The sequence below is a fragment of the Juglans microcarpa x Juglans regia genome, chromosome 3S (assembly GCF_004785595.1).
Source record: "Juglans microcarpa x Juglans regia isolate MS1-56 chromosome 3S, Jm3101_v1.0, whole genome shotgun sequence".
Taxonomy (NCBI): Eukaryota; Viridiplantae; Streptophyta; class Magnoliopsida; order Fagales; family Juglandaceae; genus Juglans; species Juglans microcarpa x Juglans regia.
In genome coordinates this window covers 18,156,571-18,228,659 of record NC_054599.1, presented here as the reverse complement: position 1 = coordinate 18,228,659, position 72,089 = coordinate 18,156,571, and the positions used below count along the sequence as shown (strand labels likewise).

Here is a 72,089-nt window from a genome sequence, read left to right as displayed (position 1 = left end):
TTGTCCTTCTTGAACTGCTATTCTCTATTAGTTACCCCTATGTTATTTTCCCCTTTCTTCGTTTTAGTGCGTCTCCTTCTTGTAGCATTTATTTTCAATCATCCTTCCTTGTCTTTCAGATTTCTTCCAATTAATGGTTTCTCACAAGTCTTCTCGTGCTATTTCTCGTGGCGCTAGATCTTCTTGGCTCCTCGATTCTCCTCCTCGTATGAAGGGGATTGGTGCGGGCCACCCCTGTCTTTGGGGGAGTCACTGGTCAGCGATGACATCACGATCTAATTTAGACTTTGTGAGGAACCTTTATGGATCTCTAACCTAGTGGTGCTGAGGTTGCCGGAACCTCGCTAGGGGGCAGTTCATGCTTGGGGTCTTGTGCTCAAGTGGCATTGTATTTTATAATGTTTTTTATGGGACTCTACTTGCCGTTCTGTCAGCTTGTTGCTCAATTTTTTAGGGCTTACTCCCTCGCAACTCCTGCCAACATGTGGAGGATATTAGATATTGATGGCTTGCTGCGGCATTGCTTGGAGGCAAGTTCTGGAGCTTGCTGGTGAGGACAACCTAGATTTCACAGTGAGGGAGTTCATTTTTACGCACATAGTTCATCGCATAGATGGAAACCTATGTAGCTTTCAATCTCGCACTGGTAATCTCGTGGTGTGGTTGGAACATCACTATTCTCATGCCATAGAGTGGCAGAGGAAGTTCTTATTTATTTTTTACGACGGTTAGAAATTTCCCTCGAGTGAGGTTGCTCGTCGTGAGTTCCCAATTTGAGCGGCGTGGGGTTTTGTTCTTGACGATCGTGACTTCACCATTATCCTTTCTGACCGAGAGGAGGCTCGTCTGCATCTGGTGCACGCTTGGGTGGAACAAAACGATAGTTCCACTTGGTCGAACGTTCTCTTGACTCGCACCAATATTAACAAGTTTGTGGTAATATGTATCATGTAATTTGACACATGTTTAACTGTGTTTCTATTGAAATTTTGACTAATGCGCCTGCTATATATTCATTGGTTTTTGGTTTCGTCTGGTCGGGGCCATGTGTTTGGTCACCAGTTTTTGGGTGCCCCATCCTTTTCTCGAGGGCAAAAGAGCGGATCTTCGACCACAAAGGATAGAAAAGGGAAAAAGGCTCGCTCTGACATTCCCCCTGTTCGTGTCTTGGTCAGTCCTTTCTGATGAATCAAGTTCTACTAGAGAAGGCCCTCCCCTTCCTTCCTCAGTGCTTGGGGAGGACATTTCGGTTTGTCCCCAGCCATCTTTGGTTGATTCCCATAAAGATATTATGGTGTAGGCTGAGCTAGACTTAGAGGTTGGAAGCTATGTGTAGATGGTTGCCGTGAGAGCTTATTTATTATCGAAAAATAGTGCATATTTTCATGATTGGTTTTTTGTGTGTATTTTTGTCTTGGTAGTAGTGAATTTTCTACCTCCTTGATATAAATTGTTGTTGGTGTTCTCGTTTTGCTATTTGTTGGTAGTAGTGAATTTTCTGCCCCTCGATGTAAATTTTTGTTGGTGTTCTCATTTTGTTGTTGGTTTTTGTTAGTAATAACCTGCTTTTAAGTGGTCAGGGAGCCCGTCGACCTCCTGGATCCAACTTAGGTGGTTGCTAAGCCTGTCAACTCGTACTTAAAGGACACCTGCGTGAGGCGGTTGTAGAACTCAGAAACTTGTTTCCAAAGGTAACCCGCTAGCGGCGGTTGTATCGGGAAAATGCCTCGACCGTGTAATTCTGGCAATGGGTGTAACTGGAGGATGTCTCAACCGCGTAACTCTAGTGATGGCTGTGTAGCGGGAGAGTTGCTTGACCTCGTACCCCTAGCAAGTGGCGTAATGGGATGGTTTCTCGGCCGTGTAGCCTTGGCAAGAATGTTTAGCGGGAGAGTCTCTAGACCGCATAACCTTGGCTAGTGGAGCCTTGTAGGTTGCTTCTTCTAGGATCTTCGTCATCCTCATCACCTTTTGGAGCCTTGTAGGTTGCTTCAACTTAATCTCCTTGGCTAGCCAAGGCTCCAAACCATCCACAAAAGTGCCCACAAGTGCCTCTTCGAACCAACCTCTCACCATAGTTTGAAGTTGCCTAAAGTCTTCAATGTAAGTGTGCACTTTTCTCTCTTGTCTCAACTCAACATGTTGGCCATGGTGATTGACAATCGGTGATGGGCCAAATTGCATAAGAAACTCCCTCTCAAAGGATGTCCATCCCAACCTTCTTCTTTCCTTCTTATATTGATCACAAATCCATCTCCACCACTTGCTAGCATGCCGTTGACACACTTTCTTCTCTAGAAATCTCATAGGAATGGAAATAGTGGTCCGCCTTGTCCTACCACTCATATGGATCTCCCCACTATACTTCAAACTCTTAGGTCCCCGGTCATAAGCCCGGTTTCCTCTCATTTCCTCATGGTACCCATCATCATACCGTCTTCCATGGTGGCATCTACCATTCTCTTGTTGGTGCCTTCTTCTATCAAAATAATCACCTCAATCATTAGGTCTTCCCACCTCATGCTCATACTCGGCCTCATAGTCTTTCTCTTCTTGTTGATGTTCAAACCTCACATCTTGAGGTTCTCTTCTCACACTAGGGTTGTTGGTCTTCATTTCGAATCCACCTCTTTGGAACTCGGCTATTGGTGGCTCTTGCATAGACCCTGTCACACTTGTCTCAACACCATCAACAAAAGCATCTTGTCTTTACCCATTTAGATTCAGAAGTGGCCCATGGCCATTCCCTTCAACAACTCTTCTTTCAAGTCTCTCAATACTTGTATTGGTCTCTCTTCTCATGAATTCAATGGCTTTTCGGTTCTCTTCACTATATCGGCATGTGGCATTCAAGGTCATCCTCAATTCAGCCATAGTGGCAGTGACATCGTCGAGGACATTAGTGAGCCTTGTGGTATGCTCCTCAAGTGTCTCAATGTGTTTCCGGTTGAAACCTTGATGTCTCGTGGCTTCATGAGTGCCCTCTTGCATTGTTGCTTCAAAGTCTTGAATAAAAAACAACTTGACACAAACTTGGACAACAACTTTGAACCTCTTGAACACTTGCAACAAGTTTCAATAGTCCAACCATAGGTCCTCCACCTTCTTGGGTGGTCGACTCCTACAACCTTCAAAAGTCCAACCTCAGGTCCTCCACCTTCTTGGGTGGTCGACCCCTACAACCTAACTACTCCGACCTTCTCTTCAACCCCCAACTACACGTTTCACAATAACATAATATGGAAGAGGGGTTCCCCAATCCAATCACAAAGTTCAAGTTAAAGTGTCGTTTACCTCAAAGAGAAGCGAAAACTCCTTTAGAATCACAAAGCAAGATTGAGCCTATCAATGAAAGCACCAATTAATGTTAGGGACCTCGGTCAAGTCCCCATACACTAAGGTCCTCTAGCTCTCCTCTCCTTGTGATGACCGATTGCACCTTGTCTTCTTGCTTGGTTTGGAATGATTATGGCAATGAAGGGTCCCTAGGTTAATGGACGTTTGGTGTTTAGTGGTGGAAAAGATGATTGTATTGGTGATGATGTATTAGGGTAATCTAAGAGATAAACTTGTGAGTATGATGCAATGTGGCACGGCTTGATGTTGTTCCTTGAAGGTGGTGCCTCTTGGGTGGTGATTAGGATTTGGATGTGAAGTGAGGCTAGGATTTGGAAGATGGAAGATGATATCCTAAAATGTAGGAGGTGATTAGGTTGGCTAGGATTTTTGGCTAGGTCAAATATGGAAGGGATTTGGTGGTTTGAATGAGGCTAAGGTTGGTTACTTAAATTTAAGGATTCAAGAATGGAAGATAGGATTTGGATCCTAAATTATAGGAGTAGCTTATGGAAGATAGGGTTTGGGGTCCTGAATTATAGAACTTGCTTATGGAGGCTAGGGTTTAGGTCATAAATTATAGGACTTGCATATGGAAGCTAGGGTTTTTGGCTTTGGCAATTGATGATGGATGAAGGGTTATTTTTAGAAAATGTGATAATGTGAAGAATCAAGAATATGAAGGGTGAGGTTAGGATATGTTTGATATGCGAGAAAGTATAAGAAAATATATGAACAAAGATAGATAATTAGATGGAAAATGGAGAAATACTCATAAGATAATAATGGAATCACCACATATTCATGAATTGCAAGGTGATGTCTCTCTCCTTGGGATTCATGAATTTCACCCAAGAAGCCCAAGTGCAAAAGTACCGAAAAATGTTAAGAACAACTCAAACTGTCCACAAAGGAAATTAGCCAAAAGATACAGATGAAATGTCAAAAAGACTTCTTTAAAGCAATAACATAGGAGAGAAAACCCTAAAAGGTCTCCTTTGAAATATGTCTTGGGTGGGCCCCATGATGGGCTCGTGGCATGGGTTGGCCTTTTTTTTTTTTTTTTTACACATGGTTAATGAAAATAAAAAAGGAAAATAACAAATTAAAATTGAAACATCTTATCTGATAATCTGGAGATGATCCCACGAGCCGAGGAATCATCATTCTCCCATTTCCAATGCAAATAATATGTCGATCGCATAATAGGCCGGAATTGAGGAAATAATTATCCCCGACCCATGATGGTGATTCAGGCTTCAATATGGTGCTATTCGCATTCATCCATGAAATAAATAGCAAATAAGCAAATAGAAATAAATAAAGAGAGACATAGAAATTTATGTGGTTCGGCATAAAGCCTACGTCCATGTGTTGTTTGGGGCGAAATCTACATTAATGAGTGCTTTTACAATCTCTCATGGCCTCACATATTGCACAATACAATGGAGGAATTTAGAGAAAATCTTTTGGAGTCGTCATGTGTAGTGGAGTTTGGGCGTAGAGAGTTTCTGTGTAAATAGCTTGTGGAGAGTTCCTTCATTTTGTGGGGGATTTCCTCATATATATAGAGGTCTATTTCTTTGGAGTGATTGCCTTATGAAGTCTTTTCCTTTTAGGAATCTAAATCCATTTCCTTTTAGGAGTCTGAGTCCACTTCATTTTAGGAGTCTGAGTCCACTTGTCCTATCTCTTCTTGGTTTTATCTCTTAACTTAATTTTCAGCCTTATCTCGATACTAAATTATAGGTTGCTGATTTGACCCCTACAACTTTGGTTTTGGCTTGGCTTTTGAAAAGTATCTAAAATTCTTTGGTTTTGCTTTTGAAAAACATCTCAAAAAACTGTAATTAGGGCATTAAATTAGAAAAAAAAAATCATAAAATCTTTGTAAACTCTCTAAAAGCACATAACATCTTTTTTTTTTTTTTTCAGTGTCACTCACTACCAGATTTTAGCTGGACGTTGGAGTTTTAGGAGGGGGTTTGGGTTGGGGGCTAGGTATTTCAGCTTCAGAATTCTGGACATTGGAATCTTGTTCCCGTTGCATCACCCTTTGGAAGAAGCTGCACACATGTTTTTCCTCTCAATAAAATTTATACACAACATGTACTTTATTGATTTCAAGTACAGATTAGCATGTACTCTTGTAGTGGTAGTTAGGGACATAATGGGTCTGATTCGGTCCGGTTTTATATGTATTTTAGAACAGAACCGGTATACACAGATTTTGAGAATTGAAAAGCCGATATCAGATTGATTCATATATGTTAGTGATAATATGATGGTTACATATATTAAAATTATTATTCTATTTATATGATTGTATATAATTATATGTGTAGAAATGTATTTATCAAAAAGAATATATATTATAATTTATTATGTCATAAAATGCATTTATCTTTGATATAATATATATACACATCAAACGTAGGTTTATATTAATAACTTAATATTAACGTTTATGTTTAAGATTAAAATTTTATGGTATATTAATTTTATGTTATTAGATTATTATACATGAGTAATAAGATTTAAAAACTTCTTATTATATTGAATAGTAATTTAATATATAATATATATCTAATATAATATATATATATATATATAAGCCGATCCGATCTAGTATTAAAAAGAACAAAATTGAAATCGAATCGGTTTTGCAAAATCGAAACTGGTACTGGACCAAACACACTGGTGCGGTTCAATTTATCAGATTATTATTTTTTTTTCTTTCAGCTCTAATGCTAGTAGCTTGAGAGCGTAGTAATTAAAGTTTTTTTTTTTTAAGGTAGAACGAACTCCATTTATTCATAATGAGACATTAAACCTTTGACCTGAGACATATATAATACAAGCAAACTACTGTTTTTAAATCTCACCAATACACAAATTTCTTTGTGACTGATATGGTCTAGTCTATTGTTGTAACTCTCTACAGGCAAACCGTCTAAGAGATAGCACTCTGTCCTAAGACAGATTTAACAAACTTCATATCCTGTTATAAGACATAATTAAACAACTTCACACTCTGTCTAAGACGGAGTAGAATATACACTCTATGGACAAAAATCCAAGAGGTTATGTGTTTTTTATTTTTTTTATTTTAACGTAAACCAAAGGAAATAACGGAAAACGTAAAAGATACATGAGCAAATAGCAAATTACAGCTTGGAAAGCTGTAGATCCGTATTTTCAACTTTAGAGAAAATAAAAAATACAAATATCGAGACCGTGGTGGCGTGTGAGGGACACGCACCACCCTGGAAGTACGGCGGAACGTTAAGTATGAAGAAACCAATGGCCCTGGTCCCAAAAAAGTTACGCTTGGTGGCGATAGAGCTCTCCTTGCGGTGGCGCATGGATGTCACACGTGCACTTTGGGCCGCACGTGTGGCTCAAGCTCCGCTCCGTTCGATGAGATTTTTTGTCCATCTGAAGGATCGGCGCTTTTGAAATCTTGCAGTGGAGCGCGTAGTGGTCATCCGGCTTCAGAAAACAACAGATTTGTATTTCGTCCTATTATAAATGAAAAAAAAAACAAAACAAAACTAGGAAAATATAATAATTAAAATAAAAAAATTAGAAAAAAGAAGAGAAGGGATGAAGGAGGAAGGGAGGAGCCAAAGCTCCAACCCCTTCTTCTGGTCTAGTTTTTTGAGGGGCGGCTGTGTCCGCAGTAATTTAAGTTGAGTTGCAATAGATGGTACTACATATTTAGATATCTACCCTGAGTCTCGGTTATTGATTAGATTAATTTGGAGTATTAGGCAGCACCTGCCAACCTCACACATTGATCACATTTTCGTTTACTTTTCCCACCTTCCCACGTAGAAACCGAAGAATGGCCAAACCTTTTGAGTATTCAATGTTGGGACTTTTATATGTGTGGAGGCAGCACAAATATCCCGTCTTCATTCCATTTCTCTCAACATTCCACTCTCTTCCTATTTTAATGCATGACATTTTGTACAATTTTACATAATTAACAAATATTATTCTTTTCTTATATAGCAAGGAGATGTGTTCCATCACCATCAGTCAATTTCATGCTCCTATTTTTTATTATTATTATTATTATTTTTATTTTATTAGTGGTTCTATGATAGCTTTATTCTTATAATTCACTTTTTTTTCCATTTTAAATTGTTATTGTAAGAAGAAAAGAGTTAAAAATTGTCATAATTATTATCAGATTTTTAGAATAGAATAAAGATATGATACGATAAATATTCACTTATGTGGATATATTTTTTTATATAATTAAAAAAATTCTAGGTACTATACTATTATCTCATTTTAATTTCACTGTAATAAGATAATATTATCTATTAACTTTTAATTTTGTTTTTAAAAAGTAAGAAATAATAAAAAATAAATAAACTAGGAAAAAATATAATATATGAGTAAGAAACTAACCTTTAAGTAATATTAATATTCATAATATTAGATTTTAGTAAAATGACCAGACAAGATGTATATATAATATATATTAAAATATTTGTAGTCGGGAATCATATAGCCTGTCCCAGTCTCATTTTTATGCCCAAAGTCTCTTCCCCAGCTTCTTCCTGATCACCAAACCCACCTCTCTTCTGAACCTTCTCGAGCGTACGGCTGACCGGCCAGAGCGATCCAACGGTTGAGATGGCCCTATCGTACTTAGCCTCTTCTTCGTCTCGCTCCTATCTCCTGAAGCCCCTCTCCGCCGCCTTATCCTGCACCCCGTCTCTCCGCCGTCCGTTCTCCTCTGCCGCCGACGACACCAGAACCCTCACCATCGAAACCTCCATCCCATTTACCGCCCATCAATGCGAGCCGCCTTCGCGCTCCGTGGACACCACCCCGAAGGAGCTCCTCACCTTCTTCCGCGACATGGCGACGATGCGGCGCATGGAGATCGCCGCTGACTCGCTCTACAAGGCCAAGCTGATCCGCGGGTTCTGCCACCTCTACGACGGGCAGGAAGCCGTGGCCGTCGGCATGGAGACCGCAATCACGAAGAAGGATAGCATCATCACCGCCTATCGCGACCACTGCATCTTCCTCTCCCGCGGTGGGACCCTCCTCGAAATATTTTCCGAGCTCATGGGCCGCCAGGGCGGATGCTCCAAAGGTAAGGGAGGCTCTATGCACTTTTATAAGAAGGAGGCTGGGTTTTATGGTGGTCACGGTATCGTCGGGGCTCAGGTACCACTGGGTGTTGGCTTGGCCTTCGCGCAGAAGTACTCTAAGGACGGGACTGTGGCGTTCGCGTTGTACGGTGACGGTGCGGCTAATCAGGGCCAGCTGTTCGAGGCCTTGAATATAGCCGCGCTTTGGGATCTACCAGCGATTTTGGTCTGCGAGAACAATCATTGTAAGGAAATGGTAGAGTTAGGGCAAAGATGATTTTATTTGAAACTTGAGTTACTATTTATCTATGTGGTTTTGTATTTTCTGTGTGATTTAATTTGGGTGTGTTTGGTAATTGCAGATGGTATGGGAACGGCGGAGTGGAGAGCAGCAAAGAGTCCGGCCTACTACAAGCGTGGGGATTATGTTCCTGGATTGAAGGTCAGTTTGATTTATGGTCTACTCTGTTGGTGCATTGAATTTTGGATCTTTTTTTTTTTAGTAAAAGTAAAACTTTGTTGGATTTTGGGTCTTATTGTCTTCTCTTTCTGCTTATGTTGTTACTACCTTATTTCAGAGATGAAATTTCTGTGATTAGTGAAAAATGGATTTTTTTTGGTTTTATTTTTTTTTTTTTTCTGTTCTTTAGGTAGTAACTTCTTGCCGACAAAATATTAGATCACTGTGATGTTAGAATATTGAGACTTTTGCCTTCCAATTATGTGTTTGAAAACTCCAAAGACTACTGACCTGCAGGTCATTGTAGTTGAGCAGTTTTCTCGATCTTCAATTGTGTTATTATTTCAATGGCTAAGCCTATGGAATACATCAGTTCTCTACTGTTTTGCTTGGAGCCCCATTACCTGATTAGGTAAGACCGAATTGAAGGATGCAGTTTCTTTTTCTTTGCTATCCAGGTTGATTCTTGCCTATGAACACACTATGGGAATGCTTCCAGGCTGCATATATGTGCATTTTAGATGTGGTTAATCTGCTTGCATGTTAAATATGTGGATGCTAAAATGTTTGAGTTTCATGTTCAAGATCAGGATATACCACATGTTCAACATTTTCGGCTTCATTTTTCTTTCTTTTTTGTCATTTTTCTTTTCCTTTAAGATATCATCTTGGAAAAGAAAGGAACAATTGAAATTTGAACCAGAAAAAGGTGAAAATGCTTTTGACCTTGAAGGAATGTGATTTCCTCCCCTCTGAAATTGCTTGCTGTAAGTATAGATTTTGGATGGTTGCACATTTGTGGCACACAATCAGTGTTTTCTAGGACGTATAAATGGGTTATTTGTTTCATACAAGTATTATAGGACATCTTTTACAATTCTAATCTTGATGGTTTTTCTTCTTTTCAGCTCACTAGAATGTAATTAGGTGTCACACTTTGTATACTTCTTGTGTACTTGGGCATTGCCTAGTTTCATTCTATTCAATAAAGATTCTTACTTATCAAAAAAAAAAAATTCTCATCTTGATCGTTGGCTCTGCTGAAGGCTGCTAGCTTATGGGTAAAGCAAATATAGGGATTTCCTCCAGTAACTTGTACCTGTGATGTTTTTTCATTTTTTTTTTCCATCAAAATTATTTTTCTTCAACAACAACGACCCCTCCCCCCCCCCCCAACAACAAAAAAATTGGTTTCTTTCTCCCCTTTCTCTTTTTATAGGAAATCAACATGTGGTAGTAAGAACATCAATCTAGATAATTAAGTTTGAAATAATAATAAGAGACCGACCGAAAAATGAACTTGTTTTTAAAAAGAAGAATATTACCTTTCATCCTGAATTTTATCATCTTTAGTCACACAATTAATATGAAACCGATAATAAGAGACCGTAACTTAAGACTTGTTATTGTTTATGTAAAACCCATGATTGAGTATAGGAGGGTGGTGAATGGCGATTACACATTGTCTGGGAGGAAGAAGTTTTTGCCTTTTAGAATGATTCCAAGGAACTCCACCTATAACCTTGACTTGTCTGTTTGGACTGTAAGCCCAGATGTGGCTTGAGCTTTCCTTAGGTTGCTACACATGTTATTTTAGTCAATCTCAGAGAGAAGCATGAGACTTGTGTCATGCCAAATATAATTGAATGACTTGACGAGGACATAAGAGATTTAAGGGTGGAGGTTGTACTACTTGGATTGAGTATAGAAGGGTGGTGTATGAGATCCCACATTCCCTAATATAATCTCGGCGAGGGACTGCTTGCCTTCTACAATAATTTTTTAGAGTCTCAAATAGAACTTGGATTTTTAAGAAGGCGTTTTTTTAGTTCTTCTGAGGCATTTAATGGCTTAAGTTAGCTTATAATGTATGTGTTATAGATTGTTTAGCGTAAAAGCTAGATAATTCACTTTAAAATAATAATAAGAGATTGAATCTCTAATATTTGTTATTACCTATGTAAAATACCACAAACTGAGTATAAGAAGGTGGTGAATGGGATTCCATGTTGCTTGAGAATGAGAACTTATTGTCTTCTATAATGATTCAAAGGAACTCCAATTGTAACCTTGACTAGTCCTTTTCGAGTATAAGCCTGGATGTGATTTGAGCTTTTCCTTAGTTGTAACAAATGGTATCAAAGTCAATCGTAGCTAGAAGTGTGAGACTTGAGCTATGCCACCTATAATGGAGTGGCTTGATGAGGACATCAAGATTTAAGGGGGAGGTTGTGATGCCCTAGATCGAGTATAAAAGGGTAGTGTATGAGATCAGACTGCCCAAGAGGATAAAGCTCTTGTCCTTATAATGGTTCCAAAGGGATCTAATTGTAATATTAACTAGTTATCTTGTAGCATGAACCCGGATGTATCTTGAACTTCTCTTGGTTAGTTATAGGGCTTATGGCCCATGCGGTGAATACCTGGATTAATTGCTTTTTCTTGCTTTGTTTCTGCCATAATTGATTTTACTTATCAAAAAAAAAAAAAAATTTGCTTTTTCTTGCAGGCATGCTTGCTTCCTAGTGAACTTTATGAAATATGTTTAAGATATTTATGCCTTATATCTCCACTGAAAATATGTTGTTCGTTACAGAGTTGGTGGTTTGAGTACCAATATAATTTTATTTTTTATAGGTGATTTGAGTACCAATATAATTAGTGTCTTTTGGAGGGAAAAACCAAGTCAATTTTATTAAGATTGCAAAGGGGCATCACCCAATCAAGGCAGTAGAGATGTAAAACCAAGGTCCATTCTATTCTAGATACTTTGCAGTGCAGCAATAAGCGAGCTTCTCACACATGCAACATTAATCTATTACCAATATTTCTCCGCAAATTGTCCATAGTAAGGATCCTTTCCTAACACCACTGTCCGTACAAAGTGCCAACTATAATGGGATTTTGTTTTGCTAAATGCCTTGCAAAGATATAGAGTTTCCGACCACAGGGTGCAGTGCATGATAAAAATCTCGCCTCAAGCTCTCTCTTTTTGGAAATAAAAGACCATTGTCACTCCCCAGACTCTCTAGAGGGAGGGGGTGTTTCAACCACGTTCTTTTCATGGAGAAATAATTTCAGGCTAGACTAATGGAAGAGACTTTTTAAATTTTGGGGATAGCTATCTTGCCTTTTTTACGAATTGAAATATTGCTAACGGTCCTCAAATATTTTATATATTTAACAGGTAGATGGCATGGATGTCCTTGCAGTGAAACAGGCCTGCAAATTTGCCAAGGAGCATGCTTTGAAGAATGGCCCCCTTGTGAGTTATTTATTGAGCTGTTCTGGTATTATGTCTTTTTGAAGTTAGGTTTGCAAACTGTTGTTGATAGGAGTTGGATCTTTCCACTTAATTGCCAGTGCACAACAAAGCTATTAAACATTGTTACTTGGGGTTGACTGCATGAATTTCTCAAGTCATACTATATATAGGGCTGTCATAGGGGCTGTTATCCTCAACACCTTAATAAAAAAAAAAAAATGTGATATTTACTTGGTGAATATACCCTTTGAATTCAGTACAGATGTAACATGATTGAATTTTCTGCACATGCGTGCTGCTAGATAAACTTAGTGATTGGCGTCCCTTGTCCTATAAGTGTTGCTTGTGAGTGAAAGTTTCTCAATGTATCTTTTTGGTTTAATTATGCAACATTTGTTTCATTTTACAGTTTATTATCGGCATTGATTGATTTGTTCTTCTAAATGCTTGTGTTCAGATTCTTGAAATGGACACCTACAGGTACCATGGTCATTCCATGTCTGATCCTGGAAGCACCTACCGCACTCGTGATGAGATTTCTGGTGTGAGACAGGTTGATCCATACCTAATACTCCTTTCGCCAAAAGGAGGCATCTCTTGATTTTATTAAGAAGAATACATGCATAACAGTTTTCTTTTTACCAACATGATTCTAGGAGCGTGATCCAGTTGAAAGAGTGAGAAAACTGTTATTATCTCATGATCTAGCTACTGAAAAGGAGCTAAAGGTAATTTATCACACTTGAATTTGTAATTGGATTTGCATGATTTTTAGTTGATTTTGAATGCTGTTCTCCCCCTTGGATGTTGGGATTAATCCTGACAAGTCTAACGGATGGAACACGGCTGAATGCTATTTTCTCCCCTCTGCAGGATATGGAGAAGGAAATAAGAAAAGAAGTTGACGTAGCCATTGCTCAAGCCAAGGTACAATTAGTCTTAATTGTTTCAAAGTTCTTGTTCTTATTTATATCTGGACTGTTCATATCTTTTGCAATTTATAGAGAAATATTATTTAATATTATCAAATTTCTGATGTTGGATTATTTCATTGTCCATCCAATATTTCCAGGAAAGTCCGATGCCAGAACCTTATGAACTCTTTACCAATGTGTATGTGAAAGGTTTAGGAGTTGAGGTACTGTTTGTTTCCATAGTCTCGGTTTATGTTTTCGCCTTTTTTTTTTTTTAGGTGTTCCGTTGTTTTTTTCTTCCAATGAAACGTGACTTAATTAAGATGTAATTCGTGTTACCCTCCTTTACCACTTGATTTATCACTTGGAATCGAGTGGAATTCTATCTTTAGAAACTGCCTACTGAATCATGTATTTATGAAGGAAGCTATACATTCAACCTGATCTATCTTTTTCTACTTGTTGTGATGTTGATTGATTTTATTAATTTTGGTTGTTGCAGGCATTTGGACCTGATAGGAAAGAAGTCAGAGCGTTGCTTCCATAAGTTGACGAATATGCAGAAAGTTGCCAAAATCCCTTGAACACCCCTTTCCTACCCAGATAAACCAAACCCACTTAATTACAACAATAAAAAGGTTTTGAGTGTAGATGGTCGTCTCTCCGACTTTGATGTTAACTCTTTTGTTTGTATAGGAAACTGATTCCTGTGAAGCTTTGGCAGAATTGTTACATTCTGCGTTCTATTTTTGGAGAGCTTACAATCTGAGATTTTTGTGATTGATTAGAATATTCCCATGCTTCTGAATATCTGAATATAAACATTTAAGGATGATGAGTTTTTCCTGCATAAGCCACTCGTTTCTGATCTCCGGTAGCGTTGTTCAGTTTCGTAGGTGGTTTCGGGTTGTGAGATTGTTTTCTCGCTGCCTCCTATATTTATTTATAATGGAACATCTTGTATTCACAATTTGTTTTTAATAAAAGAAAATGAACTACCGGCGTTGGTCGTTCATGTATTTTATTTCATGTAATTGTGTGAGATCTGTCTCGTGAACTGCCAAAAGCAGTCTGTTAAAACCGAATTGTGAAAAAAGGGCTTTAAAGAGTTTTTTTTTTTTTTTTTTTTTTAACCAGAAAGTTCACAATCTCAATAAATATACAGTTGCCTATTTTCGAGGCAATCCATTGCCTCGAGGCTTACTTCAAGCCATACAAACTTTTAAGTAGTTTGCATACCTGTTGAGGGGTTCCCTTTGTGTATCCAGATAGTTTTCTCCTATAAATGTCTTCCTCTAAATTACTATGTAGGAAGGTATTATTGACATCAAATTAATGCAAATGTCATCTCTGTATTGCAACAACTGAGAAGACATCTCACAGTAACCATCTTGGCTACTAGTGAGAATGTTTCATTATAGTCAACTCATTCTTGTTGGGTATACCCTTTTGCAATTAGCCTAGCCTTCAACCTCTCAATACTGCCATTAGAGTTCCTTTTTACTCTGTAAACATATTTGTAATTAATAGCTTCTTTGTTGAGAGGTAAATCTATGAGAACCCAAGTCTTATTTTCCTCTAAGGCCAATAATTCAGCATCCATGGCATCACACCAGTTAGGATCTTTTATGGCTTGTGAATACAAGGTAGGTTCAGACATACTCAAGAGGCTAGAAGAAAAAACTTGTAACTGAGGTGAAAGAGACTTATAAGACAAATAATCATGAAAGGGAAAAGGGGACTTAGTGAGAGAAGAAGGTACCTTGTCCACAGATTGGCATTGTGAAGTGAGTGCAACTTGCTGATAGTGGAAATCTTGAAGATAAGTGGGAGCTATTCTGGTCCTAGATGATCTTCTAAGGGTAGGTTGAGGTGGAATTGAACGGTTGTTGTCGGTAGATGATTCAGGAGGAGTAGAACAAGATGGATTTGCTTCCTCAAGATTAGGAGATGGAAGATCATCAACTGAGTGCTCAAAAGATGAGAAGGGATCAGAGATGTCATGTTCAGTAGTGGGTGAAGAGTGATTGGTGGAGTCTAACTGAGGTGGAATGAGAATAGAATTAGGTTGAGTGGAAGCAGGAGGCTCAATGAAGGGATTAGATTGAAATGGAAAGACATTTTCATGGAAAATTACATCTCTAGAGATGAAGGTGTTTTGAGTCTCTAAATCTAACAGTTTGTATCCCTTGACCCCAAAAAGATAACACAAAAAAACACATCTCTTGCCTCTTGGATCAAACTTCTTTTGACTATGAGATAGTGTGGATGCAAAACATAAGTATGCAAACACCCTTAAATTGGCATAACTAGGTTTAATATCAAACAGGGTTTGGTTTGCAAGTAATGGAGTTGGTGATCTGTTGATGAGGTAGACTACAGCTAAAATGCAGTCACTCCAAAAAATTAAAGGCAAACCAGATTGGAAAAACAAGGCTCTTGCCACATTCAAATGGTGTTGGTGCTTTCTTTCCACAATGTCATTTTGTTGAGGTGTCTCAACACAAGTTCTTTGGTGAATTATTCCCTAAAATATTCAATCATTTTGAACTCAATGTCATTGTCACTACGAAGGGTTTTTATTTTTGTTTCAAATTGAGTCTCTATTAAGCTACAAAAGGATTCAATACATTTTCTTGTCTCTGATTTGGCTTGCAGTAGATAAACCCAAGTGGTTTTGGAAAAATCATCTACAATGGTCAAGAAAAACCTTGTGCCATCATAGGCAGTGGTAGAGCATGGGCCACATATGTCACAATGGATTGTCTCAAAAACATCAATGGATTTATGAGAGCTAATGGGAAATGGAGGTCTATGTTGCTCAGCAAGAGGACAAACATAACAAAGAGCATTTGTATTAAAATTGTAACTGTCTTTTACAATAGGATCCTCAATCAAGCTAAGTCTAGAATTGGATATGTGGCCTAGGCGACAGTGCCAAAGGTCACTATCATTCCTATTATTCTTAATAGTAAAGGAAAATGAAGTTGTAGTGGAAGATAGATTAGACAGGACATTAACCATAACATTAGGCGAAATAGTGGTGGTTAACAGGTGATACAAGCTGCACTTCAATTCACCCATCCCAATCGTGGTCCAAGTGGAAAGGTCTTAAATAAAGCAAGCATTAGTCAAGAAAATTAGGCAACAAGTTTGTGTTTCAGTGAGTCTTTTGATAGAGATCAAATTGAAAGAAAAAGAGGGAACACACAAAACATATGTGAGTGTAAGTTTTTCAGTAATCTTGACAGTGCCTAAGTGAGTAACAGGCATACAAGCACCATTGGGCAACTTGACTCAATATGAAACATGTGCATTGATTGAAGTAAAACGGGAGTGATTACAGATCATATGATCTGTAGCACCCGAATCAATAATCCAAGGAGCATCACTAGAAAAAATGGATTTATGTGTGAGGGAGGAGTGAGTGAGGGGCATACCACACATCTTGGAAGATTTAGGAATGGTGGCACTGTTTCTCAGAATGGCTTGAGTCTGGTTTACTGATGGGAAAACAGTGGGAGGATCCTTATGTTGGAGTAAATTCATGAGCTGTTGGTACTTCTCCTTAGTGAAATTGATTGTGTCCTCACGAGGTTCCCCCTGACAAGAATCACTTGATAAACTAGTCTGATTGGCAGAAAAAACTTATCCATTTTCTTTATGTATTTTGTGTCCTGGGGGTATCCATGAAGTTTGTAGCACTTCTCAGCTACATGATCAGTCATGTTACAGTGGGTACAGGTGGGAGCTTGGGCATTACCAGCCTTGAAACAGTTCTCCGGTGAGTGACCTTGCGTGTGGCAATGGGTACAATATGGCCTGTTCCTTTTCTGATATGGTTTGGTGTTGGTATTGAAGGATGAATAAGGGGTTTTGGCAACCAAGGCCATTACGTCAGGAGATGATGGAGAATAAGTGGTGAGGAGGTTGTGTTGTTCTTGTTGATGGATTAGATAGAAAACTTTGTTGACAGTAGGGAGAGGCTCAATAAGCATGATTTGGTCTTTAGAGTTAGCATATTGGTCATTCAAGCCCATAAGGAACTGTATAACAGTCACGTTGGCATCTATCATTTAAGACACTAAGTTGTCCACAAGTGCAGATAGGAACAGGAACATAGATGGCAATTTCATCCCACAAAGTTTTGAGGTTGCCATAGTAGGTACTTACAGAGTCATGATCCTGCTTCAGGTTGGACAAGTTTCTTTTCAACTAGAATATTCTAGGGCCATTCTGTTGAGTGAAACGATCTTTAAGTTCTTCCCAGATGACTCGTGCATCATCAACAAAAGCCACACTGGACTTTATATTAGAACTTATTGAGTTCTGGATCAGGATACCACCATGTCATTGCACCTCTCCCACATATCAAAAAGAAGGTCATCCATGTTGGTTGGTTTGGAAATGCTTCCATCGATGAACCCCAACTTGTTCCTTGCTCTAAGTGCTCTACGCTTTGCTTGAGACCAAGTAGCATAGTTATCTGTTGTAAGGAGGTCAACAACAAGAACAATGGCAATGTTGTCACCATTTTCAATTCGATAAGGATTATTTGGGTCTAAAAGGTTTAGGTAAGGTGTGTTTGTATTGTGATTTGGTTCTTCTGTGGAATTTCCTTCCATGGTGAATCTGAGGGAATAAAATCAAGAGCAAGTGTTAGCCTTGCTATGATACCATGTAAGAAAATATAAAATCAGAAGAAAACAAAAACAAAACAAAGGAAAAGGGAGAAAAAAGTTATCTGCTTGTATTCAGTATGCTAAATTCCTCACTTCCTCTATACATTTCCATCACTATATATTATGCACACTACTTGCCAAAAGAAGAAACTTGTACTGCTACGCACTCCACTACACTGCTATCCACTAACTACGCAGCACTGCACTGCCATGCACGACTTTGTACAGCTATGCACTAGTTGACACAGAATAAAAAAATACAAATACATTCTTATAACACAAAACGACATGTAGTAACTTAAGGTGACAACGACATGTAGCTTCACTGGGCTGTAATATCCTTCACTTTTCTTTTCTTTTTTTCTTTTCAAGTTCTTTTTTTCCAAATCCTTTTCTATTTTCATATGTTTTTGGATTTTAGTTTTTTTCCAGTTCATTTGGTTATTTTTTTTCTTTCTTGGCTCTATTTCCACCGTCAACCCTGTTTTACCATTTCGTTCTTGAAGTTCTATTGGTTATTTGAGATTTTTTTTCATTTCTTTTAGTGGTCCTTGAGCTTTATCAATTCACTGCTAATGAAAATAAACACACAAGCATAATAAGTTCCTTCCTCTCTAAGGTAGTGTCGACTTGAATGTTGTCATTTGGTGGTCCTTGACTTGAATGTTCCTTCATAACAACTTTTTTTTTTTTTTTTTTTTTTGTTTCTTTTGGTGGTTCTTTCTTTGGATTAATTGTTGTTGCAACTTCAATGTTGTCGATTATGGATTTGGGTTGTTCAGGGAGATTACAAAGAGGGGCTTTGAGCCATATATGGTGATAGTCGGTACTTTGGTTAAGGGTTTGTGTAATGATGGTAGAATTTATTGTGCGCTTCAACTGTTTGATAAACTTTGTGAGTTGAGACTTAGAGAAAGTATGATCATAAATGGAGCTCTTATTGATAGATTTTGTAAAATGTACGAGATTGGTCGAGCTTTGGAGATGCATAGAAGGTGAAGGCAGAGTGCAAGGTGAATGTACTAACTTATGACATGATCATCGATGCTCTGATGGGTGTATATTGAAGGATTTTGTTCATGTTGTTTGAACACACGACATGAATTCTATTTTTTTATATTTTCGTTATGGTATATGAATTGAAAGAGTTTTGGTTAGAATTTTGTTTTTTTTTGTTAGAATCACCTTATTTTCAAGAATTATTTTTTCCCCATGTCCAAGAGTGAGGTCAATAGAAGTTAATTGGCTGAATTTTTATCTCATCACAATTTCTGCTATCCTCTAAAAAAATCCTACTCTTTTGTTTTTTGTGGCACATTTGGCCCTTTTTGTCTACCAATAAAAGCAAACCACTCTACCAAATAAATTAAAGTATGAGCACTACAACCCATAGAACAGCATGAATAATTACAAAGAAGATTAAAAGCATGCAGGACCTTGACAATCGAACATATTCTCCCTCACTGCTAAATGATTTAAAATATGAACAACTTCAGTAACAATTTGTCTTAGTCATGGAGTCCACATGAACCTAGTAAATGAGATCAAATACATCTTTCATTTTTCACCCCATCAGTCCAGGGAAAATCAAATTTCCAACTTTATATTCAAGCAATCACATAAACCATACAAAACCCATTGATCAAATAAGTATGGAAAATGGAAATAACTCACATTCTTATCTACTGGATTTCATACTAAAATCCAACAGCATTGTATTTTCTCAATGTATGGAAATATATATATATATATGTGTGTGTGTGTTAGAAAGATATGGCCGTTGAACAAATATATCCGTTAGAAAAATATGGCCGTTTTTAAAAAAAACCGTTAAAAAATTATATCTATTAGAATAATATAAACGCTAGAAAATTAATGTATACTTTTTTAATAATAAATAAATATTCTAATTACAATTATAATTAAAATAAATAAAAATTTTAAAATTAATATTTTAATAAAATAGTGATAGATTTGAAGAATTTGTTATTTGATATTGTTGAAAAAGGATTAGATAAATTTAAAAAAATAAATTTTCTAGTCAAAATTTAATCAAAACTTTAGCTAGACTACTGCCTGCTCTTAAGAGAAAGAGGCTAGGCGCTGGATGGATGTTAAAACGGAATTTACACCCTCCAATAAATTTGTGAAAGGTATGATTTCTAACAAGTAAAAAATAAAAATAAGAGTAATGTTAGAGAGAAGTTACTGTAATAGTACACACTTTACACTTATTATATAGTTGTCTTTAATTCTCTATTCTTTTATTTTAAATTTAGAAAATATGTGATTTAGATGATGCCACATCATGTATGCAAAACGATTGTTTCTAATAATGACTTCTCTCTGTATTTATTCTAAAAATAATTGTAGGTTATCAAATCTCTCACTTCCTCTCCTCTCTCTCTCTCTCTAAGGTCTATTTTTGCCCCCACTCTCTCTCTCTCTCTCACTTTCTCTCACTCACCTCTCAGATGAGGGCTCAGAAAAAATCTCAAACTTGCCTTCTTTCTCGTGATCTTACAATGTGGCCAAGATTTCTTTTTATTCTATTGGTTGTTGAAGGCTGAACTCAGGTCTGTTGATTGGACATGGCCATTGGCATCTATGTCCAACTTGTGCCTTTCCGATGAGGTGTCGAGGATTTTAAAAATTCCTTCGTTATTATAGTTTTCTTTTATTTTTAAATCAGTTTGGTTACCGTGAGATAAAACGACATCAAATTCACAACAACGACAATCACAACATCAAATTAGGAAAGTTACAACATGAGTAGTGAGAAAAAGTGAGAGCTTGAAGAGAGAGAGAGAAATCATGCGGCTTAAGGAGAGAGAGAGGGACAATTTCTTCAGTCGGCTTGAGGAGAGAGAAGAAAGAAAGAGACGGGAGATTACCATCTGTCGGTTCTATTTTCATCTTGGTAAAAGCATACGTGTCACAATATTATCAATAGGTAAACTTGTTCCTACATAACAAAAATTTATTATTAAATGGTATAAATTTCCACTTAACACTGCGTTTGAAGTTTTTCTCCTCTGGGAATACTTTTTTACCGTAAAGTGTTTCGTCATTTCTTTTCGATATATATTGATAAATAAGTAAAACTAAATAAATATTATTTTAGGGTGTTTTACACCTATCGAGGGAAGCCATCGAAATTGGTCATCGAATGTGTAAGTTTTTTTTCCAAACATTTTTTAAACTCTTTAAATATTTTTTTTTAAAAATAAAGAAAAAATACAAACTTATTAAAAAAATATTTCATTAACCATTAAATAAAAAAATTTAATAAAAATTAGATAGAAAATATCTATGAATATTATTGGTGGAAGTAGAGTTTTTTTTTTTTAATTATTTGATTTTACATCACAATGACAAAAGCTGACGAAAGGTCTAGGTCATCTGTAATTTCGTAGAAACTAACATGAAGCGTTCCTTAATCTTATTCCACAGGTAAGTTGACCATAATCTTATTGAGGAATTTCAGTTATTGATCCTTTAGGGATTGATTGGAACATAATTATTTTTATAGATATTTTCAGATTTTATTATTATTAATAAATAATTCACTATTATTTATAAATTATTTATTATTATTTAGAAATGATTTTATTATTATTTTAAAATATTTTAACATCCGAACGAATTCGGGAATATGGGGTCAACATTGGTCCTCTAGCTGGCTCCATCTCTCTTCCTCCACCGCCACCTGGGATCAACATCTTTCTTCAGGGTGCTCTTGTGTGGGTGGGGCCTCCTGATGCAGATAATATGGTTTCCACTTTCCTCGGTCATTAAAAATAATAATTTTCTTATATGCAAGTAAGTTTACATATCAATCTGTGTATTAATATTGTTATTTTAATATTTTAAATTTAAATTTATATTATTTTTAATAAAATTTACTTTTTGACCAATCATATTGAATAAATGTACGTATTAATGTATAGAATCGCTTACGAATAAATTTTTCCAAAAAACAAACCAAATGACAATATGTATAAGAGAGTTTTTGTTGTTCAATTTCACATTTCACATTTATATATTTTTTATAAGGTATAGGATTATTTTTTATAGAATGTTAGGTATAGAGTAATAAATAGTGATTGATGAAAAAAAATTTTAAATATAAAATAATTCTATTTATCATCTTTTTACATCACATACTATATTTATTTTAATTTTTTTTCAGTTTTCCTATAAAGTGTATAGATGATATATAAAATAACTCGATTTGTTTAATAAAAATAAAAAATAATAATTTTAAAATATGTAAAATATATAATATAGAATGATAAGTAGCATTCACTCTATAGATTGGTGGTGGGTCCGGTCTTTCGTCCTCCTAAGAAAGATTTTTAACACGTGGACAAGCAACACCGTCAAGACTCTGCTTTTTGCACCACCATTTCCTCGTCGGTTGTGCGCTTTGTTTTTGGCATTTCCGGCAGAGCATCCTATGCAGATTTGCACATTATTTACACATCACTTACTTACTTTCATTATTATTACTTCACGCATCATCTAGAATCTCTCATTTTACAATTTACCATACTTTATAAGTTTTTTCCCAAAAGTGACGAATTACCTGCCCTCAAATTACCTACGCCCCACACGTTCAGTTCCTCAGACCTCAAGTCATTTTGGATTACGTTTAAATGTAGATAATTTTAGATAATTTATTAAAAATAAAAAATAATTTATAAATAAAAATAAATTATTTATGAATAGTAATATACTTACCAAATACAGTCTTAGGATGCATTTGGTCCAGTTTGGATATTGAGATGATATATAAATAGTAATATTTTATGAATCCATATATTTGAATGAGCCTAGTTTGTTTTCGCAGATGATATGAGATGAATTGAGATAAAAGTTAAAAATTGAATAAAATATTATTAGAATATATTTTTTAATATTATTTTTGTTTTGAAATTTGAAAAAACTGAATTGTTTATTTTATTTTGTATGAGAATTTGAAAAAGTTGTAATGATTAGATGAGATGAGTTGAGAAATTTCTTGAAAATAAATGAGACCGAATATGTATTTAAATATATGAAATAAATTAAAATGAATTTTAGTTTTTCATAGAAAGTTAAAAAAAAATAATAATGAGTCAAATTAATAATTATTTTGAGATAAATTAATATGATTTCATCTTCCAAACACAATCTTACGTGATTTTATAAAACACATTCTCATCACACTTTCATATTAGGAAAATGTACAGAAATGCATGGGTGCATTTCATCGGTCTCTTTTAACATTTTCCTTTTCTACTATATTCCTTTCGTGCGTCTGTCACCCGGAGCGAATCCATTTTCAGAAGCCACTGCTAAAAATGCTAATTTCCCTGTAATTAATCTTTGAATTTATATTGTCCCTACCATAATTTAATAACTTTTGAAGAAAATATTTGAGTGAAAAGATTGTAAAAAAAAAATGCTTGCCATTTGCCAAACGAGATCTTTTGGGAAAGTAACTTTTTCTCCCATCGTCGGTGTTAATTTATTAAAAGTCGGTTGGTGCACATAATTTCAGTGCACCAACTCCAATCTATTACTTCCAAATTTCTCACCTTTATTCGATCATCGTCTGATAGAGTAGAAGATTATGCAAAGAATACTGTTACGTACTGTTATTTCTTATGTATTTTGTGATTGATTAAATTAATTATTTTATATTAAAAAAGAAATGTAATCAATCATATTAATAAAATGTATAAAATATACACAAAAACAACATCACATCAAATTTCTTACAAGTCTTCCGGTTTATGTGGAAGTTTTTACGGCTGAACTTATTCAGTCAAACCCGCGTTATGAGCATGGAAAAAACTGCCCAGTTCTTTTCCTCATGTTCTTTTCTAACACTAACGTAGTAGTAACGTTGCCACTTCCTTTTACACCTATAAAGCAACGTATGTCCGCTTTCTTATTAGAAAGTCAGTGGGGAGAGAGAGAGAGAGAGATATATATGATTGAATGAGTGATTCTAATCCCTTTTTTCTACATCAATGATTATACATACAAATAGTAGAAAAAGTGAAAAAGCAATTAAAATATCCAATGACTATAAAGAATAGTAATGTTATACAATTTTAGAATCTATAGTTTCATGCATACTCTTTTTAAAAAAAATATTTTTATTATTAAAAAATATCTTTTTTATTTTAAATTTAAATTTATTCACTTTTTTAAAAGAAATTACACATTTCATAATTATAAATATAAAAATATTATATATTACATATATTGATTGTCAGAGACGAAAAGGGCACTCCATTGCAAGATTAGCGTCCAAGGGATTGATTTTTTTTTTTTTTTTTTTTTTTAAGTATTTGATCTTTTGGAGCAACCAAATTACCAAACCCACTATGATTTCTTGCTTCTGCGTATACTTCAACTCAAAGTTCTTTTAACCGACTGCTAATCATACTTCTTATTATTAGGAATCGATAAATGGCTAATCGCCTCAATATTTTTAGATTAGAGTTATTTGTGAATTCTGCACCTCAATTTTCATCTGTTGACGAAAAGTCACCTTATCACACCGTCTAATAATAAAAGTATTTCATCTTTTTTTATTTCATTTTATTTTATTTCGTTATTATAATTTTATCAAATTTTAAAAAATATATATATAATAAAAAATTCAATTTTTTCAAATTTTAAAATAATAATAATATTAAAAATAATATTCTAATAATATTTTATTTAATTTTTAATTCTTTTATCTCAATTTATTTTATTTTAACTCACCACACAAACGGCAGCGAAGTATTTACGTCAAACATTCGTTAGCTCTCTGAGTCCTGACAGCACAATTAGCCACGTCGCAATACCGACATTTAAAAAATAATAAAAACTTGACACGCGTTCTCTTACATTTACATTAGTAAAATTTATAAAATATTTTTGTTGACATAAAATAATCTATTTTTAGTAAAAATATTTTTAAAAAGTAATTAGGGGGAGACTCTAATTAATGAATTAGTGAAAGATAGGCACACGTTAAGTTGTCATATTATGTAGACGTAATATAATTATCGGATTGAATTAGATAATCCAATTCAGAGAGAGAAAATACAAAATGTTTATAAATCTGTCAAAAGTTGTATGTAATACTGATTCTTAACACTATAACTTTTCCATGAAGTCTATTTTTTTTAGAAATGATTCAAACAAGTTCTAAATAGATAAATTTTAAATTGAGAGATGAGTGCGCACCAACCATCCATTTGTACCATTTAATGAAATGATCCTTTTTTATTTTACTTCAGTGAATGAGTTTTGGGTGAGAAGGAAATTTAAATGAAATGAGAGCAGACTATACCTATACATGGGAGCAAGTTGCAATTCCTTGTGATTTTGCTGGAGACACGAGTAAATATTGTCATTGCTCGAACCATCTACAATCTCGATTAATTTACACTGCACGTAGAAAAAATTTGTATTTGTTCTCTGCCATTGCATTTATAAGAAAACACTGCGAGGCTATACATTGGTTTGAATTTGTTCTCTGAATTTAGACATTATCGAAACAAATCTGAGGACATTGAGTGCTTTGATGATTTATTGTTGTTTCTGATTTAATGTGCACTATGTAGGTGTCTTGAACCAAATGGAATTTTTTGGATTCTTTTGGACCAAGTTTAATATTAGTTTGATACAAGTATTTTATCCATGGATACTTCTGAAGTAGTTTTGTAAATTTTGTCTAGGGTTGGACTTTGTCTTTTCTATAGTAACTCGTATTTTAGAAAATCAAACTCGAGATGTGCATTTAAGTTCCGTTTCAAATGCTCAAGGAGAAGAGCCTCAAGTTGTTTGCAATTTCTCAAGCGCTCAAGTATGCTACAATATGGAGTTCAAGGGATAGGCAATAATTTTCTTAGAAATACAAAAATTGATCCTTTTTGTCTTCAGCATTGCAAATGCTAAAAGGATAAGAGTGTAGGTGGTATATCTTCTGAAGATGGTTCTGGGACATGGTTTGTGGATGATGCAAAGAAATTAAATCCCATGAACAGTATGGTAATTTCATCAAATATTATGGAGTTTCAATATCTTCTACAGTTAAAACAAAAGGTGGGTCGTGGAGGAGATTGGCCAATCTGCAACGGAGGGAGGAACAAGAGAGTACCACCCACAAACAGAGAAAATAGGGTGTGAAGATGGAATTTAGGGAGGGGAGACGAATGGGAGACGAAAATGGTTAATTCTTAATAAACTGGAACTGAAACGAAGGAGAGCCAGGGTGCAAATCGGTCGGTCCAGTTCGATGATGGACCGAATATTTTTGGTCCATCATTTTCCTGGACTGGACCAGGTTGAACACCCATAGAGACCAAACTGGACCGGTAGCTATCAGTCCGATCGGTCCATTCGGTTCGGCTTAATTTTTTTTTCCCTTTAAAATCTATTAATAAAAAAAATTATTTAAAATACTAAATTAAAATTAAGTGACTTATTAATGTGGATTATGTTACTAACTCAATAAAAAAATATTTTATATGGTCAATGATAATAAATTAGATAGAAATTACATTATTAATTTATATAATTACTATATAATTAGCTAATTAATATTATATATTAGTTAATTGTTAGAATATTAACAAGTGTTAATAACATATGTAAAATTTTATATTATTAACGGTGATAAATTAGTTGAAAATTACATAATAAATTGTACAATTATTATATAAATAATATATATAAAATATATTTTTTATTTTTACTTTCTATTCGGTCCGGTCCGGTCCGATCCTATAAAACATGGACCGAAGCCGACCGGTCTCAGTCTTGATCCGGTCCAGACCGAAACAACCATTCCAATTGATTTATTTGGTTTGAACCAACCATTTATCACTCCTAGCCAAAACGCTTGTAACTAGACGGATTGAAATAGTTATAGGTAGCTCATTTCTAAAATCTCTATAGTCTATATTATTTTATTTTTGGAACGATTGAATTTGTTGGGACCAGGTGGTCAGGCCCTATTTGAATATATAGATAATTTTATTTTATCTCATCATTATAATTTTTTTAAATTTTTATATAAAATATAATAAATAATTTATTTTTTTTAAGTTTTAAAATAATAATATTAAAAAATAATATTTTAATAATATTTTATTTAATTAATTTAAAATTATTTTATCTCATTTTCGTATTCAAACGAATTCTAAATTATGGTATTTTGTAATTGTTTTATAAATATATAATATTTTAACTTTAAAAAAATAAAGAAAATTAATGGAGCAACACGTGACCACGTGGGGGAAGAGAAGGTGAAAGGTCAGAGCAGACAGATCGCAGCCGTAACGAATCAATCGCAATTACCAGCACAGCTGGCATTTTATTTTAAATTTCTCTTCCACTTTTGCCTCTCGCCCATGCACATGCTCCGCATACCCGTACCCGTCCCCTCCTCGTCTCTTTCTTTTGAGAATTTATCTTCTAATTTTACTCTCGGTTTAAATCATATTTACTGATGTTATTTATTTTATTTTGAATAATTTTATATTTCAATTATTTAAGCGAAAAATGTAAAGAGTGCAATTTTTTAATACTTTTATTTTAAATATAGAACAGCTTACTAAAATAATGATACTATTTTTTCTAAAATAATTGCACATTGTTTATATGCCATAAACTTAGTCTACGTTTTGTTGCTGATTTATGAATAATAGTGAAAAATAATAAATATAGTAAAACATAATAAATTATTTGTAAATAGTAATAAATAGTAATAAATAGTAATAAAGTAGTTTGAGGTGATCACACTAACCAAACACATTTAGTCAACTCATTTTCCTTCTAAAAAATAAAATATTTTATTTATAAGAACTGTTATATCCATCAATATATTTAATAAAAATAAATTTATGAATTGAAATAATTTTAAATAATGCATTAGATTTATTTAATAATAAAATAATTTTATAATTTAATTTATAAATTTATTGTTATGATATGTTTTTATATTTAAAAGTATTTATCGTTCTAACTCGAATTATGTATTTACGAAGGAATTACTTGTTTGTTAGAGCATCCTCAATGGCACAACTAAAATTTAAATCTATTGAGTATTTAGCTATTAAAGAATAAAATATACTCACAATAGATTAGTTAAATTTTAAATAATTAGAATTTAGTTACAGTAACTTTCAAATTTGGATTTCAAATTTGAAAGTTACTGTACATATATTAAATACATATTTTATCAATTACTTCTCTCCCTTTCTTTCTATCATATATTTTATCACAATTAATATATTAATTTGAGTTTGTGATATATTAATTTAATTAGAATATGGTTATTAATTAATATATAATAGGTAGAATGGTAAAATATGATAAAATAAAATAAAATAAAAATTAAAAAATTAAATATTTTTGAAAATATTAGTTACTCATTATTTTAAAATGAATAAATAGATAATCCATTGCGGAGATTTGATGTGAATAACTAAAACCAAATTCATATTATATTATTTTATTGTTATATAATGAAAAAATAGCAATTCTAATTTAGAGATTTATGTGAATGAAATAGCTAAAAGTCAAATTTTTCTTGCATTCATACAAAATATCCTTTAATTTTAACTAATTCATTGAGGATGCTCTTAGAGAGAGAGGGAAAAAAAAGGGTTCAGATTAAAAGTATTTTAGAAAGAATAATTCTACATATTATCTCCCCACAACACATCTATTTTAATTTTTTTTACTATAACAAGTATGTGATATATGGATAATATATAGAATAACTTAATTAATTTAATAAGAATAAAACAAAATAAATAATCAAAATAAATAATAATAAAATTTTTAAAATATATAGAGTGTATGATGTGACATGATAAATAATATCAAAGTATAGTGCTACTCGGAGGCTACCGAGAGAGTCACTGAATAGACAAAACTTTTTACCTTTTCTTTGTTATTTTAACATTTTTTTAAATCAATAAATATTGTACAGACATTTTATTAAATAAGAAAAAATATTATTTTAAAAGAGATATTTTTATAATTTTAAAAAATTTTAAAGATAAAATTATATAAACTTAAATTGTATTCTTTAAATGAGAACTGTACTTACCATTGCACTTAAAAAAAACTTGCTTACAAAAATAATATCGAAGGATAGTGCTACTCCGAGGCTACAAGCATCGGTTGCCACCATCGGTGACCAGCATCTGTGGGATAAGCATTTCCCTACTTTAGGAAAATAAAGAAAAGAAGTGAGAAAACAGAAATGACGACAGAGACAGTAAGCGAATCCCATACAAACAGCCTACAAATCTCCTTCCCCAAAGAGAAAATACAGTCCCTTCCCGTCTTCCTTCATCTCTGTCACGCGTCAAGAAGAAGGAAGAAAAAAACTTAGTAGCAGCGAGGGTGTTGGGCTTTTCTCCGATCTATCTCTCCATAGGCATTTTGGGCAGATTCGCGTTTAGCATTGACCAGCCTTTGCCGTTCCAAATACTCTCCACAACCGTCTCTTTCTTCTCCTTTTCCATTTCCCCTTCAATAAATGCATGATCTACCCCCCTATAACTATACTTCCCCTCTACCCCCTGTATTTCATTCCCAAGAACCCCAAGAAAATCACCCAGAAAGTCCCCATAAATGATTCCTACCCGTTTCAGCGCCGCCGTTTTGCTGTTTCTTTCGCTTCTGTTACCGTCCCTTTGCTTGGGCATCCGGTCGTTTCGGATTAGAGTGGTCGGCGAGGATGATGAGTTCGAAGTACCGTGGCTGCGATTTGCCGAAGCACCGGACTACCGTAACGGAGCGGACTGCCCCGTGTCGACCGACGGGGAATTCGGCTCCTCGTGCGACACGTCGCTCGTTCACATCGCGATGACTTTGGACTCGGAGTATCTACGAGGCTCCATGGCGGCTGTTCACTCGGTTTTGCGGCATGCTTCCTGCCCTGAGCACGTCTTCTTCCACTTCATTTCGGCAGAGTTCGACCCGGTGAGTCCCCGGGTACTCACCCAACTCGTCCGATCCACGTTCCCTTCCCTCAATTTTAAGGTCTACATATTCCGCGAGGACGCGGTGATCAACCTCATCTCCTCTTCGATTCGCCAAGCTCTCGAGAACCCGTTGAACTATGCCAGGAACTACCTGGGCGACATACTCGATCGCTGCGTCGAGCGGGTCATTTACCTTGACTCGGACGTGATCGTGGTTGACGACATTCGCAAGCTCTGGGACATCCCGCTCAGTGGGAACCGAGTCATCGGTGCGCCCGAGTACTGCCACGCGAACTTCACCAAGTACTTCACCGACTCGTTCTGGTCCGACCCCGTCCTCTCCCGCGTCTTCGCCTCCAGAAAACCGTGCTACTTCAACACGGGCGTGATGGTCATGGACCTGGAAAGGTGGAGAGAGGGGAGCTACAGGAAGAGAATCGAGAACTGGATGGAATTGCAGAGGAAGAAGAGGATCTATGATCTGGGTTCGCTCCCGCCGTTCTTGCTAGTCTTTGGCGGGAACGTGGAGCCCGTTCATCACAGATGGAACCAGCACGGTCTCGGCGGCGACAATGTTAGGGGAAGCTGTCGGCCGCTGCACCCGGGACCGGTCAGTCTGCTGCACTGGAGTGGGAAAGGGAAGCCCTGGGTTCGACTCGATGCCAAGAAGCCTTGTACACTTGATAGTCTTTGGGAGCCGTACGATCTTTACAGAGCAAACGTTCAGACGTTGGGGTCTTCGTCTCCAACATCGTCTTCGACCTTGGTTGGGAATTCGGGTTATTTCTTATGACGATTCTTTGATACATTGTTCAGTTTAATTCTTTGGTAGCTGTGTACGCTGTACAGATGGATGAGGTTCTGTTGCTTTTCTTTCTTTATTTCTTTTTGAAGTTCTACTTCGATTTATTTCTCTATTTCCATTTTTTGGATTCTAAATTCTTTAGAACGGTATTAGTGATTTGATTTCTTTGTATGTAAAATGTAATGGGGAATTTTAAGGAAAGGAAAAGAACAACTCTGTTTTTTTTGAAAATAAACAACTCTGTTGTTCTTTGTTCTTTCATTCACTCAAGGTTTCCAAAATATTCTAGGATCCATAATTTATGATTTTATGTTATTTTATGACTTTGGCCGATGAGAATGCTGACGGCATTGTGATGTGTTTCTGTCGTTTACATCTCTGTCTCAAGAACCAAAGTTGGTCTATGGGAATAAGCAGGTTATGATTGAATTGATCACAGATTCACAGGGCTTCAAAGCCAACTACATGATGGGTTAGAAATAAGAAGGGAATCCAATGATACACAGCCCCTTTCCTTAGTATGTTCAAATTCAACCACTTTGGATACCCAGAAATTATGGCATGTGCATCCTTTGTTTTCTATTGCCTATTGGAAGTGTGTTCAAATTAAATTCATATTGACTGTTTTGTTGTGTGAAGTTGGGATAAAAAGTCAAGCTGTGCCTCTCTCTCTCTCTCTCACACACACACACGCACGCACGCACGCACGCACGCACGCACGCGCACGCATCATTAACAACCTTGTGAATGCCATTGTTATGGAGCTATCTCAAACAAGTGTTGGTATATTAAATTTGTGCATTGCCGAGGATTCCTGTGAAATTGGGTCACATGGGATCAGTTCTGCCAAAAAATAATTGACAAATTGGCATCCGATCACATGTCCCAACATTCATTTGCCTTGAAAAAATAACTCAAAAATTAGTAAAGTCACGATCCAGGGAGCAAGATCCGCAGGTCATGGATGATTACATCTACTACCTGAATTTTGTGTTGATAAAGATGGGGTAGCTTGAAATGTGAGACCTTCAATTTTAATAAAAAAGAGGTTAGCACTCAATAACCAAATTCACCTATCCAACCCAAAGCAGTCATTCCATTTGGAAATAATGGTTTAATTTTAGAACTATAGGATCACAATGAGGCATTTGGGTAGCACACTTTACACCGAAAAAATGGGTTACCAATGACTCCAAAGCACACGGAAACATGAAATTCCAAGAACAAGTAAAGGATGGTTCTTTGAGTAGCCACCTTATTGCAAATGCAAGCACAATCAACCTCCAAGGTTTCTGCGAATTTTGGTGACATCTGGTTTGCTGATTTGAAACGCCTTCTTCAACACCTCATCAGGAATTTCAGGTATTGATGTGAATGTGGCAAATGACGTTAGTTGGGCACCAGGATTCTGGCTATTAAGCCCGGACACAGCCACCGCTCGAGTTGTTGGGCTTCCGTTGTAGAGATAGTGGATCAAACCTTTCGGAAACACGAATGCATCACCGGCCCGTAATGTTCGCGTATATAGACGGTTGGAAGTGTCCACAAAGCCCACATGAAGTAAGCCCTCTAGGCAAATGGTTACTTCCGAAGCCCGCGGATGTGAGTGCGGCACGACAATACCATCGACTGCTACGTCGATTCGGGCCAGGGTCAAGCCCTGGGTGTTGAGCCCAGGCAAATTAACAGTATTGGTCAGCGTGACATTAAAGCCGAATTTGTTGCTGCCGGTATTACCAGGCTTGGATAGAACAGATGTGGCAAAGTGGGAAGATTCTGCTTTATCTGGGTTAATGCAGGGTGCACCATTGGTGAAGAAATATTGTGGGCTTTTGTTATCTGCAATACAGTAATCTTGAAGCGGATCCGGATCGGGTTTAGCCAGGCCCAATAGAAGAGCCAGTCCTAGGAATAATTGGAGCAAGATGGAACACTTGGTTTTCATTTGCATCGAAATAAACGGTTTTTCAATTTTGGGGGAGAGTTTGGAATATATGAACTTTTAGGGATGAGAGATGGTGAGATGGTATTTATACCAAATGATGGAGAGTGATGCTTAGCAAACTTTTAAGATCTATGTTGGGAAGGTGATTGAGTAGCTTAGGAGCATTAGAGTCTAGAGAAAGAAAAATGCAAAGGCAAGTTAAAGACACAAGTTGATAAAATTGATTGGTTCGGGCCTACAAGAAAATGTCGGTTTTCTTACCCCCAAAAACATTTTTTTTTTTAAATTTCATTTTCAGATTTACCATCATAAACTGAATCAGATGAGTCACAATGTTTGAATGAATCTTCTTTGGCCAGAATGAGAAAACTGTATGTTTTATGGAAAATGATCTGGAGAATGTATATAAAATCTGTATGATTTTTGAACTAATAGTCAAATCCAATGGATCAGACGAAAAATGTAGCTGGTTGCAAGTTTCAGGAGGGGAAAAAGGTCATCATTTAAGATGGTGATAGTGATAATCACACTAATTTACTTGGTCGTTTCATCAGAGAAAGGAAAGGGACAGATGAACCCCCGAGACCCAGACTGAGTTTTAATAAGGCTGTGCAAAAAGCTTCTTATTTCATGGGGTACCTTCTTATTTAATGTGAATTTTGATCATCTTCTATTTTTCTTTTCCATTTTTCTTTCTAAGCAACCTTGATATATTATAATTAAACGATACAGAAATACACGAGTAAGGGTACCGGTAGGAAGACTCTGACAAACATCATTTCTTAACAAATGCAATATTATATATAAGAAAAAGAAATAGACATCAGAAACAAATAAATATTTCCTACTCTTCTATCTGTATCGTTTGGATTTGAAGATGAGTTGAGATGGATTGAAATGAGTTATAAATAGTAGTGAGATGAATTGTAAATAGTAGTAAGATTTATAAGTTAAAGTTAATAAATAGTAATAAATAATAATAAGATGAGTTGAGATGAATTGAAATGAATTAAGATGAGTTACGAATACAAACCTCTCTCCTTAAGAGGGCTGTACAAAGTTTTTGATCTTTTGGAGCAACCAAGTTACCAAACCCACTATGATTTCTTGCTCATGCGTATACTTCAACTCAAAAGTTCTTTTAACCGACAGCTAATCATACTTCTTATTATTAGGAATCGATAAATGGGTAATCGCCTCAATATTTTTAGATTAGAGTTAAATGTGAATTCTGCACCTCAATTTTCATCTGTTGATGAAAAGCCACCGAATTACTGTTTAGATAGTAAAAGTATTTTATATTTTTTTATTTCATTTCATCTCGTTATTATAATTTTATCAAATTCTTAAAAAGAAAAAAATATAATAAAAAATTTAATTTTTTCAAATTTTAAAATAATAATAATATTAAAAATAATTTTTTAATAATATTTTATTTAACTTTTAATTCTTACCGCAATTTATTTTATTTTAACTCACGACCCAAACGGGAGTGAAGTATCTACGTCAAGCATCCGTTAGCTCTTTGACAGCAAAATTGGCCACGTCGCAATACTGATATTTAAAAACTAATAAAAACTTGACACGCGTTCTTATATCTACATTAGTAAAATTTATAAAATATATAAAATATTTTTGTTGAAATAAAATAATCTGTTTTTAGTAAAAATATTTGTAAAAAGTATTTAGGGGGAGACTCTACTTAATGAATTAGTGAAAGATAAGCACGTTAAGTTGTCATATTATGTAGACCTATTATAATTATCGGATTGAATTAGATAATCCAATTCAGAGAGAGAAAATACAAAATGTTTATAAATCTGTCAAAAGTTGTATGTAATACTGATTCTTAACACTAAATTTTCCACGAGGTCTATTTTTTTTTTGAAATGATTCCAACAAATTCTAAATAGATAAGTCTCAAATTGAGGGATGAACGCGCACCAACCATCCACCTGTATCGTTTAATGAAAAGGTCCCTTTTTATTTTGCTTCAATGAATGAGTTTTGGGCGAGAATGAAATTTAAATGAAATGGGAGCAGATTATACGTATACATAGAAGCAGGATGCAATTCCTTGTGATTTTGCTCGAGACACGAGTAAACACTACCATTGCTCGAACCATCTACAATCTCGATTAATTTACGCTGCACATAGAAAAGATTTGCATTTGTTCTCTGCCATTGCATTTCTAAGAAAACACTGCGAAGCTATACATTGGTTTGAATTTGTTCTCTGAATTTAGACATTATCAAAACAAATCTGAGGACATTGAGGGCTTTGATGATCTATAGTTGTTTCTGATTTAATATGCACTATGTAGGTGTCTTGAACCAAATGGAATTTTTTGGATTCTTTTGGACCAAGTTTAATATTAGTTTGATACAAGTATTTTATCCATGGATACTTCCGAAGTAGTTCTACAAATTTTGTCTGGGGCTGGACCTCTTCTTTTCTATAGTAACCCGTGTTTTAGAAAATCAAACTCGAGATGTGCATTTAAGTTCTGTTTCAAATGCTCAAGAAGAAGAGCCTCAAGTTGTTCGTAATTTCTCAAGCGCTCAAGTATGCTACAATATGGAGTTCGAGGGATAGGTAATGGTTTTCTTAGAAATACAAAAATTGATCATTCTTGTCTTCAGCATTGCAAATGCCAAAGGGATGAGAGTGTAGGTGGAATATTTTCTAAAGATAGTTCTGGGACATGATTTGTGGATGATGCAAAGAAATTAAATCCCATGAGCAGTATGGTAATTTCATCAAATGTTGTGGAGTTTCAGTATCTTCTACAGTTAAAACAAAAGGTGGGTCGCATAGGAGATTAGCCAATTTGTAGCAGAGGGAGGAACGAGAGAGTACCACCCACAAACAGAGAAAATAGGGTGCGAAGATGGAATTTGGGGAGGGGAGACGAAAATGGCTGATTCTTCTTGAACTGAAATTGAGACGAAGGAGAGCCGATGTTTCTTCTTCTTCTCTTCATATTTTTCTTCTTTCTTTCTTTTTTTTTTTTAATGAAAAAAGCTACTACCATGTCATCTTCGTGCGCAGATTTGGTCCGCCAAAACTAAGGGTGCAAATCAACTGGTTCAATCTGGTGATGGATCAAATATTTTTGATCCATCATTTTCCTGGACCGGACCAGGCTGAACACCCATAGGGACCAAACTGGACCGGTAGCTATCAGTCCGATTGGTTCGTTCGGTTCGGCTTAATTATTTTTTTTATTGTTTCCTTTAAAATCTATTAATAAAAAAATTATTTAAAATACTGAATTAAAATTAAGTGACTTATTAATGTGGATTATGTTACTAACTCAATAAAAAAATATTTTATATAGTCAATGATAATAAATTAGATAGCAATTACATTATTAATTTATATAATTACTATATAATTAGCTAATTAATATTATATATTAGTTAATTGATAGAATATTAACAAGTATTAATAACATATATAAAATTTTATATTATTAACAGTGATAAGTTAGTTGAAAATTACATAATAAATTGTACAATTATTATATAAATAATATATATAAAATATATTTTTTATTTTTACTTTCTATTCGGTCCGGTCCGGTCCTATAAAACATGGACCGAGACCGACCGGTCTCAGTCTTGGTCCGGTCCAGACCGAAACAACCAGTCCAATTGGTTTCTCTGAACTAGCCTAACCATTTATCACCCCTAGCCAAAACGCCTGTAACTAGACAGAATGAAATAGTTATAAGTAGCTCATTTCTAAAATCTCTATAGTCTATATTATTTTATTTTTGAAACGATTGAATTTGTTGGGACCATGTGGTCATTAAGGCCCTGTTTGAATATAGAGATGATTTCATTTTATATTATCTTATCATTACAATTTTTTTAAATTCTCATATAAAATATAATAAACAATTCAATTTTTTTAAGTTCTAAAATAATAATAATATTAAAAAATAATATTTTATTTAATTTATTTAAAATTATTTTATCTCATTTTTCATATTCAAACGAATTCTAAATTATGATATTTTGTAATTGTTTTATAAATATATAATATTTTAGCTTTAAAAAATAAAGAAAATTAATGGAGCAACGACGTGACCAAGTGGGGGGAAGAGAAGGTGGAAGGTCAGGAATCGCAATTACCAGCACAGCTGGCATTTCATTTTAAATTTCTCTTCCACTTTTGCCCCTTGCCCATGCACGTGCTCCCCGTACTCGTCCCCTCCTCATCTCTTCTTTTGAGAGTTTGTCTTCTAATTTTACTCTCAGTTTAAATCATATTTACTGATGTTATTTATTTTATTTTGAATAATTTTATATTTCAATTATTTTAGCGAAAAATCTAAATAGTGCAATTTTTTAATACTTTTATTTTAAATATAGAACAGCTTACTAAAATAATGATACTATTTTTTCTAAATAATTGCACATAGCTTATATGCCATAAACTTAGTCTACGTTTTGATGTTGATGTACGAATAATAGTGAAAAATAATAAATATAGTAAAACATAATAAATTGTTTGTAAATAATAATAAATAATAGTGAAATAGTCTGAGGTAATCACACTAACCAAACACATCCTTCGTCAACTCATTTTCCTTCTAAAAAATAAAATATTTTTATAAAAACTGTTATATCCATAAAGATATTTAATAAAAATAAATTTATGAATTGAAATAATTTTAAATAATGCGTTAGATTTATTTAATAATAAAATAATTTTATAATTTAATTTATAAATTTATTTTTATGATATGTTTTTATATTTAAATTTATTTATCTTTCTAACTGTGAATTATGAATTTACAAAGGGATTACTTGTTTGTTAGAGCATCTTTAATGGATTAGCTAAAAACTAAATCCATTGAGTATTTAGTTATTAGAGCATCCTCATTGGCTTGGCCAAATGAGGAGGTTGGCTAAAATTTGAATAGTTGATGTCAAAAACATCTCACATTGAATTGGACAAATCTAAAATAATTTATACTTTTGCTACAGTAGTTGGCCAAAGAAGGAGAATCACAATTGATTCACCGAACATTAAAATACTAATTTTTCACTCCAAGTAAATATTAAAATATTACTTTCTCACTCTAAGCAAAAATACTATTTAGTTTGTAATTAAGAAATTTAGATAGAATTTTAAATGAGTTTAATCAAATATTTTTTGTTATTAGCATTAAATGATTTTTGAAAATATGATTTTTTTAATATTAATTTAATTAGAATATAATTATTATTATTAACATTTAATTGGTAGAGATACAAAATGTGATAAAAATAAATTAAATAAAAAAATTATTAAATTAATAATATTTTATTATTATATAGAGAGTGAAAGTGAATAGATAATCCAATGTGAGGGTTGAATTTAAATGGAATAGGCAAATGTAAAAAAGTGTGATATTGACTAAATTTTGAAAATGAATTTAGCCAAGCTAATGAGAATGTTCTTAGAGAGCAAAATATGCTCACAATGGATTAACTATTGGAAGCTACAATGACTTTCAAAAGTTTTTTCAAATTTAAAAGTTACTATACATACATCAAATATATATTTTATCACTTACTTCTCTCTCCATTTCTTTCTATCACATATTTTATCACAATTGATATATTAATTTGAGTTTGTGATATATTAATTTAATTAGAATATGATTATTAATTAATATATTATAGGTAGAATGGTAAAATATGATAAAATAAAATAAATTAATAATTAAAAAAATTAAATATTTTTGAAAATATTAGTTACTCATTACTATATAATGAATAAATGAATAATTCTTTGTGGAGATTTGATGTGAATAACCAAAATCAAATTCATCTTATATTATTTTATTGTTATATAATGAAAAAATAGCTATTACAATGTAGAGATTTATGTGAATGGAATAGCTAAAAGTTAAATTTCTCTTACATTCATAAAAAATATCTTTTAACTTTAGCTAATCCATTGAGGATGCTCCTAGAGGGAGAGGGAAAAAAAAGGTTCGGTTTAAAAGTATTTTAGGAAGAATAATTCTACATATTATCTCCCCACAATACATCTATTTTAATTTTTTTTGCTATAACAAATATGTGATATATGAATAATAAGTAGAACAACTTAATTAGTTTAACAAAAATAAAATAAAAATAAAAATAAAATTTTAAAATATGTAAAAGTGTATAATGTAAGATGATGAATAATATCAAAGAATAATGCTACTCTGATGCTACCGAGAGAGTCACTGAATAGGCAAAATTTTTAATCTTTTCTTTTTTTTTTTTAACATTTTTTTAAATCAATAATTTTTTTTAAAAAAATTATAAATTTATTAAAAAAAAACTCACTTAAAAAAATAACAAATAAAAATAAAAAAACTAAATCGGTTGCCACCATCGGTGACCAGCATCTGTGGGATAAGCATTTCCCTACTTTAGGAAAAGAAGGAAAAAGGTAGTGAGAAAACAGAAAAGACGACAGAGACAGTAAGAGCATTGGTAATGGCTTAGCCATTGCCAAATCCAAGTCCAAATTTTGGCTTTTATTGAGTTAAAAGCCCTGCATTGAATAGCCAAAGGCATAATTTCTCAACTTTGAGCTACAGTGAAATCACCTCCTTGGCTATAGTTGGCGAGCCATTGTTGAAAAATCAAAGATTTATTTTATTGTTTCCGTCCCAACTGCTCCTCTCTCTTTCCCTCGTATTTTCCTTCATTCAGAAACTCTCAATCTTTTCTCCGTTTTCATTTCTTCGGAAACTCTTCTCTCCCTCTTCTCTCCATTCCTTGGTTGATCTTGACTCCTTCTCTTCTCTCCTGCACATTCATTTCCCTGCATATTCATTTCGCACGACCATCTCATTATTTTCCTTTTCTTTTCCTCTCCTTTTCATTTTCCTCTCCCTTCACATCTCCTTCTCCCTATCTCCCACACAGCTCTTTTCATTTTTCTTCCTGTAGAATTGCCCACAGCTCTCTTTCTAGCAACTGCTTAGAGCTTCTCTCCAGATCATATACCAAAAACATGGTAAGATCCGAAACCCTAGCCTTGATTTTTTTCATTTATTTTGCTCGGTTTTTTTGGGTTTCAATAACAAATTTCGTATACTCCATTTTTGGATTTCCTTGGGTTTGGGTTTTGAGTATGAAATGGGTATGAATTTGTAAAATGGGTATCAATCTATTGTGCGATGGATTTCTCTTCATTTGGAGTTTGTGCATTTTTGTGGAAGTCGTAGTTTCTAGTTATTGTGCAATTTCCTCTCTCTCTCTTGAATTTTCTTATTGTTATTATCGTTTGCCGGGTTACAAGTCTCCAACAATCTAAGCAGATTTAATATTTGGGTGAATGACTGAGAGAACGAGGGTGATTTTTTACACCTATTTGTTAACAACCAATGGTTGTTGAAAACTTCTTGTGTGTATAAGCTTTATTCTATTTGAATTTGTCTTGTTTTCACGCTCATATTTAGTTGTCGAGATTAAAAGTGATCTCAGAAGGTGGTGCTTGGCCAAGGCTAAAGAGATGGCTGAAGTATATTTTCTTTGTTTACTTTTCCAACAAAACATTAGGTTTTTGATGATTCTCTTCACACTCTTACTGTTACAAGATTGATAGTTAATGTTCTAGAGGGATAATGATGAAGAAAGATGCTTGATTGCCAGTTTTTTATTTTATTTTGTTAGGGTGGTTGAACTATTTCACTTTTTCAGGAAGTTTGTGCTTACCCTTCTTAATTCAATTCAATTTTGTTATTCAATAAGAGTTTTTGGTTTTTTTGCATTTTTATGGAAGTCTAGTAGCCTGTTTGTGCATTATTGGACATTAGTTCTTCCTTCAAGTAATCAAAAAATGATAAAAACAGAGCATTATTGGACATTAGTTTTTCCAACATAGCATTGTTGCATTTCCTTAGATGATGTTTTCTCATCTGTTAATTGTAGCTGTTTATAATCTCTAAAGATATTGGTGACTCAGTGAGGATATTGGTGAAACATAGACAAATGATTCATCTGACTTTGATTCTGAAGATGACTATGAGGAAGACTTTATTGACGATAATGATCTTGAGATGTACTCTCCTTTACATATGCCAAATAGTGGAGGTAGCTTGAAATTTTGGAAGACTTCTCTAACTTTGAGCAACATAAAATTTGAAGATTCAAGTGACCATGATGTTTGGATGGCATTGTTGATATTGAGTACAACGTTATTAGCATGTTGTTATTATAATTATTAGTAACTCTTTCCAAGACAATGAACAAACATTGAATGGAAGTGGAACATTGGAAAAAAGTAGAGAGTTGTCCCTTCTCTTTTTATTATAAAAGGCCACCTCTGTTGTTGTTTCATTGTGCATATTGTGATGTCTTCTTTTGATCAAGTAAAGTCTATCCCCTTTCCATTTGAAGGAAGCTAATACCATCTGATTTATAATTTAGGATGCATTCGCCGAGTCCAATGAAATGCGTGCATGCATGTAACTTTTCATTGTATTGTTTAGTTTTGATTCTGATTGGTTCAGTTTCTAGAAGTTCTTGATTTGGTGTTGGTTCAATTTTTGAAACTAATTGTGGTTTTGCTATTGAAAATAGCCGACTTGACCATTTAAATAATTTTAAATAAAAATTAAATTATTAATTAATATATTAAGTATATTTGTAAAATATAAAAAAAATGTAAAATATTATTAAAATATATAATATTATATTATTATTTTGATTTTAAGATAGCTAGTCTAATGTGGATTCATCTAACTAAAGTTTAATGCTATAGCCAAAATTTAGAATTCTAGACAAACTTTAGACTTGGCAATGGCTAGGTCATTTCCAATGCTCTAAGCGAATCCCATACAAATAGCCTACAAATCTCCTTCCCCAAAGAGAAAATACAGTCCCTTCCCGTCTTCCTTCATCTCTGTCACGCGTCAAGAAGAAGGAAGAAAAAAACTTAGTAGCAGTGAGGGTGTTGGGCTTTTCTCCGATCTATCTCTCCATAGGCATTTTGGCCAGATTCGCGTTTAGCATTGACCAGCCTTTGCAGTTCCAAATAATTTCCACAACCGTCTCTTTCTTCTCCTTTTCCATTTCCCCTTCAATAAATGCATGATCTACCCCCTATAACTATACTTTCCCTCTACCCCCTGTATTTCATTCCCAAGAACCCTAAGAAAATCACCCAGAAAGTCCCCATAAATGATTCCTACCCGTTTCAGCGCCGTCGTTTTGCTGTTTCTTTCGCTTCTGTTACCGTCCCTTTGTTTGGGCATCCGGTCGTTTCGGATTAGAGTGGTCGGCGAGGATGATGAGTTCGAAGTACTGTGGCTGCGATTTGCCGAAGCACAGGACTGCCCCATGTCGACCGACAGGGAATTCGGCTCCTCGTGCGACATGTCGCTCGTTCACATCGCGATGACTTTGGACTCGGAGTATCTATGAGGCTCCATGGTGACTGTTCACTCTGTTTTGCGGCACGCAACCTTCCCTGAGCACGTCTTCTTCCACTTCATTTTGGTCGAGTTCGACTCGGTGAGCCCCCGGGTACTCACCTAACTCGTCCGATCCACGTTCCCTTCCCTCAATTTTAAGGTCTACATATTCCGTGAGGACGCGGTGATCAACCTCATCTGGAAAAAATAGTTAGGAAAACAATAAAGAAAATATTAAGATAGAGGCAAAAATGAACAGATGACAGTTTGGATCAACTATAATAGATGTTGGAATCTGTGATGGTGCGTGGGGCCCACACACTTGTCTCCTTACTGCCACAATATTCAGATCTGAAGGATCTGATGGTGGCCAATCCGTTGGTCTGACACTTGTGGTGAGAAAAGCTCCTGGAAGGGGTGGCGCATGAGGCCCACGTGCGGCGGTTATCGCGAAACCGCCACTTCTCTTTGAACGATTGGTTGCCTGGGAACCTTCTTGTACTCTCTCAGATGTTGGAAAAAAATTGCACATTTGTCTTTTTCGACGCTGGAGGAAAAAAAATCAAGTAAAAAATAGAAATAACTTTATAGACAAAGTGGGTAGACGAAGAAAGAAAAATGAGAGAAAAAGGAGGAAGCCAAGGCTTCGGTAAAAAGGAAAGAGATCTGGGTTTGGAGGTTTTTTTTGAAAGAGAGAGAGAGAGAGAGAGATAGAGAGAGAACCAAGCGCAAAAAATTATCGCTTAATTCTTTTCCAACTTGTTTCCAAAGATTGATGCCTTATCTCACTTGGAACAAAAGATGTAGGCTACGTGTATAGCCAGAAGTTTCATGAGGAGAGGCTGAAGCTTTTTTTTGTTTTTTTTTAAACAAATTTTGAGTTGTAATGCATGCATGTGAGCATCTTTTTTTCTTGGGATTTCGACTCTCGAATTGCCTGTACCTATATGTGTATTACAACTAAGGTTGTGACGCCCCGACTCCCACGTATAGGGACGCGAGAATCGTGACATCGGGATGATGACAACATGGGTCACGCATCCCAACGAAATGTGCCGAAGTGTGTGCAATATGCAAAAGTGCACAACAAAAATCACAGCAGATAATATAATAAGTCAACTAAGTACCAGCAATTTAAATACAGGTATCCAAAATAATTTATCTTTAAAAAAAATTATACAGTTATCCCAAATATATTACAAAAGGTAAATACATAAAAGACTAGGATAATAAATATCGATGCACGAGAGCAATCCCAGATCGCTCTCCCAATGGAGCCAAAGCCTAAGACTCATCATCATCATCTGCATCAAAATCTGCGATACCATAAAACGGTACCGCAGGTAAGTAATAATCCAAACAACCCTCGAGATAAAAACGCATTAAAACAACCAACTAACAAATCCCAAAACCTCATTTTTCCTGAAAACAAGTACTTTTCCAACACACGCTAAAAATCTCACTTTTAGCCAAAACATATAATCCAACATTTTTCCAAAAAATGATTTACACAAAACTCAACAATTTATTGGACACTGTAGGCGGGAATCACAGGCGGGACTATACCACCATCCCTACCGCGTGCACCGTAGGTGGGAATCACAGGCGGGACACAACTACCATCCCTGCTTACCACCATCCCTATCGCGTGCACCGTAGATGAGAATCACAGGCGGGACTCTACCACCGTCCCTGCTTACCAACATCCCTACAGTCTCTTTTCCTTTTTCTCAAACCAGTCAATCCAGTCGTTTCAAACACACCCAAAAATCATTTCTCCCATGAAAATCCAGTTTTCAAATAAACACATGAATATGTATGCAATCATGCGAAAACCCAGTTTTCAGTTACAAACATAAACATGCGTGCAAATGCAGTGAATAAGACACGACACCAATATGCAACAAATGCCAACACAATCAAATCACAAACCAAATATACAATCTACTCCGTCCGCAATCCATCCGACCCCCGAACTCCTCGGACTCAGTCCGGCATAACCAACCAGTTCACAGTTAAAATGAGTTAGTGCAAAAATACATTTAAATCACGAAAGTTCTTTGAGAAAATACTTACAGCGCTATAAAGCAATTTCCGAAGGATCACAAAGCTGCAAGAAGTGACGTCTGAGCAACGCAACAGTGTAAAATACACTATGGCCGTGGGTCACAAATACCCACTTTCAAACGGAGGCAAACGAAGACCCAAGATTGATAGGGTAGGGCCTAGGGAGGTCGGTGAAGCTAGTGGTGGTGGTGGTTGGCCGAGGGTGGCGGTGCAATGGGCGGTAGAAGACCAAAATATCCAAATCGGAAATGTAGATGGTGGAGCTTCACCGGTGGCAGATCGGAGGTGGGGTTGGGTCCAATGGGTTGCCAAGAGGTCGAGGATGAAGTGGTGTGAAGATGGTGGCCGGAGGTGGCGCGACGGCGGCGCTGGAGCGAAAGTAGCGCTGCGGCTTTGAAAAGCTGGTGGTGGTTAACGGCGGCGCGGATGGAGGTGAGGTTGGTGGGGTGAGGTCGCCGACCGGTGGGGAGCACGATGGGGTGGGCGGTGTCGCGCACGGCGGCAAGATGGCGGCGGGCTGGGTGAGGAACGATCGGCGAGAGAGAGAGAGAGAGAGAGAGAGAGAGAGAGAGAGAGAGAGTGTTGCGCGCGGGAGATGGCCGAAGGAGAAATAAAAGGGAAAAGAAAAGAAAGGGAAAAGAAAAGGAGGAAAGAAAAATAGAAGGAAAAGAAATGAGGTCCAATCCTCATAACTTGGGTCACAAAAATGATCTAACGGAGACGATTTTAAAACCATAAGTTCAATAAAATAACTCAAACGCAATGGTAAAGTCAAATTGAAATAATTAAATCACACAATAATTAATTTAAATATTAAAAGTAATTTAAATGTATAACAATAAATAAATATTAGGAAAGCACATAAAAATAATTTTCACCAAATTAAAATCATAGAAATAAACTCACTAAAAAAAATCCAACCAATTTTAAAATAAGAGGATAAATTTTTGAACAATAAAAAATAATCCTTCAGTAAAAATATACTAAAATACGGGGTGTTACAAAGGCTAGCTTATGAACTTGTTTAGGATGATGCCTTTTGTAAAGGTTGTATTTCATACACTTGAGCTAACTTCCTGCAACTCAAGTCGGGATATTTCTACCTGCAATCACAAAGATAATGGTGAGCTTGGTGGTGGTCCCAAGAGCCTCCAATGCTAAAATTAGTACTTTGTCTAAGAGAATTAGAGGAGAATAACAGAGCTCAGAACGCTTCTTTTGTACCTAGAGCATGAATTTTATATGAGGTTTCGGGGGGGACATTCTCATACCTTATGTCAGGGCTCTGTGTCAAGCCCACAGTTGCCCTGGTCATAGCCTTTAATGTGGCATAGCGTCTGAGGTAGCGCCATTAATACTGCGTGGTGTCTAAGGTGATGCCATTAATGTGGCGCGGCTTCCCGGATGACGTCTCTACGGTTGGCATGGTCCCTTTTTGTCCCTATCGTCAGAGAATTGAGGTTGGCCGTGCTTTCCTTTCACTTGCCGTCATAGATCCTTTAATGCTAGGCTTCACAAGTGAGTGTCAGGGTTGGCATGTTCCGTCTGTCCCCTTGGACTTGTTTCCCGCGCGATGCATTCCCTTTCTGCTAGCACAGTTTGTGAGCTGGGCTTTTTTGGTGATTCCTGAGCTGTGGAAGGGGAGGATCTAGTCCGAGAGGGGCCTTAGTATCTGGCCCAGGCCCAATGGGCTGGGACGAGGATATTACTTCTAGTTACTCCATCAATTCTTACCAAATGTGTTTAGTGGGAATTCCTTTATTTCTAGGGACATTTTGACAGCACATCTCTGACAGATTGATGTGTACTTGAATGCGCCTGTTTGGCTTCCTTCGTCTAGGTAACGACTGACGGTTCACCTAAAGCGTTGCTTTATGTAGCGCTTATCATGGGATCTACACCCGTTCACTCTTTCCTTCGTAATGCATCCTGGTTCGTGCCTTGGGGAACTTTAAACGTTGCGAGTGCCTGTTTAAGTCCATCCCCCTTCCCTTTTTCGGTTTGTTTGTTTTCACTATTTCTCATCGTCTTTGAGTCTTCGCCGCCTTCTCAATTCTTGATGTTTCTTAGTTTGCTTCTATTATCTGCTTCCATCGCACCTAAGCATGCTTCTCACATTGCTCCTTGAGGCTCAAGCTCCTTCTACCCAACCAAACCTTTCAAAACTCCTAGTGGGGATAGATCCTCCAGAGGCTTGCACCGAGTCCCAGCATTTTGATGGGTCCAACTGGAGGTTGGAGGGTACTCTGGCTTTTTTGAGGTCACTAAAGACTTCATTTGGAGTCCTAGACTCCGTCATTTTTTAGGTCCCTGAGGCCCGTGAAGAGGGCGTAGACCCTGAGGGTTATGCCTCGAGGGTGGTGTTATACCATGGCATGTTTACTAACGGATTGTGGCTTCTTTTTTGTCGGCCAGTTCGTGACATGTTGGATTACCTTTGTCTGGTTCTTGCACAGCTCCACCCCAATGCGTGGAGGATTCTGGTGTATTGTTGCATTGTCTAGCGCTAGGCACTGGAAGAGGTCAACCCAGAGCATCTGGATCTTACTGCTCAGGAGTTCCTTTTAACCCATAGCCTCTTGAAGTAGAAAGAGAACACTTGTCGCTTCCGATCTCGCCAAGGGCAGACGGTGGCCCCCTTGGAGCCATGATACAACTGGGTCAAAGACTAGAACTGGCAGTTCTTCTTTCTATTCAGCAAGGGGTGGGAGTTTCTGGCCAAACAGACTACTCGGCAAGAGTTCCCTATTTGTACCCCTCCAGGGAGGTCCGATCGACGCCCACAAAGGAGGGGAGAGTCGATTGGAGATTGTCCTAGCCTGGGTGAAGTCACACTAGGAGGATGTTTATTCTGAGGCCTCGTTAGAAGATGCTAGTGTAAGGCGATATTGTACAAATTCTTTTGAAGAGAAAATATAATTTACTTAAAAAAAAATTTACTGTTATGCTGGTCGCACGTTTTTTTTAAAGGGCTTGCAACCCTAAGAGCATTATTTTATCTATATAGATATGAGTAGTTTTCATATAATCCGTGCCTTCATTCTTTTGCTAGAATATAATATGGGCTAGCATCATTGTTTGGGGAAAAATGCTAGCAAGCACGCCGGTCAAGAGGCACGAAAAACACACCCTCCATGTCATCAATAATGAATGTCTATTTTGTCCTTACTTGAATCCTTTACTTTCGTTTTGCGCCATCGGAGACCATCTCATTTCTCTGCATTTTGTCTCCATCACAGAATGTAGTGCCATTAACTGCCATACCAGGTGCAGGAAGGAGCTGAAAGCACCTTCGACGGAACCGTTCTGAAACTCATACAATACTTGGAGTATGTAGAAGATGATCCACAAATAAAAAGATGTCTGGACTTTGAACTAAATTCTTGTGGACAAATTCCAGTTCAATACAAAACGATAACCTTCCAAAATTTCTCCAAGTTTCCCACTTATGCTAGTAACTTTTTTTTTTGCAAGAGTCTGGAAGCATGGTGCCTTTTGAACTCATGCGCAGACCTAGAAATGCCAGTATAAGGGTCTGTTTCATTTCTGTTTTAATTGTTTTCAACCTTTAGGGAGTTGTTTGATTTCATGAGCATGTGGATGGTCTTAGAATTCTTATTTCTTTTCCAATTTTTCAAAAGTTTTCTTTTTTGTGAAGTGTTTCTATAGTTTGTTGAACCATGTTCATCTAGCATTTTTTTATTATTTTGAAATGGTTTTGTTAATTTGAGGAGTGATTCCAAACTAGAGCTAGGTCTGATGCTCATGGTCTGATAGGAGCTAGGTCTGCGTATGAGTTTTTCAGAAAAAGAATCTCTGCATTACTCTTTCACGACTGCCTTGGAGCGATGGATCCTTCAAAAAAAAAAAAGAGATTCGTTAGGGAGAAGGGCAATAGAATGTAGAGAGATTTATATTTTACAGTTTTAATATTTTTTTAATCTCACTTATCCATGTTGCATTTCGTGCGTTTCGTGAGCCTCAAGGGGCTTCCCTGTAGCACTGCTTGAGGACATTGGTACTAATGATATAGTCCAATATCCATGTTCTCTTGGCCAATAAACTACAATTTAGTCCGAAAGAGAGACCAACCATAGAGGTAGTTTTTGTTAGCAGTACTCGAAGAGATTTGCCCAAGATTTTCACTATTGTAGTGAGAGGTTGCCTTAGATAGGATTGCATCAATTATGGATCAATTGTTGCTGTTGAAGAAGTTCTCTATCTCTTACTCCATAGACTTGAATAGTCTCAGTATATCGACTTGAGATTTTGAGAATTCAGTAAGATAGATGGGAACGAAGGGCCAACTCAATTGCAGCTTCGTAGGGGTCTATGAAACACATATCTATACAACATGTAGGTGTGGATGGTTAGATCTTGAAGATCTGAGACCTATAAATTTGATAGAATGGCATGGGTGGCGTTTGGACCTCCAACGGTGAGTGGCGTGTGTAGCTCAAAGGTGGCTAAAAAGTCGTAAATCAGCCGTTTTTCGTGCTAAAGGAGAAAAACACACCAAAACTTTACATTCATGGCTTCTAAGCCATGGGAGAGGAAAGGGGAGAGAAAGAGGAGCTGGTGCTCCTTCCCACTTAGATCGGCGCTTCTTTTGGATTAAGAGAAATGAGCTTAAAGAAAAAGGGTGCAGTTCATGGTTTTGAATTTGTTTTATTCTAAATTCCGGCCCACTCCGATCAATTCTAGACTATATTATGCTTCGGACTGTTTTAGTGCAATTTTGTGATCTTTTTGAGTTTAGATGACATTTTTGTAAATTCTAGATGGCATTTATGTAATTTTAAAATCTAAAAGAGATTTTTATATATATTTTTAACTTTAAATATGTTCTCTCATTCTTTATTTTTTTAATCTTAGTATTTTTAATAATTTTTCGGCTCTTTAGTTTTTTCTTCTTTTTTTTTTTTTTTTTTTTTTAATGTCTCAACTCACATTTGTGATTTTTTTTTAATATTATCTTTTGACAACAATATCTCTATTTTTTTAATGTTTTCAATGTATATTCATTTTAAAAATCTTTAATTCTTCCATATTATATATATATATATATATATAGACATACGCATATATACAAATACATATATGAAACACACTTACATATATATATATATATATACTTCTTTTATTAATTATTATTATATAGATAACTAATCTTGAAATGGTATATTGAAACGTAGTTAAAATATTATTTTTTAATACTTAAATCGGAATGATTACCTAAACAGAATTTAAAACACTGGTGTGGTTTAGAAAGAGATCGGACTATATAATTAAAGTTTAGTGATAGTAATTTTTTTTTTAAGCAAGTTGCATATAATTAATAAAAGTAGCATACATAAAGTTTGAAAGCTAGAAATTAACTAACTAATTAACTAATTACATCATTGATGGGAGGATCATTCCCACTATGAAATTGCTGTAATGAAGGGGGAATTTGGATTAGGGGGATATTACCAAAAGCTTGCGTTGTCGTCGCCCACTGCGCTAAATTGTGCGCGCATCGATTTTTGGATCGATGAATTTTTCTCACCTTTCATTCCTTGAAAGAGTCAATATGATGTCTGATATCATTAATGATTGGGCTCATGATCCATTCTTGGATAGGAGAGGTATTTAAAATTGCTTGGATAGTGATACTTGAATCTCCTTCTAGGATTATCTTTTCCAACTTTAACTTTTCAGCTTCTTTAATGGCCATTAGAGTAGCTGATGCTTCTCCTACATTTGATTGTACCCTGCTGATGAGATCAGTTTTTGCAAATAATAAATCTCCCATTTTCTCCCTAGCAAAGAGATGCGAGAATAGATCCCTCATTTTTTGTTGCCACATCGAAAGTTATTAGTTGGTATCCTTCAGGTTGCCTTTCTTCAATCTGATTCTCTTGTTTTGCCCATGCTCTAATGTGCTGGTTAGAAATTTTATTCACTGAGTCAACATATATAGAGATTGAGGGCGTTGCTAATTTGTGCTTAGATTGGTTTCTTAGGTACCAAAGCTGATCCATTGCAATTGTAGCAAATATTTGAAAATCATGCTGCTCTTCTTCCGGAATCTTCAATAGGGATGATGGATTAATGATGATGTTGATCCAGTTGGAGATTGGTTGTCTTGCAAACCAAGAGGTATCCAAAGGCCATTTGGAATGTTGCCACAGCACTCTAGAAAAGATGCAGTTTAAGAACAGATGAGGGAGATCTTCTAACTTAGTTTTACAAAGAGGGTAGCGAGTTTGTTCTTCATCTATTGCAATGACTCTGCTAATCATAGTTTTTTGGGGAGGATACTGTGACTAATTCTCCAAAGGAGCATCTTTAATCTATCTTGTAACTTCATCTTCCATAGGGCCTTCCAGTTGATGGACAATTTGCTGATGGAAGCACTACCATTCTGCTGAACCAGAGCTGCATAAGCTAATTTTACGAAAAATTTTCCAGATGTGTGATGAAGCCATTGGATTTTATCAGGAGCTTGCTGGAAATTTTGATTTGCTAATGGGATTTTCTGGATCTCTCTGATGGTGGTTTCTGAAAAGAGGGTGTTGAGGAGAAGAATGTTCTAGCGCCTTGGCTCTTCAAGAATTAGCTCAGATACAGTCATGGAATGATCGATAATAACATTAGTGGAATTCGGTAAAGGCATACTGGTTGGTAAGGAAGGAATCCAAGGATCGGCCCATACTCTTGTGGTAGCTCCATTATTGATCTGGAAACATATGCTTGATTTGAGAAAGTCCCTTTGTTTTAGGATGCTTTTCCAAAATCTAGAATCCGTAGCTTTGTGTAAAACTTCTAGAAAGGAGTGAGAATTCAAATATTTCTTTGAAAGAACTTGTTGCCATAAGCTGGATGAGTTATTGATAGAAGCCCAAGCGAATTTTGACATGAGAGCAGAGTTGAAAATGGAAATATGTTTCAAGCCAAGACCTCCCATAGATTTCGGTAAACAGACTTCCAAGATTTTGGAGTAAATTTCCTTTTTTGGTTTTCATCATACCCCCACCAGAACCTTCTCATCAAAGAGTCAATTTTTTTTGCGATTTCTTTTGGGAATAGGAAGGAGGACATAGCATAAGAGGGCAGATCACTTGCCACCGATCTGATAAGAGCAGTTTTAGCAGCTTGGGATAAGACTTTAGTTCTTCCAACCTTGAAGTTTGACTTGAATTTTTTCAATGAGATCAGAAAGAAATTTTTTTTTTTCTCAGCACCATGTGAGAGGGGTAGGCCCAAATATTTAGAGTTTGGGGGAGATATTCTGAAGTCAAAAAAGTATTTAACAGCATTGATGGAGTCAGGATTGATGTTGGCACTGAAATGAAGAGATGATTTCTTTTGGTTGATATTTTACCCAGACCAAGAGTTATAAGAAGCTATACATTCTACAAAGGTTTGGGCTGTTTGGTAATTAGCCGTACCAAACAGGATCAAGTCATCAGCAAACAACAAATGAGAGATGGAGGCCCTTCTCTTGAGAGTTTTATTCCTTTAAGAAGACCAAGATTTTTTTTCTGGATGATAAGTCTAGTGAGCACTTCAGTGGTAAGGATAAAAAGAAAGGGTGATAAGGGATCACCCTGACGCAAACCTCTCGAGGGTTGGAAAAAACCATGAGGGGATCCATTGATTATGATTGAATAGGAAATAGTAGAAATACATTCTTTAATCCAATGGATCCATTTATGGTTAAAGCCAAGATGAAAGAGAACATCCAAGATGAATGTCCATTCTATGAAATCAAAAGCCTTGGCCATGTCAATTTTGATAGCCATACTTTTAGTTCTGGTCCTTCTTTTATGCATGAGATGAAAAATCTCTTAGGCCAAGATCGTATTTTCTTGAATGAGTCTGCTTGGCAAGAGAGCAGATTGATAGGGGGAGATAATATTTGGAAGGAAAGCTTTAAACCTATTTGCAAGGATTTTTGCTATAATTTTATAGCAAATATTGAAAGACTAATATGTCTAAATTGATTGATATCATTTGGATTCTCCACCTTGGGAATCAAGCCCAAGTTGGTACAATTAAGGGCTTTTAGAAGATGCCATTGAGTGAAGAAACTTTTAACAGTAGCCAAAATATCAACCTTGACAACCTCCCAAAATTTTTTATAAAAAGGACCGATGAAACCATCAGGATCAGGTACTTTTGAAGATGGGAGATTTTTAACAACAAGAGAGATTTCCTCATCAGAAGGAATTTGACACAAAGTTATTGTCAATTTCAGTGACTTTCCTTGGAAAAAGATGTTCCAAATCGACAGGAGGGGTCAGATTGGAAGAGTAGTGATAGTAATTTTGATTGTGATAAAACAAACCAACAAACATTATAATTAAAGAAAGGGAAACACGACGTTGAGATAAGATTTTCATATGTTATTTACGTTGGAGGTTAAACTTAGGGGTTTATGCTTTCTTATACTCCCTTTAAAAAAAAAGTGTGATTTATTATTAAAAAATAAACTTTTGACTGAATCTCATATTTATTTATTTTTTTCAAAAAGAATGTATGAGATTTGCAAATCTTAAAACTACGAATACCATTTCTCTTTATAATTATCATTTAATATAAATGATAACTCACAATAGCACGCAAGAAGTTATTCTAGTTTACATTGTACTACTTGGCTAAGGCCTGGCTTGTTTTCACAAAATTTTAAAACTATCTTATCTGATTTCATCTCAATATCCAAACACAATTTAAATATAAATACTTTTCAATTTAAAATTTCAACTTTTCAACTTTTCTTTTCTAATTATTACTTAATCATTACTACTTTTCTAAATTTTAAACAAAACATAAAAAATAATGCTTCTCTTCATCTTAAATTTTTTCATATCAAATCATATATGTCAATGTTACATATTTTATGTGAATTAATATGTCGTCTACTACTACTAAATAGATAACTACTTAAAATGTACCACATCGAAAAATGTCACTGAAAATGGCCTGATTTAGGATAAAGAACAATATTTCTTTTAGGATTGAAAATATGAACTAAACTTTGGTCAAACCTTTTGAAAATGTTTCATCTTATCTCGTCTCATCATTACAACTTTTTCAAAATATAATAAATAATTCAATTTTTTCAAATCCTAAAACAATAATAATATTAAAAATAATATTATAACAATAATTTTTTTTCAATTTTTATTTTTTATCTAAAATCATCTCATCTCATCTCTGTATCCAAACCAGCCCTTATGATATTTTTATATTCTTTACTTTGCTTTTTTTTTTTTTTTTTTTTTTTTTTTTATTTTGATTTAAACCAGGATTGAAAATATTTATGCTTTATTTTTTTTTCAAGTTACTCTAATCAAAGTTGAAAATATTTATTTTTTAAGGCTCATTTTGCCAACTCCAATTTTCAAATGCAATATTCCAACTCAGTCAATTTGTGTGTAGGTATATTGAATTAGAGAAATTTATTTGTAAACTTATTTATTCAGATACACAATACACCATTGAAGTGAGAGTTTTCTTAGATTTTTATAACTTTAATTAGTATGCTGTTTTAATAGGAAAATCAGGTTGAGAGAGCCATTGATCAACTGACTAATGTCATTAGAAATTTTAAAACTTGTTGGAGCAAATTTTGATTTCATTTTTAATTACAATAAAGAAGACCAACTTATATAAATAATGTAACTTTAAAAATTAATAATTAATTTCAAGATCATAGGACATAATAGAATATTAATATTAAGTGAGATATAATGAAAAGTGGGCGGAAGATTTGGCTGCCAACCTGTTGTGAATGGTCTGACGTACAATTTCTACGTTTTGGCCACCCTTCTATAAGAAGGGACAACGTATGAAGCTTAGCGACAAATCATACGGTGCCGGTTTCCGCTGGATATTTCTCAGACAGCATAATGCTTTTGCTGTCGTCTTGTTCAACTAACTCAATCGTGCGGTCCAGCAAAGGCCATGGAAGTCTTGATTATTTAGTTCAGACAAGCCTGTCATTCACGCCCCTGCACTGCTTTTCGAAGTGGGCCTTCCTCACCATTTGCATCTTTTTCATGGTTAATGATCTAGTCGATGTTTTTGGGGTTACTGTGTCCCTCTCTCGAGCCCTGCCGCTTAAGAATCTTAAGGGTTTCTTTTTTTTTTTTTTTTTTTCGTAGAAAATGGCGATAAATTGGTTGTGATATCTCAGTTCCTTTAACGTGCCGACTTTGTTCTGTTGAAACTTCATAATTGAGCCCAACTAAGCTAGATGTCCTCATTAAAAGCTTACCAAATACTGCTCCAAAAGTTCTCTCTTTCTCTCACAATAGTTTTTGACTTTTTATATTGGCTATAAAATAGTGAAAGCCAAATCATCTTTTGGAAATATGATTTGGGTCATTGATTTTATTTTTTTCACTGTTGTTGATTGGATTATCATGTAGGGTCTTTTCAGAAGTTCCACAAGCGGACATGTTTGTCATTTTCTGGAAAAAGCTTGGTGGTAAATGAGTTGTTGGGGTAAAAAGGAAAAAGGACTAGAAATGTGGAACAACACGTGGACATGTCATCTTTTCCTTCGTTGCTTGCATTTGTTTAGTGTGTTCTTTTTGTCTCTGTATTGAATTTGCCCATTCTCGATCTTTAAGTGAGATCCATTGAACTGAGGGTCTGCCTGTGCTAGTCACAAACTCGCAGCCTATGGTATAGACAATTTTGCGTCTTGGCGTGGTGTAGCTGGAAATTCAACTGCGAGTCCTGTCACTCAGATGGGTGAATCAATAGTGGATGTTCCCAGATATGAAGATAAGGTGCGCATAAATCTGTCCTTCAAATCTGTAAAAAAGCGAGTTCTTTGTTTGGTTTTCTTTTTTTATGTTGTTTGTTTTGTGGCTTATTGAGTGATTATGTATCCGAGGTTGCTAAATGTCCACACTGTTTTTGTTATTCCGAGATGCCGTTCTGTTTCTTTTCTTGAAAATATGATTGGGTTTTGGCTTTTCTTTGATATATGAACAGACAGGAGAGACGGCTGCCTCGAAACCTGGATTGGAAGTGTCCGTTTCATTCGGTAGGTTTGAGAATGATTCGCTTTCTTGGGAGAAATGGTCAACTTTCTCGCCCAATAAGTACTTGGAAGAAGTTGAGAAGTGTGCTACACCCGGATCGGTGGCTAAGAAGGCGGCCTACTTCGAAGCCCATTACAGGAAGATTGCTGCTCGCAAAGCTGAGATAATGGATCAAGAAAAGCAAATGGAAGACGATTCGTTGAGGGCAGAGAATCAAAATGGTGTAGATCTGACCGTAACTGCTTGTGGTGCTGTTTCCGAATTTGATGTATCTGATCGCCACTGTTCTGCAGAAGACATTGTTATGCAACAAACCAATTTGATCAGTGAGGTGATTAGCACCCAAGTGGATGATCTGAAGGAGGATGCTGCAATCAGTACAGAAAGTCAAAGGTCAGCATCTGAGGGAGTGAAAGAAGAAATAGGTTGTACAGTAGATATCCCCAAGTCAAAAGAACCGGTTTTGGTAAAAGAAGAAGAAGAATCTGCTGTGGTTGAATCTCAAGACATGAAGGAAGTTTCGCACAATTGTAACAATGAAATGGGACATGCTACACACGTCAAAGTAGAAACCGTGATGTTGGACCACCATCCCAAGGAATTTAAGAAGGTGGAAGTGCTTGATTTCTCTTACTAATTGATCTTTATTGGGGAACTTAGATGTATTAGAAACTTGGGGTTTTTGGTTGGATCTGGTGGCTCATATTATTCTTAGGTTTGTTTGTACAGGTTACTTCAGGGAATGAGGAGAGAACTGTGACCAGGTTAAAGAAGAAACCAGTGTCACCCGGGACGAAAACATCACATATTTCCACCCCTAAAGTGTCAAAGCTTATACTAACTCCCACTGCGTTATCTGCATCACAATCTTCAACAAAGAAGGGAAATTATTCATCTTTACCTAGGAGCAAAAATCCTTCTACTGGTGAAAGCAAGAAAGTTGCTCCAAAGTCTCTGCATGCGTCCCTTAGCTTGGATCCTACAGATTCTAATCCAGCTTCCCTTAGGATGACTCGGAAATCTTTCATTATGGAGGAAATGGGGGACAAGGATATTGTCAAACGAGCATTTAAAACATTTCAGAAAAATATAAACCAACCAAAATCTTCTGGTGAAGAGAGAGCTTCTGATCCAAAGCAGGTTTATCATATTAATGAAAAGGCAGCGACCTTTCCAACTACTACTTTTTTCTTGCTGATAAAAGGCTATGATCAACTAATCTAACTTCAGATTTTTCATTTTGTGGAACATTTATTTTTCTTAGGTGCCAATAAAGGGGACAGAACCAAGGGTTTCATCTTCTATGACTCCACGAAAAGAGAATCAAGGGTAATGTTCTGTCTTCAGACTTTCCTCATCATGAGTATATCAACCATTGCATACGTCTGTGTTTGTATTGTGCAGTGTAGTTTTTTGCTCAGAGTTGTGTGATACTTGCATCTCCAGAATATTTGGTTTATGATTTTCCGTCTGCCTTTCATACTTAATGTGTTTGCTTTGAACTATGTTATTTTTTCGGATCTAAACAAAACAGAACAAGGATAGAGCAAATGGAAAGGGTGAAATCTGAAGAGGTTCAATTTTATTTGGGATGGGTTATGTCCAATCATATAAAGCAGACACCTGAATGCCAAGTATGGCTCGTAATAATATATCCTCCAAGGTTTATAACTAATCGTTCACCAATTGAGGCACGAGTTCACCCACTAAAATATGAACCATCTCTACCCCTGAGACTCTATCACAATTATGAATTGTCAAATATTAGCTGTAGGCGCCTCCAGTCCCACACAAATGCAAGGAGATCCAATTCTCACTATTTTTGTTAATTACTGGTTGCTGTGGGCATTCCCCAAGGTCTGCTTCCACACCCTTGTGATGAAAGGTGGTTGGTGCGGTGTAAATGAAGATTAAGTAGGGAAAAATTTCCTTCTGGGGTATTCCCAAATGTCCTTGCTTAAACTATGCTTCTTCTATTGATTTATTTTCCTGTCCAACACTCATGTACATAAAGTGGCTTGTCCCCTTAAATATTTTGCATTATTATTAGGGATGGTTATTTTTTTGAATATTTGAGTTTTCTTTTATGGTAAGTTGAATATTTCTTTGTTGTCATGGAATAGGTCACTAAAAGCAGGTGGCGTGGATAAAAAATGTGCTAAGGCCGCCCCTTCATCTTTTCACTTGAGAAGTGATGAAAGAGCAGAGAAAAGAAAGGAGGTACCCATTGACACCCCTCAAAATCCTCTTATTTCATGCATTTTTGAACTATTGAAGATACAATGCTGTCTTAACTGAATACATTGTAATCTCTTTTTACCAATTTATTTTTAGCTTTCTAAGAAATTGGAGGAGAAGTCGAATGCCAAAGAGGCAGCAAGGACTGGCCTTCAATCAAAACCAAAGGTAAACTTGATTTATGATGAGTTCTGTTTAGAGAGCCCATATAATTCCCTGTTGAGCGATCTAATTCAAAGGATGTCCTCAAACAATCATTTTCTATGAGCAACTATTACTAGCATTAGTTTATCCGAAGAAGGAGCTGAGAATTAGGAGGATGGCTCCTCAAATAATCAACACCCTATGCTGCTTGATGCAGGTGGAAAAAGGAGCTGAGATCAGAAAATTAAGACAGAGCTTTAATTTTAAAGCCACACCATTGCCTGCCTTTTATGGGGGATTAAAAGTGTCAAAAAGTATTTCAGATAAGGTATAGCATGTCTCTGTGCCTCTTATCATTTCATTGCAATCCATTTCTTTGTTTTTTTCCTTTCCCTTTTTCTTTATCTGTATTTTAAATTTAGTGTTTCACTTGATTTTTTATTTTTATTTTTATTGTGGGGATTTAATAAAGAAACTTGAGTCCCTAATTAAGTCAACCAGTACAAGTGTTCCACAGCATTCTTCTATCTTTCTTTACTGTTAAAAGTATTGTCAAGCTGGCATCACATTAAGTAGTCCCAATAAACATGATGGTTTCTCACTGTTAACCATTTCGTTCTACTTTTTGCTTTCTTTCCTCTAACAGTATGCATTTTGTAGAATCGTAGGTATGGGAGGAATGTGAGTACATAATCATGTGGAAAATCAGGCATTAGAGGTGTTCCATAGCTTTGAATAGCAGCAATTTCATATAACCACTGGAGAATTGCCTCCACTCAACTTTTGCTTTTAGCTATGTATTAATATTCAAGATCAGTTCCTTTCTTTTTCACCTGAACTCCAGAAAATCTGATTATACATGATATAAGAAAATGCCTCATGTTTTCTTGTCTGGACATGGATTTGTGAAGTCATCATGTTATCTTGGATTGTGCGAGTATATTCTGTAAGCATGTATTGTCCCACATTGAGTGTATACCAAGTTGATCTAGACTATAGAGAAGTTATCACGGATAGTCCCAAATATGTCCGGTCCTTTTGTGGTATCAGAGCCAGTTTTGTAGCGCTATATGACTTCGGATTGCTACAATGCCACACAGTTTCTCCCAACGGGGACAACTAGGTTTTGAGAATGATAATTGTGGTGCCCGAGATTGTGTGGACTGACTTGAATGGTGAAGGTATTGCATGGACATAGAAGTCATCATGCACATACTTGGTTGAAACCATTTTAGCGGTAGTGAGAAGCCATTCTTCCAGGGATCTTGATGCAATTATATGACCTTTTTACTAAAGGAATTCCCAAGTCGGATAAGCCAACCTTCAGTTCCTTGTCATTTAGATCATTGAGTCAGGAGCTTTCTATATGTTCAGATACTTGAGATCAAGAATGAAAATTTTGAAGAGCATACATCTATATTTCAATACTGTCCTTAATTTTTATCAGCCATGAATTTATATATTACTTTATCAAATTATGCAGGAAGTATTGAAAAATGCGATTCATGGTGAGTGATGTTCTTCGGGAAGTTGTACTTCACGTTCTAAAGATATACTTCTTGCTTTTTCGAAGCTAAATGGTTGGGTGGAAAAGGAAGATTTGCATCAAGGAATTTCTTCTCAGTAGGGAATCGTGCCATACTATATTACTTAGCCTAAATTCACTTATGAGGCGCAGACTTCATTCCTGAATGGCCAGAAGAGAGAACCCATATCATCAGTCTTCTTGTGTATGTACGGCATATTAGTACTGTGGAGGAGATATTAAAGAGGTTGGGACACTGCTACCTTCCATTGACAAATCAATTACTCCGGCCTTGCTTTTGCTCTCTCAAACCAAATTTGGATAAAGCAAATAAATAAATAAATTTATAAATATGTGTATAAATGCATTAATTCTTGCAGTTGGTTGGCATTCTATATTGTTCTGGCAGGCACTCTTTAGCCTGTCATTTTGTTGAAACCATATATGATTTTTGGTCTTTTTTTTTATAATACAGACTACATGTAACACTAAATTTAATTTGATTAAGATCATAGATTGCCAATGTTCACATGGTCATGGAACGATCGAGTTTTCTGTTGAGATTTATTGGGGTTCAATCTTTTGATGAAAATCTTTGGGTCTGTGATAAAATCTTTTCCATTTTTTTGGGAACGATAGGCATAATCAATTGATTTATCCTTAATTCCCATGGGCCAAGAAATATTAGAATATAGCAGGAGGATTTAGATGGTGAATGCCATCTTAGCGGATTGAGTGCAAAATGTGACTGAGGAAAAAGAACTCCCAGTACACTTCCATTTAGAAATTGAATAATATAAGGTGAAAGGTAGAATGAGAAATGATATTTACAATCGTGGAGTGTGCAAGCGAAGCAAAATTTATTTAGAAAAAAGTGAGTAAATACAGGATTCACATGAAAAAAAAAATTAATTTTTTAATAATGGATCTTATTCTTTTTCAAAAAGATTGCGCGGCGCTTGCGCATTCCACAAGCCAAAAACCATTTAGGAGTAAGGGATGTGCAAAAGCTACCCGATTTGGATGCCAATCCATGAAATCTTAGAACCATTATAAAAGAGTCTCTAACGAAGTTATAAACCCTACCTGATTGAGAGCTAACAGTCGAATTTTCTTTGATTTTGATTCTAGCTCAGGAGGAGAGGAAGAAGGAAAATGGAACTTTAAAATAATAAAGATAAATTGTATAGGTCAAGAGCAACAGGAAGTGGCTCTTACTCCCTCATAACCTAACCTTGAAGTTCAAGTAAGCAAGTTCTTGAATCACTCAGTATTATAGCACATAGGGCTTCGGCGCTATCTATTGAGTAAGAAAAAGAAGTTGCCGAGTGGTCAAAAGCGACAAACTATAAATCTGTTGAAGTTTTTCTACGTAGGTTCGAATTCTGCCTCTCCCACTTGTTTGTTGTAGAAAGAGAAATGAGGCATTCTTCAGCGTAGGAAGGCCTATTGAGCAAAGCTCTTTGTTTTTTTTTACCATGCCGTGAAGTGAAATTGTATCATATGTTAGTTAGAGAGGTTGGCGAACTACTATGATCTATAGATTCCCCATCTATATCCAATCCTAATGAGAATAGAAGCGAGTTGCAGTTGGGTTAAAGATTTTTTTGTTGCTAAATGTTACAGCCTAAATGCTGAACTGTTAACCCTACTTGTTTGGATGGGTGTTCACCCCAAAGTGTTCACGAACCGCATGCATACATCCGTAATTAACTTAGTGCAACATGGAAAATTTCATTGAGAGGAATTAACAAAGAAAGTAAAATCTCGGCTTGTTTAGTGGCATTTGTTTGAGGGCATTTGGAATTGTCTGTTTCGGTATTCACTCTTGTAAACGGTTTCAAACACTCATATGTCCACAAATACGCTTCCCTCATTTTATTCAAGATGGCTTTTATTCAATTAAGGCGAATACCTTATAACCAAATTCTTTTCTTGAAAGATATGCTACTTCCCGGTCAAGCTATCTTGTAACGGTCTCTAAAGTCTTCAGTAGAATTGGTCTTCTTTTTTCCGTATTTGTTCGATGAGAAATGCAAGACAAAAAAGGAACTTATCTTTTTGATTGGGAAATGTGAGTCTGTTTGTCCACTTTCTCCATCCCCCTTTATCAAAATAATAAAAAAGGAAGGTGAGCTTGCTTCTTATTCCCGTGTTCGATCTCTTCCATCTCTGCTTCGCTTGTTGTCACCTATGTTGAAGAAAGGTTTGGAACCCTGTAGAGAATGAAGAAGGGCCAAGGATCTTCCTTTCAACAATGCTTCTTGAGGCTCCACTTTCCCAAGCATAGCAGATCGAGGGAAGAAGATAGATATGAATTAAGGCTCATCTTGAAGCACTAAAACATAGGTTTTGAATGATGACATGTACTTTAGGTTTTTCTATCCATTAATTAGGGCTATGTTTTGGGGAGGAGTACCTCTGATTTACTTGACAGAGTCAATCTAGGTGCCATTTTATCTGTTATATTAAGGTTAGTTATGAACCCAGAGGACTGTGTGGAATGTTTGTGGCATGTCAAAATGTGGGCTAATACTAAGATAATGGTTGGGCCAGCGAATTAGCAGTACTACTTAGTTTTGTTTAGTGAGAAGTTATGGCTTATGGTTGTGTGCTGGCAAAAAGAGTATCATCAAAGTTTCCAGTATCGAGTTGTCACAAGTAGGTTTTTTAGCCATAGCTAGACAGCCAAGATAGATGTCCTTCTCCTCGGTCAGACTCAGTATCCTTGGTTGGAAAAGGGATTGGATAAGGCCTTCCCCAACCCTACCTATTTGTCTGCCGAGGAACGTAGTAGCTTTTTGGTTGAGTTGAGCGTATGTCTTTGACACAATATTTATCCTCTGGTCTTATTCCTGCACCATCGGGTTGGTTGTCTCGTGCAGATATCTGTATGAAATCTTTTGCAAACATCTTCATCTCATAGAGAGGCTTTCCTCAATGCCCTTCCCTTCAAAGTAGGCGATAGATGGCATTGGCTTAAATGTGATATCAGTTCCACTTTTTGACTAAATAGATCATGGCCAACAATGCCAATAACCAAGGCACCAGGAACCCTCTCTATGATGGGGACAATGAAGAGTCCACTGGCTCTAACCACCAGTTGAACCCTACAGCCCTAGCAAATTAGCCACTTTCTAACGAGGCAGTTAGCCGTCAACTAGGATTGCTCGGATGCTAGCACAATTGCACTAAGCTAAGCCCATACTCAGATCCTTTCCTCTAGCAATCCAAATCAAGGAATTTTTCCCTATTGCATAAGGCTCGATGTGGTGCCTTTCACTTTTAAGTCTGCCCAACCTTTTGCAAAAAAGTCGCTTTCTATCCCCCGCCTTCAGTGTCCAGAAATTCCTATTCTTAATAAGATAATTTCTAACCTAGCTAGACCAAATAGAATGGTCGCTATCCGTGCATAAATGCCATACGTGTTTCACCATGGGCAACACGGTTCCAAGCTTCGACATCCCCAAGTCCAAGACCCCCTTCCCTATAAGGGAGACAAACAAAGTGAACCAACTGGAAAGCAAAGCTGGTTGCCTTTGAAAAGATAACCATAATGTAAAATGTAGGGGAATTTTCTGCTGCTGGATAGTTCCTTCAAGTTCTCTAAGACTTGGCTGAAATATGGGTTTGGTATTGACCTTTCATCTCCTCAAACCCCACAACTTGTGTACTCATGTTGTTCAGTAGTACCGCTCAACTACTAAGTGCATTAGCCACAATGTTGGAATTCCCCGATTTGTATTTCAATTTCAGGAGATGATAAAGGATACATAGACATCTAAGGGGATGTCTATTCTATTCCTCTTTTTTTAGAGAAAAAAAAAAGATATCTCGTTTATCTATCTATCATTGATTCTATCTATGAATCAAGTCGAAATACTTCGTTTTTGGGATCCCCGAAGACCCTACTGATGGAGGGGCTCTTCCTCAGAATGACGATGTGTGAGTTTTCATTGGAGGGATGAAGAAAGTTGGCCAAGGTCATAGCTCGCCCCCTCATTGTCCATTAGTGGGTAGGGTGGTAAACGTAGAGGGCACCCACCTCCTCTTCAGACATGTCCTCGACAACTCGACGGTTGTTCGGTCTTCGCTTTTGGGGGCGGGAGTGCTTGGTCATTAGGGTTTCCTTTTCCTCAACCAATTCGGTTGTGTCAGTCCTGAGATTGGTCTAACATTTTGTTATGAGTTTCGTCGGGAGAGCTAGCACTAACTAATAAAGAAAGGATGGTAGGGTTGGCTGGCCAATTCCGGCTTGCTCCACCCTATTACTCCTGCCCCACAAGCCGTCGCTCGAACGAATCAAAGAATTTCTCAATTTGTCGAGAAGCAGAATGATCTATAATTGAAGCTGAAGATAAAGAGTAAGCAAAGGAATAATAAAATAGAGTGAAAGGGTCCACCCCGAAACCAAGGGGGTACTAACTGACAGTTGAGTCCTCTCCGAACTGCAGGAGATAGTTGTCCATCATACAGCTCACCAACTTCACTTGCCTCTATGGGAGGCTCGCTTTGGGCAGGTTCGGATCACTTACAATACACGCTCTGCGCCTAAAAGGTCCCAACACACGGCCAGCCCGAATAATTTTACCAAAAATGGCTCTCATCCTATTTTAGGGGATATTGCTATGGTGCAGATAGATTGTATGGCTATCTTTTGCTTCTCGGGTGGTGGCGAAGAATGCAGCTTGCGTTGTAGGAGATGCCCGCCCATAGGGCCCGGCCTACTTCTCGACCGAAAGAACCGCTCACTAGCTAGTTGGACTAGTAAGGGGGCCCTATTTGGAGACAAATTGAAAACCATGCAAGTGCCTCCCTGAATCGCACAAAATGGTCGCCTATTACATGGCTCACTAACTCTGTCTGGGGTAGGGGTACCTATTATTCGTCGACAGTCCGGCACACCCCTACTCACTTAAAGGATGCTGTTTAATTATGAACGAGCGGCGACATATGGCACATGCGGTTAGGACACCCGCATCCTAAGATACTTAGTAGTCTAGTCAAGAATAATTGTTTCCTTCTTAGTGGTTCTATTTCATTCAAAAAAGTTGTCTGTGCAAGTTGTATTTCATTACTCTGGTATATTCTCAGGTAGAATATGTAGAACAGGACCTGATGACCTGCCACTGAAGATTTTTCATCAAAACCCGCCAAATCCTCTTTTCCTCTTATTTCCATGTTCTTGTTGTATTATGTTTCAAGCATGTCAGCGTTGAGATGAAGGTCTTTATAAAGAAATATCAGTCTCTTCATTTGGACGTTTTGATCTGTAAAAATAACTTCCTTTACCTGGTGCCTGGAGAAGAATTGGCCCAGAAATAGGCCTTGGGTATGAACATAATTAACTCATTCCCTCGCATCCTTAACTGTGTTTTAGAAGAATCAACATTAAACCTGCATGTGCATGACTATTTTTTTTTTTTAAATGTTTGAGTTTATAAATGCTCTGACCTTCCAATGACTTGAAGGGTTTTAGTCAAGAATTTGATATAATTCACTTTGAGCTGTTCATTTCACAATTTAAATCATGTGTATACAGTGAACACAATTCTTCTACTTTTCCTATCGAAAAATCTTGCATGATAAAGTACCTAATTCACAAATCATCTGATTCACTAGAACTACTCCTTGACTTATCTGACATGAAATATTCCGGCAAGTTAGGGAACCTCACGGCGGTCTTTAAAGGAGGCGACTTTGGTGATGATGATCCCAATGTTGTTGCTGTCGATGTCTTCTGCCTCTGTAGGGTTCGTGCAATTTCAACACAGGCCTGATCAACCATCCCAAGAAAATCTTTAACTATAACAAATAGTTGAAGTGGGAATGCTGCCTTGTCCTTTGAAGGTCCTGCTTGATAATATTCTGTCGTTCTCTTGACAAGCTCCATTACCCTCGTTTCTTCCTCTCCCAATACCTTTAGTTCTTCTTCCGCTTCTTCAAGAAAACCTTTCATCTCTCTCGCAAACCCTCCTATATCATTGGCACATTGAGACACAAGTGCTCGAATTTCTGCTGCACGGGCTGTCAAAGCTGAGATCATGCCGGCGAAGGTGTCATAATCTATAGTGGCTGCTTTCTTTACATTAGAGAACTCAGCACTGAGGCCTCCCACAATTGGTAATCCAAGCATTTTATATTCCTTGTCTCTTTCTTCCTTTGCTTTTGAACTATCATGATTAGAGCTGCTGTTGCTGCGCTTCAAGCTATGGTTCCTGTTCATAACACACTTTTTTCCCTCGGACCGAACTACTTCTTCCACAACAAAATGGAGTAAAGTGGTCTTTCCATCGGTACTTTTAACATCAGAGAGCTTTCTAAGAGCATTAAGATTGAAGGCTTGAGCATTCCCACGGGCAGTACCCGCATTCATGCGATTGCCAGCCTTCAGGATTGCTTCCAACAGTTTCATAAACAGCCCTCGCGTTCTAAGCTCGTTGCAGCCTAATTCGAGCGTTTGTATAGATTCCTTAAGCTGAAGAATCTCCGAGTCATAATTCAATCTGAAAAGCATGGCATTGAGATGAGTAAAAGCTGATGGAACAGCTTTCAGGAGGTGGTAGAGGAAGGATTCAGCATTAGCTAGTCTTGTGGGGTCTCCATCATATTGTAGGATCTGGGACTGTTCTTCGTTGGTTGGGGCAGCTCTGGTCAGCTTTTCAAGGGTATCTGCATCAAGTCCTTGGCCTTCAGTGACTGCATCAAGGATTCCTTCCAGAGAGATCGCCAGAGATTTTAGAACAATCGCAATGTTCTGAGATCTTCGAGGTTCGAGGATAAATATCTGTGCTGGTAAATCAGAATTGGGATTGCCTCGATCCATTGAGTTATTGTTTCTTTGAGGAGACAATCGGTTGGTGGCAACATAGCCGAAGAGGTGTTCCATGAGATCCCCATCAAACCTGAATGATCAAATTTGAGATTATTTGGAGTCAGCAAAACCAGCCAAAGGTGAGAGAAACATAAAATCTATCCAAATTCCAACCTGCAAATTAATTTATCACAATTACCTAAAAGAACCACGATCGATTTTGTCCACACCATGGAATGATTTGTATTAGTATTGACCTTATCCCAATGCAGTGGCTTCATTTTTACGGTTCCAGACGAAGGGTCTCCTGGTTTATTGTCACTTGGCATCCCTTTTGGTGGCGACGGGTGCGGTTTTGATGATGAGTTCAAACTACCTGCCTTAGGTGGTGTTGGTGTGGTAGTTTTCTTACCCGGAATTGGTGGTGGGGGAGGCGGTGCAGCCCTAGAAATTGCCAAAGAAGACGATACAGGTGGCGGTGGAGGCGGAGGCGGAGGCGGAGGTGTTGATTGTTGAGTTAATGGTTTTGGCTCCTCAGGATTCGGGTTATTATCCTCTTCTTGTACAACTTTAATGTGAGAAGTTGAAGACTTCCCTCGGAGCAGAGGGACTTCTTGCATAGGCTCAGACGTCCCTGCATCTTGCTTTAGTTCTTTCTTCTCTTCTTCTTCTTCCTTTTTTGGATTAGATAATTCCCCTTTACGCAGATTCTTCGTGGAGTTTTTCCTTTCAAGTTTCTTCCAATAAAGCACATCCAAACCATTTTCATCAACAACGAACCCGTTAAGATCCCCATCAAACCTTGAAGACTCATTGCGCTGCCCTGCAGGCCGATCTTCGTTGGAAGCAGTAAGATCTTTCTCTCTTCCGCGTCTCGAAGCAACGCACCTGCGGATAAAAAGAAGAGTAACCCCGAAAGAACCAGAGTGCTTACTGAGGTACCGGCTACTGCTATTACAATCTTATTATTTGTCGATGACTTCGGTGCCGTTTGCGGTGAACCTCCCATGGCGATGTCGGTGGAGGGTGGGCGGGTGCTGGGGCCGGAGATGGAGCTTCAAAAGGATAGAAAGTCTCGATATTTTGTGGAGAACCGTATTGACATTGGGAGAGAGGAAGCGCAGAAATGAGAAACGCAAAGAAAAGGTGCAGAGAAAGACGCGGCTGAAGCATGATGACAGCCATGATCATGCGTAAGGTAGGTTCTGCAGGAGATTACATAGAAACAGAAGCCGTTCTATTCTCTGTGTATGCTAGAGATTGGAGGTATTCTCTGTCGTGTGGCATTTGGGATTTTGTCTCTGACAATTTCAAAGCAGTGTTTGTAGTTAGTTGTCATTCCTTTAATCTTTCCTAGCATTTTGTGTACAAATGGCCAGAAAAAGAGCAATGACAGAATGACAGGGACGCCATTTCTACAGCTTGTTTACGCGTTAAACTGTCTTAATAAAAATAATTAAATTTAATTATTATATGGACATAATTTTCCTCCAAACTTCCTCTAGATACATGAGAGAGTTACATACTAATATATATTTTTAAAGACTAATGTTACCCAGAACTTCCAAATGTACAAATCTTTTATAAAAATGTGGGTCTCATAACAAAAAATAAAAAAGGTGAGTTTTTCACATTTTTTGATGGTAGGATCCACTTTTATATAAATGACTTGCACAAAGCATTTGAAACTTATATATATTATTTCTGATTTTTAAAACTCTAACTTAAAAATTGTGATAGAAGCTTCTTCATAAAAAAGGAAGTGTAGGTCTATATACAACTTTTTTCATAAAAAAATTTACATATGGGCATGATTAAATTTAATACATTACGTCTATTTTATTAAAAAAAAAAAAGAAAAAAAAAAGAGAGTTTTACAATACGATGGATCACATTAGACTTCCTCAATATATTAGCTTTATTATGTAATCACGTGTAGACTAAGGCCTTATTTGGATAGTGAAAATATTTTATTTTATCTAATCTAATCTCATCTCATTATTACAACTCTTTTAAATTCTCACATAAAATATAATAAATAATTCAATTTTTTCAAATTTTAAAATAATAATAATATTCTAATAATATCTTATTCAGTTTTTAACATTCATCTTAACTCATTTCATTTCAATTCACTATCCAAACGGCACGTAAATATTTCTCTTAAGAAATAGATGTAACATAAAAATAGCATGCACTTGTTATATGTATTTCTTAATTATTCGAATCAAGACCTCTGCGCTTTAAACCAACCCATACTATGTGTTATTTGCTGCTAGGGGGTGAATGTTTATTATATTTTGTATGGATACTCTGTCAAACTACATTATGGGCAGAATGTTTTAAAAAAATAAAAAATGTTGGGCAGAAGAGTAAAATTGGCCACATTATAGTCAAATCATAAATTCCAGATGCTACACAGAAAAAAGTATGTGGTTGAAATATCATAGTAAGATAAGGTCAAAGGGAAGACTTCATCAACATGAATTTTCCTTTTCCTTTTCCTTTTTCTCTCAGCTTATGATTGTGGTTGAAAGTTTCTTCTTGCAATCCGGAGTCTCGTTAGGTAACTTGAAATGAATGCAGAAAATAATTCATTGGCTTTGTTTGGAAGTTAAATTCAATTTAACTCAACTTAATTTATCTTAATTCATCGTTATAATTTTTTCAAATCTTAATATAAAATATAATAAATAATTTAATTTTTTTAAATTTTAAAATAATAATAATATTAAAAAATAATATTCTAACAATATTTTATCATCTCAACTCAACTCAATTCAGTATAAGATCCATATCCATAAGTTTGCATTTTGTTATATTAAATATATTACTGATGCGAAAGCTAACCCCATCTGCTATTACAAAAATATTTATATCTTAATTTTTTATTTAAATTATTAAATAATATTAATTGAAATTACCCTAAACGAAATTGAATCTTTATAAGTCTAGATTTTTTCTCGTCTTATAGCTCACAAGTCTCTTTGATTTAAGGGACAAAATCAAAGACGTAAATAAATCGACCTCTCAACCCTCCCCTATGGCCCACCATGTGAATATATCTTTAACAAGAAGCTTGGTTCGTGCGGGGATCAAGTATTTTATTTTAGTTTTATATATACAGTCATTTTTACGTATTTTTTGTATATCTTTAAAATAATTATTTTATATTAATAAAAAAGTGACGTAATCAATTACATTAATAAAATGTATAAAAAATATGCAAAAATAACTGTGAATAGACTTTTGAATATTGACTTCATTAACTATCCGGCAAATTTGAAAGTTGAAAGAAGGTTCCGGGAAATTAGAATGCAGTTAATAGTGCGAGTCTGTGACCAATCTGTGTGAACTCGATTTGGCAAATATATGTGCCCTTGTTTCTTCGGGGAAAAAACTAAGTCGTTTCCAAGGTTAGTACTTTCTCAGAATCATTCGCGACTTCATTTTTGTTTTCATCTCCTTCCAAACCCTGACAAGCGTGCAATGTTTATACTATCTCTTGTTTTGCTATTTCTTTTGTTTTTCTTGCTTTTTTCTTCACCTTTTCTTTTACAACAACTAAACATGAGTCGTATTATCATAATTTGAATAAAAGCATTCAAGGAAGCTAATGATTTTTGTCCAAAATCAGCAAACTGAATACGAAATTAGTAGATTTGTTTGAGGGATTGACACGTTTAATCAAAAGGATCGGCTAGAATTAATTTATATACTATCCATACCTAACTTGATATGACTCAAACCCAACACAATAAAAAAAAAAAAAAAAAAAATTCCAATCCCATATGTTAGGTTATGAAAATGAAAGAGAAAATTATGAATAAAATTAAATTATTTTCCAAAATTAGTTTTGTACTGGTATTTGTGAAAATGGATAGGTAGAGTTAAAGATTGATGGAATATTATTTTTTTAAAGTAATTTTTGTTTTGATGTTTATAAAAATTGTTTTAACATTTGTATTTGCATAATGATTTATGAATGGCTGAAATAGATTTTTTTTTTTTTTTTTTTTTTTTTTTTTTTTTTTTATAATTTAGAAATGTTTAATGTGTTTGGAAGATGAAATCACTTCAACTCATCTCAATTAATCATTGACGAGACTTACTGTTTTTTCAACTTCTCATAAAAGGTTAAAACACATTCCAACTTACTTTAGATATTCAAACACATATTTCAATTTATTTATATTCAAATACATCTCAATAGGATCTACAAAACACTACTATTTATAGATCAATTAATATTATCCGAGATGACTTCAAAATCAAAATGCAGCCTTAGTTTGAAGTTTTCATGTTTCTTAAACTCTCATTTTCTGAAAAAAAGAAAAAGAAAAAGTTTGTAACCAAAGGTCCAAACAAGCACATATGAACGAACGGTATAATAAAGAAAACAGATAGAAAAGCCATAAATGTGGTGGGCAGAAAGCCCCGACAGCCAGTCATCTATAAATTTATAATCTCTCTTAATATCTTATGGATAGTCAACTCTAGGCTGAGCTTTCTTAACGTTGACTCAATTCATGAAGAGTAGTGATAGTGATAGCATCGATTTAGGGATTGACATTTAGCTGCTGAAAGCTAATGTGAAGGGGTTTCTCGATTTCACACCACATCTATTTGATTTCTGGGATTGATCGAATTTGATTATGTCAGTCATCATGTACAATAGCGTTTGTTTCATAAGAGTCATCGACTTCACACCTTAGGCTAGCATGCATGGTAAGTTGGTAACAAAATTTGGAATTCTTGGATTTCACGCGTTAATGGAGAAATTAGAGATGCATCGGTGTCGAGACACACTGATGGATGGTGTCTAGGTCAAGTATCGATTCCAGGTGCAAAGCCATTGCCATGCCCTTGCGGAACTACTATGGCTTCATGTATCCTTACTACGTGAACTGTTGATGGAACTAGGATCTTATTACGATAAAAATAGATAAATTGTGATCCACTTAGGGCTGGAACAATCCACATGTTTTATATTCTTTCTGATTATACCAAATAATCTACAAAATCCAATCGTTAAAGTCATGCACTCCTAACCATGTACAGAAACCTACTCATATTCTAATAAAAATAATAACCCTACTCCTATTCAAATTAGAACAACAATAACAATCCTAATTGACATGAACTAGTTTAAAGCAAGAAAACAACTTACAGCCATAATAACTCTTCCTAGAATAAAACACAACTTCACCTCACTTCGTGTTCTACTCCACTATGGTTTCTCCACTTTGTAGTAGATTTCCAAGTTCCAATTCCATCATTCCTCCCCTCTTCCATAACAACTTTGTCCTCAAGGTGCAACTCTGGAAACTTTCCTTCTAACTGTTTCGTTTCTTCCCACTTTGCATCTTCCACTATTTCGTGGAGGAAGACTTGAGGCGTCCGACAGTTGTGTTTTAGTGTGAACCTTTCATCACCAATAGAAACATAGCCCTTTCTCCCGCTTCTTCTGCATCACCTCCCAGCTTGATCTTTTGAACTCCAAATTGTTCTTGTTACGTGTTGTAAGAAGTGTAGTGATCGCTTGAAGGGCTTGTTGCTTGAAGCGGTGTTCAACTCCATTTTGGATGTGTATTCTCCCTTTGCTTACTTAACCGATCGTTCCTCATTCTTCCCAATTCAATGGTCTTGCGCAGTATTTTGGCTTAACCATCTAGACGTTCGCAGTGATTTCGTCCTTCAATCCGCCAAAAAAAGTGCCTATCAGTGCCTTTTGAAGCCAACCAACCACTCAGGTTGCTAGGCATTCAAACTCATGTTGATAATCTCAAAGAGATCCAGTTTGATGAATTTGAGATAGTGCTTCATCAAAGTCCTTGTATTTGGTTGGTCCAAAGCGCACAAATATCTCATTCACAAAGTCATTCTAGGTGATGAGCTTTTCTTCCTTCTTGAAGACTCGTTGAACCCATTGCCACCATACATCCGCCTCGCCTTCTAAGTGGAAGGAGGCTAATTGCACCTTATGATCCTTGTCAATGCCTTGAAACATAGAGAACTGTACCGCTCAATTTACCATGTCGTTGGATCATCGCTAGAGTAACGCAAAAAGTCTATTTTAAACTGCTATGGATGGGATTGTTGGTGTCCTTCTCCTTGGTGCGGAATCCATGAGTGTGACCCCACTTATTCCTAATTACTTATATATTAGCTAATAATATAAGCATAAAATTTTTATAACTAAATATATAATATGTAACCTAATTACTTATGCCTATATATTGAATATGTTTCATAGCTATATTTTATCATTTTTACAATAATTAGTCAATAAGATTTAATAATTTCATATACTAGTATGTGGAAAC

The 72,089-nt window shown here is 35.9% G+C and overlaps 5 protein-coding genes and 1 long non-coding RNA gene across 6 annotated transcripts; 4 read left to right on the top strand and 2 right to left on the bottom strand.

The window, feature by feature from the left end:
- The first annotated feature begins 7,828 nt into the window (after positions 1 to 7,828).
- On the top strand, positions 7,829 to 13,846 carry LOC121257709 (pyruvate dehydrogenase E1 component subunit alpha-1, mitochondrial). The gene is made up of 8 exons (XM_041158871.1): positions 7,829 to 8,698; positions 8,816 to 8,895; positions 12,101 to 12,178; positions 12,636 to 12,731; positions 12,835 to 12,906; positions 13,052 to 13,105; positions 13,251 to 13,316; positions 13,595 to 13,846. The coding sequence occupies exons 1-8, from the start codon at positions 7,987 to 7,989 to the stop codon at positions 13,637 to 13,639; spliced, it is 1,203 nt and encodes a 400-aa protein (XP_041014805.1). The 5' UTR covers positions 7,829 to 7,986; the 3' UTR covers positions 13,640 to 13,846.
- Positions 13,847 to 29,360: 15,514 nt separating this feature from the next.
- On the top strand, positions 29,361 to 30,823 carry LOC121257222 (probable galacturonosyltransferase-like 9). The gene has a single exon (XM_041158159.1). The coding sequence runs from the start codon at positions 29,415 to 29,417 to the stop codon at positions 30,558 to 30,560; it is 1,146 nt and encodes a 381-aa protein (XP_041014093.1). The 5' UTR covers positions 29,361 to 29,414; the 3' UTR covers positions 30,561 to 30,823.
- An 823-nt stretch (positions 30,824 to 31,646) lies between these two features.
- Positions 31,647 to 32,587, bottom strand: LOC121257223 (germin-like protein subfamily 1 member 1). Its single transcript, XM_041158160.1, has one exon. The coding sequence runs from the start codon at positions 32,521 to 32,523 to the stop codon at positions 31,849 to 31,851; it is 675 nt and encodes a 224-aa protein (XP_041014094.1). The 5' UTR covers positions 32,524 to 32,587; the 3' UTR covers positions 31,647 to 31,848.
- Positions 32,588 to 40,542: 7,955 nt separating this feature from the next.
- LOC121257224 lies at positions 40,543 to 54,297 on the top strand. The gene is made up of 3 exons (XR_005939177.1): positions 40,543 to 40,671; positions 42,995 to 42,997; positions 54,283 to 54,297. It is a non-coding gene; the product is annotated as an uncharacterized LOC121257224 (long non-coding RNA).
- A 53-nt stretch (positions 54,298 to 54,350) lies between these two features.
- LOC121257221 (protein WVD2-like 7) lies at positions 54,351 to 59,300 on the top strand. The gene is made up of 8 exons (XM_041158158.1): positions 54,351 to 54,784; positions 54,993 to 55,652; positions 55,772 to 56,182; positions 56,307 to 56,371; positions 57,166 to 57,262; positions 57,377 to 57,448; positions 57,642 to 57,752; positions 58,908 to 59,300. The coding sequence occupies exons 1-8, from the start codon at positions 54,743 to 54,745 to the stop codon at positions 58,938 to 58,940; spliced, it is 1,491 nt and encodes a 496-aa protein (XP_041014092.1). The 5' UTR covers positions 54,351 to 54,742; the 3' UTR covers positions 58,941 to 59,300.
- Positions 59,301 to 64,425: 5,125 nt separating this feature from the next.
- LOC121258744 (formin-like protein 8) lies at positions 64,426 to 67,153 on the bottom strand. The gene is given in 5 exon segments (XM_041160287.1): positions 64,426 to 65,854; positions 65,963 to 65,987; positions 65,990 to 66,664; positions 66,667 to 66,795; positions 66,798 to 67,153. Coding segments are annotated over 5 exon segments (2,292 nt in total). The 5' UTR covers positions 66,955 to 67,153; the 3' UTR covers positions 64,426 to 64,548.
- Between the last annotated feature and the right edge of the window lie 4,936 nt (positions 67,154 to 72,089).

Coding starts and splice junctions, on each gene's coding strand:
- LOC121257709 (XM_041158871.1), top strand. CDS start 7,987: ATGGCCCTATCGTACTTAGCCTCTTCTTCGTCTCGCTCCTATCTCCTG. Junction 8,699..8,815: donor GGTCTGCGAGAACAATCATT/GTAAGGAAATGG, acceptor TGGTAATTGCAG/ATGGTATGGGAACGGCGGAG. Junction 13,106..13,250: donor TAGCCATTGCTCAAGCCAAG/GTACAATTAGTC, acceptor CAATATTTCCAG/GAAAGTCCGATGCCAGAACC.
- LOC121257222 (XM_041158159.1), top strand. CDS start 29,415: ATGATTCCTACCCGTTTCAGCGCCGCCGTTTTGCTGTTTCTTTCGCTT.
- LOC121257223 (XM_041158160.1), bottom strand. CDS start 32,523: ATGCAAATGAAAACCAAGTGTTCCATCTTGCTCCAATTATTCCTAGGA.
- LOC121257221 (XM_041158158.1), top strand. CDS start 54,743: ATGGGTGAATCAATAGTGGATGTTCCCAGATATGAAGATAAG. Junction 54,785..54,992: donor TTCCCAGATATGAAGATAAG/GTGCGCATAAAT, acceptor ATATATGAACAG/ACAGGAGAGACGGCTGCCTC. Junction 55,653..55,771: donor ATCCCAAGGAATTTAAGAAG/GTGGAAGTGCTT, acceptor TTGTTTGTACAG/GTTACTTCAGGGAATGAGGA.